The sequence below is a fragment of the Phyllobates terribilis genome, unplaced genomic scaffold (assembly GCF_046119375.1).
Source record: "Phyllobates terribilis strain yellow unplaced genomic scaffold, ASM4611937v1 Scaffold_10__3_contigs__length_209671492, whole genome shotgun sequence".
Classification (NCBI taxonomy): Eukaryota; Metazoa; Chordata; class Amphibia; order Anura; family Dendrobatidae; genus Phyllobates; species Phyllobates terribilis.
The window spans coordinates 49,424,458-49,496,546 of record NW_027362770.1 but is presented as its reverse complement, the minus strand read 5'-3'; positions in this window follow the sequence as shown (position 1 = coordinate 49,496,546).

Genomic DNA, 72,089 nt, shown 5'->3' with positions numbered 1-72,089 from the left:
GAGTAGGAGGTGTGATGGTGTGGGGGTGCTTTGCTGGTGACACTGTTGGGGATTTATTCAAAATTGAAGGCATACTGAACCAGCATGGCTACCACAGCATCTTGCAGCAGCATGCTATTACATCCGGTTTGTGTTTAGTTGGACCATCATTTATTTTTCAACAGGACAATGACCCCAAACACACCTCCAGGCTGTGTAAGGGCTATTTGACCAAGAAGGAGAATGATGGGGTGCTGCGCCAGATGACCTGGCCTCCACAGTCACCAGACCTGAACCCAATCGAGATGGTTAGGGGTGAGCTGGACAGCAGAGTGAAGGCAAAAGGGCCAAGTGCTAAGCATTTCTTGGAACTCCTTCAAGATTTGTGGAAGACCATTTCCTGTGACTACCTCTTGAAGCTCATCAATATGCCAAGAGTGTGCAAATCAGTCATCAAAGCAAAAGATGGCTACTTTGAAGAAACTAGAACATAAGACATATTTTCAGTTGTTTCACACTTTTTTGTTAAGTATATAATTCCACATGTGTTAATTCATAGTTTTGATGCCTTCAGTGAGAATGTACAATTTTCATAGTCATGAAAATACAGAAAAATCTTTAAATGAGAAGGTGTGTCCAAACTTTTGGTCTGTACTGTATATATATATATATATATATATATATATATATATATATATATATATATTTATATATATATATATGTATACAGGGTGGGCCATTTATATGGATACACCTAAATTAAATGGGAATGGTTGGTGATATCAACTTCCTGTTTGTGACACATTAGTATATAGGAGGGGGGAAAACTTTTCCAGATGGGTGGTGACCATGTCGGCCATTTTGAATTCGGCCATTTGGGATCCAACTTTATTTTTTTCAATGGGAAGAGGGTCATGTGACACTTTAGACTTGTTGAGAATTCCATAAGAAAAACAATGGTGTGCTTGGTTTTAACGTAACTTTATTCTTTCATGAGTTATCCTGATATGCATGGTCCCCTCACTCCCCAATCCTGGTATGCATGGCCCCCTCACCCCCCAATCCTGGTATTCATGGTCCCCTCACCCCGCAATCCTGGTATGTATGGCCCCTCATCCCTCCAATCCTGGTGTGCATGGTCCCCTCACCCCCCAATCCTGGTATGCATGGCACCCCTCACCCCCCAATCCTGGTATGCATGGTCCCCTCACCCCGCAATCTTGGTATGCATGGCCCCATCATCCCTAATCTGGTATGCATGGTCCTCTCACCCCTATCCTGGTATGTATGGTAGCCCATCATCCCCAAACCTGGTATGCATGGTCCTTTCACCCCCCAATCCTGGTATGCATGGTCCCCTCACCCCTATCCTAGTATGTATTGTACCCCCTCATCCCCCAAACCTGGTATGCATGGTCCCCTCACCCTCCAATCCTGGTATGTATGGCACCCCTATCATGCTGCACACATACAAAAAAATAAACACCGTGTCCCTTTCTGCCGGAGGCTGAGGGGAGGAGTGCGCCGCCGGAGTACACGAGTGCCCATACCGCACTGTCCAGCGCCATTTTGCTGAAGACATACTGCATGTGTCTTCAGTAAAATGACGCCGGATAGCGCTATGCGCATGCGTCGATTCCGACACCTCACTCTTGCCCCGGAAGAGAGGCGCCACGGCAACACTCCTCCCAGTCAGGTAAATATGTAAGTATGGTGCTGGAGATTGTGAAATGCGTTCAGTGCCTATGCATACCGCAATCTCCGGCGCCATGCACACTCCTCTTACCTGTAACAGCTCCATGCGTTCTTCTGTCTGGAGCCAGACTGCGTAGGCATGTTGCGATTGCGTAGTCTATAAAGGCTTCAGACAGAGGGACGCATCTCCGGTTATATTATAGATATATGTATATATATATAAAACTCATCTATAGAACTTTTTTCCGCATCTAGGCTATGTTTCCACGTCGCATTTTTGATGCTTTTTTTAAGCTGCTTTTTAAAGTACAAGCAAAAGGTATGAGATTTCAGAAATCTTATGCATATACTTGTTTTTCTTTAATGATTGAATTGAAAAAATGCAGCGGTTTTTGAAATCTGATTCATGTCAATTCTTTTAGCATTTTTGTAGCATTTTTTCACCCATAAAAAGTAATGAGAAATTGAGAAGATGCAACTAAGTGTTTTTGCAACGTTTTTGCAGTGTTTTTGATGAAAAAAAACAAACTTTATTAAACATTTACTGAAGACAAATCACACAAGTAATCTGCACCAAAAACCATGGTAAAAAAAATCAGCAGACGTGAAAATGCCATAAAAATGCTAAAAAACGTGCATTTTGAAGGCACTGTTTTTACTGCCAAGAAAGCAGGTTTTGGCTGCTGATAAACAATCTGTAAGCATAGCCTTAGGCCACGTGCACACGTTGAGTATTTGGTGACTTTTTTCCTCAGTATTTGTAAGCCAAAACCAGTGAGTGAAAAATACAGAAATGGTGTTTCTATTAGGCTGTGTGCTCAAGATGCTTTTTTAAACGTTTCCGCAGCAGCAAAAACGCTGCAGAAACGCTTAAAAAACGCTTGGTAGAAGGCCTGCCATGTTCCCCAATGATAATCAGCACATGCTGCGGAAATTTCCGCTGCGGATTGTCATTGCGGAAAAAAGTGCAGCACTACCATTTATTTTGCGGAAGCGCTGCGTTTTCACCGCCATTGACTTGCATTGGAACACATGGATTGCGCATCACTGCATCTGTAGATGAGGAATCCATGAGTTTCAATGTGCGGATGGTACCCGGGTCTGGAGGAGAGGAGACTCTCCTCCGGACCCGGGTACCATAGAACCTGTAAAAAAAAGAATAAAATAAAAAATAAATATTATATTTACCTTCTGATGGCCCGCGGTGTCCTTGTCTTCACTTGCCGGCAGCTCGCGGTGGACTGAAAGACCTGCGCTGACGTCATTTAGTCATGTGATGGCATGTCCTTCAGTGTACCGTGAGCTGCCGGAAAGCCAGGACGGATGGAATAATGACTCCGGAGGCCATCAGAAGGTAAGTATATATTTATTTTTTATTTTTTACCGTTCTTTCGGTCACTTTATATAAATCCATGCCGTTTGCATGGATTTATATAGTGTGACCAAGTTGTCAAGCACTTTCCAAGTGATGCTAAAATCGCTTGGAAAGCGCTTGACAACCCGCATGTGGAAATGCATGTGAAGAACGCTTCGCTTCCGCTTGTCCCTGGCAGGAAAAATGCATGTACAATCCGCATGTACACTCCGCATGTACAATCTGCATGCGTTTTTTCTGCCAGGGACATGCAGAAACGTTCAGGAAAAAATCCTGAGCATTTCTGCATCGTGGGCACATAGCCTTATACTTTTCATCTGATTGTTCCACTCCTGGTGTGCTTTTGTGCTCCAGATTGGGAGCGGATTGGCAAGGTCACATCATTATCAGTACAACACAGAGTGATTGCCCTTTTGCACTCTTGGAGCCCTAGTAGATAATTAGCATCACACTTTTGACAATAGGACATACAATAATGAGCCTTTATCAACAGGTACAAATAGGCTGAACATCATAAACTATGTCAACAGTGCAGAAGTGGTGTTGAGTAACCAGCATTAAAGAGAAAGAAAAGTATTGCACAAAATAATCGGACCAAGGTGACCAGATGAGTGAGCCGAGGAACAAGGAACTGATGTGTTATTGGAGACAGATTGGGTTGCATTAATCTTCATATTTAATAATGGATCCATATACAGGTGCATCTCACTAAATTAGAATATCATCAAAAAGTTAATTTATTTCAGTTCACTTCAATACAAAAATTAAAACTCATATTATATAGAGTCATAACAAACAGAGTGTATTTCAAGTGTTTATTTCTGTTAATGTTGATGATTATGGCTTACAGCCAATGAAAACACAAAAGTCATTATCTCAGTAAATTAGAATACTTTATAACAACAGATTGAAAAAATGTTTTTTTAAATTCAAAATGTTGGCCTACTGAAATGTATGTTCAGTAAATGCCCTCAATACTTGGTCGGGGCTCCTTTTGCATCAATTACTGCATCAATGCAGCGTGGCATGGGGGCGATCAGCCTGTGGCATTGCTGAGGTGTTATGGAAGCCCATGTTGCTTTGATAGCAGCCTTCAGCTCGTCTGCATTCCTGGGTCTGGTGTCTCTCATCTTCCTCTTGACAATACACCATAGAGTCTCTATGGGGTTAAGGTCAGGCAAGTTTGCTGGCCAATCAAGCACAGTGATACTGTTGTTTTTAAACCAGGTATTGGTACTTCTGGCAGTGTGGACAGGTGCCAAGTCCTGCTGGAGAATGAAATTTCCATCTCCAAAAATCTTGTCGGCAGAGGGAAGCATGAAGCGCTCTAAAATTTCCTGGTAGACGGCTGCACTAACTTTGGTCTTGATAAAACAGTGGACCTACACCAGCAGATGACATGGCTCCCCAAACCATTACTCATTGTGGAAACTTCACACTAGACCTCAAGCAGCTTGGATTGTGTGCCTCTCCACTCTTCCTCCAGATTGTGGGATCAAATGAAATGCAAAAATTACTTTGCATTTACTTAATGTCAATGACTGCCTTCTGGACATCTGTCAAGTCAGCAGTCTTCCCCATGATTGTGGAGCCTACTGGAACAGACTAAGGGTCCTCTTTAAATGCTCCAGAAGCCTTTGCATGCGCGGCTCCCAGCGCTGGAAGCTTTACTGCCTGGCCGTGTCATACAGCGCATACGCCCCACAAATATCAGCGCTTGCCTGGAGCAAAATTTAAATATGTGGACGGCACCAGCCCTGACTGAATGTGGCGCCCACCCATGACTGAATACGAGGATCACACCCCTATGACTGAACGAGCAGGTAGGATTATAAATATATAAAATGTTATATACTCATTATATTTACACCAATTTTAAAGAAAAAAGAGTGTTAGTGATGCACATGGCTTCACTAACAACGCTATGGGGGCAGTTTACACAGTAGATAGGACATGAAAGATTCCCTTTAAATAGGACCAGCTTGTGGTTTCTCCTAAAAGTTTCAGTCAAATTCACCTTTTAATAAATGTCTTCCAGATCTGCTGTATTAAAAAAATAACATCTAGTGTGCACAGATAAAGGTGACAGTGTCAGTCATAGTTCTCCCTTCAGGTTCAGTCGGCGGTATTTCATGGTCCGTATACAGATCCGAATGCATGGACTGACTTTGGGCCCCCCAACCCGAATGTACAGCCTCATATATGCCTTTAAGGCTAGGGTCACACAACTGATTTTCTCTCATCTGAGAAAATCGGTCCGATAATGCCAATCACACTCTGGTCAGGCTCTGTTTCCATCTCCATTCAGTCTGTCCATGAAATTCGGCTCACACTCAGAAGTCATTCAAGTGCAGTACGATGTTTTCCACAGAACCATAAACATGAATGGGCAAGTGTCATCCGATTATCGGAATCAACTCATGCATGCTGCGAGTCGGTCCCAAAATAAAAAATCTGACGTGAGCACAGCCCCATAGAATAATGTAGGGACGAGCGCTATCAGTAAAAATGACTGATTGTTATGGTCGTGTGCACGAGCCCTAAAACTGTAAGTTCAGGACGACAGATCCAAGTTCATTTCAGACCATGAAATATGGCCATCTGAACCTGGGTTCAAACTATGAAATCCAGAGTTCCCCATTAAAAAGGAGTAATCAGTTGAAGGTAGAGTAGCAAATTAAAAGTGTTAAACCAAAATTGATCAACAAACTTTGCCCACAGCCATGCAGTGACAGGCCAAAAACACCACTTAGCAGTGGCAACCAAATTTTTTTTTTGAACAATGACAGCCGATCATACTGAGTTACATGATTCATGTGAAATAACACAGGTAGTATGGTTGACATTGTTGGGTGGTGATGCAAGTACTCTGTGATGTGACCGCTGCACTCACTGATTGACTGCAGTGGTCATAAACTGACCAAAAAATAGTAGAAGGGTAGCACTAGCTAGAGCATCAGCTCTGATTTTCAAGGGAATGAAGAGGTGAGTATATATATATATATATATTGTTTTGCAATATCTAAAACAATGTGGGTTTTTTAAAATAAAAGTTTGATAACCCCTTTGGTCTGGGGCTACATGGTGACTTTGACCATGACACAAACAACATTATAGGTCGACTTTGACCATGACGCACCATCAGTTTAATAGTAGTAAATGGGGTTACATTAAGAACCGCTAATGATTTCTATTTATTTGCAAATTGCTGGATGCAACAGGAGCCCAATACCTGCCATTCCCCTATGCTGCAGCAGCGACAAAGCACAAACTTTGGCCGTGCAATGGGTGCGATGTGTGTCACAGCCATAAGTGCCTGTATAGCCCCAGCCTGAATAAACCTGACTCTATCAGATGACTGTTCAAAAAAGCCTCTTATGTAAGATGATTCAGAAATAAATACTTTGCCAACAAACGGTTCCTTTTTTGCAGTAATCAAATATTTGTATAGTAAAACGTATTCATTCAAGCCTGCATTCATTTATAAAGATAGTTCCTTGTCCTGTGCTATTCTCACTGACACAAGGACAGAGCTGCCTTTAAATTATGCAAATTTTTTCTCTTAATCCAGGTCAGGCAGTTGACACCCTAGGAAGTCTTTAGTTATGCAGTGTAAGCCTAATTACTGTATCAACAGCATTTAAGCCAGCGTTCACTATAATTACTGTCACTAGCCTCCATTAAATGATTAGCATTGTTGATTTCCCTGTACAATGGAGGAGTCCACATCTGCTTTATTTAGTTTTTATTGGTGTAATTTCTCTGTTTGCTGTTTTAAATATTCTGTACATCTGTTGGAATGAATATATCTTTTTAATTAGCTTTCTGTTGCTTGTCTCTGCTGTCATTTCAGCCTGAGTATAGGACTCTTAGCCCAGAACAGCAATGTTGATTGAACATTGTGTCCTTGTATGAAAAAGATTGCCCCAAACTGACTGATTGCTAGTTAGATAGGCACAGAGAGCATTTTAAGTTAAATAAAACCACTAGATGGCACTGTTTAGGCTGTTGTTTAACCCTTCAGAACCCTTCAGAACTCTTGCAGTTTTGGCTTTCAAGACAAGGTTTTTTGTCTTTGGTTTAGCTTATCATTGTATTGGGTCTAATAAAACATTATTAAAGGACTTGTCCGGTTTAGAATGTCAATTCTGCAGTCACTCTGAACTTTTTTTTCTCCCAAAACCTGTTTATAAGTTTATGTACTGTAGTATTAGTATGTTAATAAACTGATCTACCACCGTCTTCATCAGTATCCAGTGCCACTCTGGTCCTCTTCAAAGTGACATTACCGTTCTTCAGACTGTGTGAGCCAGAAGGGGCTTTTACAATGATAGCATCAGAGGGAGGCCTTATAGGCTTACATTGTAAGGGCTCTTTCACACGTCAGTATCTCCGGTACGAGTGGTGACAGTTTCCACATGTATCAGAGACACTGACACATGCAGTCCCATTCAAATCTATGGGTCTGTGCACAACTCAGTGTGTTTTCACGGACCGTGTGTCCATGTGCTCCACACGGAGACAAGTCCGTTTTTTTGCGGATACATGGTCCGCAAAATGTACCACACGGATGACATCCGTGTGTCATCCGTATCACACGTACTGGCGCCTGGGAATGGCGCTGTTCCCAAACGCCAGTGCTGAAAAATGCCCTCATCATGGTTCCCTGCCAGCGCTGTGATCAGCACCAGAAGGGACCATGATGAGGGTAGTAGAAGTCTGCTCCCAGTGTCTCCACCTATAAAAATAAGAATAAAATAATAAAATCCATGGACTCACCTCTCCTAGGTGTCCCCTGCTGTAATCCATGTGATCGCTGCTGCAGAGAAGCTGGGGAGAATGAGCGGCTCTGGAGCTCTACTTTTGTCTCATCTGACCAGACAACATTCTTCCAAAACGTTTTAGGCTTTCTCAGGTAAGTTTTGGCAAACTCCAGGCTGGCTTTTTTATGTCTCGGGGTAAGAAGTGGGGTCTTCCTGGGTATCCTACCATACAGTCCCTTTTCATTCAGACGCCGATGGATAGTACGGGTTGACACTGTTGTACCCTCGGACTGCAGGGCAGCTTGAACTTGTTTGGATGTTAGTCGAGGTTCTTTATCCACCATCCGCACAATCTTGCGTTGAAATCTCTCGTCAATTTTTCTTTTCCGTCCACATCTAGGGAGGTTAGCCACAGTGCCATGGGCTTTAAACTTCTTGATGATACTGCGCACGGAAGACACAGGAACATTCAAGTCTTTGGAGATGGACTTGTAGCCTTGAGATTGCTCATGCTTCCTCACAATTTGGTTTCTCAAGTCCCCAGACAGTTCTTTGGTCTTCTTTCTTTTCTCCATGCTCAATGTGGTACACACAAGGACACAGAACAGAGGTTGAGTCAACTTTAATCCATGTTAACTGGCTGCAAGTGTGATTTAGTTATTGCCAACACCTGTTAGGTGCCACAGGTAAGTTACAGGTGCTGTTAATTACACGAATTAGAGAAGCATCACATGATTTTTCAAACAATGCCAATACTTTTGTCCACCCCTTCTTTAAGTTTGGTGTGGAATTATATCCAATTTGGCTTTAGGACAATTCTTTTTGTGTTTTTTCATTGAAGACAAATTAAATGTAGATAATAATACCAAAGAATTTGTGATTGCAATCATTTTCAAGAAGAAACTTAGTATTATCTGATAGAATTGCAGGGGTGCCAATACTCCAATACTTTTGGCCACCACTGTAGCTGATAACTCCAGCTGAACAGCACACACACCCATACAGCCAGACTGGATGGCTCAATGGGTCCGAGCTTGCCTAATCTCAGTGCACAGAGTCTGCGCTGCCCAGAACTAGTTATTCCGATTTCTCCCCCATAACTCGCACCGCTAACAGAATGAATTCAATGGCACCTGGTCCTGGAAAATATGTGGCATGCTGCTCTTGAACATACGCTAAGAAGAGACATAACAGTAATCTCTTATGTATCTGTGTACTGTGCATGGGTGACATCACAGTAGCTTATCTACACCCACTAGCTTAAAGACATCTGAAAGGTAATTATTAGTGTTGAGCGAACATGCTCGACACTGCTCGGTACTCGCCCGAGCATCACGCTACTCGGGATGTTCAGCGAGCACCGAGCATTTCCGGGTTACTCGGGCGGGAGCTCGGGTCTCCGCCCTGCATGTTTGGCGCTCTTTACAGAGCCAATGAACATGCAGGAATTGCCAGCCAGCCACTGTAATGCTGCAGCCATGTTGGTTGTGGGCATTACAGTGATTGGCTGGCCGCACAGCGTCACCTCGAGTATTTAAAACGGGGCGCCGCCATCGTGGACACAGTCGCTCCGGATTAGACAGTGCAGGGACAGCGCTGCTGATTTAGGGAGAGATATAAACTGCAAAATAGTTAGTGTAGGGTCTGTAAAGGCTGCCAGAACAAACAAACAGTCCTTTTCAGGATTAATATCCATCCCAGATACCAGGCAGGCAGGCTGTATAGGAGACACATTGGTTATACCAGCAAACCCTGCATTACAGTCCTGTGTGCTCCTGTTGCTGAAATTGCGGGACTTAGCACCAGGTGTGGGGGGCCAGGAAAAATCCTTTTTTTTTCATCTAAATCCTCCTTTTTTTTCCTACTTCACACTTTACAAATACTCGTCTTATAAATCTTTTGGTGTGTCCCCCCCCCAAAAAAAAGCGTGTCTCTGATTTTTCAGACACAAAAATAACTGTTGAAAATAGTCTGGTGTAGGCTAGAGAAACAGAAGTGCAGAAGTGTTGTTTTGCTCTTCCATGGTTCAAACCTCTGTATTATCCATTTTGGGCCATTTGTATCGAAAAAAAAAAACAGTTTCAGTGTGTCGCTCACTGTTCAGCCGCAAATATCTCTATTTAAAATAGTGTGGTATACCCCAGTTAACAATAACTGTGGTTTTGCCATCCCACGGTAAAAAATCTCTATTATTCAGGTTTTGGTAGTTTTTTCCGTAAAGAAAAACAGTAGTGTCTCCTGACTGTTGTGACACAAAAATATATCTGTTGAAAATAGTCTTGTGTAGGCCCGACATCCCAGTGTGGTTTCGCAGTTCCACGGGTCAAATCGCTGTACTATCCAGTTTTGGGCCTTTGGTATCTAAAAAAAAAGCAGTTTGAGTGTGTCGCTCACTGTTCAGCCGCAAATATCTCTATATAAAAAAGTGTGGTATACCCCAGTAAACAATAACTGTGGTTTTGCCTTCCCACGGTAAAAAATCTCTATTATTTAGCTTTTGGTAGTTTTTTCCGTAAAGAAAAACAGTAGTGTCTCCTGACTGTTGAGACACAAAAATATATCTGTTGAAAATAGTCTTGTGTAGACCCGACATCCCAGTGTGGTTTCGCAGTTCCACGGGTCAAATCGCTGTACTATCCAGTTTTGGGCCTTTGGTATCTAAAAAAAAAGAAGTTTGAGTGTGTCGCTCACTGTTCAGCCACAAATATCTCTATTTAAAAAAGTGTGGTATACCCCAGTAAACAATAACTGTGGTTTTGCCATCCCACGGTAAAAAATCTCTATTATTCATCTTTAGGTAGTTTTTTGCATAAAGAAAAACAGTAGTGTCTCCTGACTGTTGTGACACAAAAATATATCTGTTGAAAATAGTCTTGTGTAGGAACGTCTTCCCAGTTTGGTTTTGCAGTTCCATGGGTCAAATCGCTGTACTATCCAGTTTTGGGATTTTGGTATCTAAAAAAAAAGCAGTTTGAGTGTGTCGCTCACTGTTCAGCCGCAAATATCTCTATTTAAAAAAGTGTGGTATACCCCAGTAAACAATAACTATGGTTTTGCCATCAAATGGTAAAAAATCTCTATTATTCAGCTTTTGGTAGTTCTTTCCGTAAAGAAAAACAGTAGTGTCTCCTGACTGTTGTGACACAAAAATATATCTGTTGAAAATAGTCTTGTGTAGGCTCGACATCCCAGTGTGGTTTCGCAGTTCCACGGGTCAAATCGCTGTACTATCCAGTTTTGGGCCTTTGGTATCTAAAAAAAAGCAGTTTGAGTGTGTCGCTCACTGTTCAGCCGCAAATATCTCTTTTTAAAAAAGTGTGGTATACCCCAGTAAACAATAACTGTGGTTTTGCCATCCCACGGTAAAAAATCTCTATTATTCAGCTTTTGGTAGTTTTTTCCGTAAAGAAAAACAGTAGTGTCTCCTGACTGTTGTGACACAAAAATATATCTGTTGAAAATAGTCTTGTGTAGGCCCGACATCCCAGTGTGGTTTCACAGTTCTACGGGTCAAATCGCTGTACTATCCAGTTTTGGGCCTTTGGTATCTAAAAAAAAAACAGTTTGAGTGCGTCGCTCACTGTTCAGCCGCAGATATCTCTATTTTAAAAAGTGTGGTATACCCCAGTAAACAATAACTGTGGTTTTGCCATCCCACGGTAAAAAATCTCTATTATTCAGCTTTTGGTAGTTTTTTCCGTAAAGAAAAACAGTAGTGTCTCCTGACTGTTGTGACACAAAAATATATCTGTTGAAAATAGTCTTGTGTAAGCCCGACATCCCAGTGTGGTTTCGCAGTTCCACGGGTCAAATCGCTGTACTATCCAGTTTTGGGCCTTTGGTATCTAAAAAAAAAGCAGTTTGAGTGTGTCGCTCACTGTTCAGCCGCAAATATCTCTATTTAAAAAAGTGTGGTATACCCCAGTAAACAATAACTGTGGTTTTGCCATCCCACGGTAAAAAATCTCTATTATTCAGCTTTTGGTATTTTTTTCCGTAAAGAAAAATAGTAGTGTCTCCTGACTGTTGTGACACAAAAATATATCTGTTGAAAATAGTCTTGTGTAGGCCCGACATCCCAGTGTGGTTTCGCAGTTCTACGGGTCTAATCGCTGTACTATCCAGTTTTGGGCCTTTGGTATCTAAAAAAAAAGCAGTTTGAGTGTGTCGCTCACTGTTCAGCCGCAGATATCTCTATTTTAAAAAGTGTGGTATATCCCAGTAAACAATAACTGTGGTTTTGCTATCCCACGGTAAAAAATCTCTATTATTCAGCTTTTGGTAGTTTTTTCCGTAAAGAAAAACAGTAGTGTCTCCTGACTGTTGTGACACAAAAATATATCTGTTTAAAACAGTCTTGTGTAGGCCCGACATCCCAGTGTGGTTTCGCAGTTCCACGGGTCAAATCGCTGTACTATCCAGTTTTGGGCCTTTGGTATCTAAAAAAAAATCAGTTTGAGTGTGTCGTTCACTGTTCAGCCGCAGATATCTCTATTTTAAAAAGTGTGGTATACCCCAGTAAACAATAACTGTGGTTTTGCCATCCCACGGTAAAAAATCTCTATTATTCAGCTTTTGGTAGTTTTTTTCCATAAAGAAAAACAGTAGTGTCTCCTGACTGTTGTGACACAAAAATATATCTGTTGAAAATAGTCTTGTGTAGGCCCGACATCCCAGTGTGGTTTCGCAGTTCCACGGGTCAAATCACTGTACTATCCAGTTTTGGGCCTTTGGTATCTAAAAAAAAAGCAGTTTGAGTGTGTCGCTCACTGTTCAGCCGCAGATATCTCTATTTTAAAAAGTGTGGTATACCCCAGTAAACAATAACTGTGGTTTTGCCATCCAATGGTAAAAAATCTCTATTATTCAGCTTTTGGTAGTTTTTTCCATAAAGAAAAACAGTAGTGTCTCCTGACTGTTGTGACACAAAAATATATGTGTTGAAAATAGTCTTGTGTAGGCCCGACATCCCAGTGTGGTTTCGCAGTTCCACGGGTCAAATCGCTGAACTATCCAGTTTTGGGCCTTTGGTATCTAAAAAAAAAAGCAGTTTGAGTGTGTCGCTCACTGTTCAGCCGCAGATATCTCTATTTTAAAAGGTGTGGTATACCCCAGTAAACAATAACTGTAGTTTAGCCATCCCACGGTAAAAAATCTCTATTATTCAGCTTTTGGTAGTTTTTTCCGTAAAGTAAAACAGTAGTGTCTCCTGACTGTTGTGACACAAAAATATATCTGTTGACAATAGTCTTGTATAGGCCCGACATCCCAGTGTGGTTTCGCAGTTCCATGGGTCAAATCGCTGTACTATCCAGTTTTGGGCCTTTGGTATCTAAAAAAAAAGCAGTTTAAGTGTGTCGCTCACTGTTCAGCCGCAAATATCTCTATTTAAAAAAGTGTGGTATACCCCAGTAAACAATAACTGTGGTTTTGCCATCCCACGGTAAAAAATCTCTATTATTCAGCTTTTGGTAGTTTTTTCCGTAAAGAAAAACAGTAGTGTCTCCTGACTGTTGTGACACAAAAATATATCTGTTGAAAATAGTCTTGTGTAGGCCCGACATCCCAGTATGGTTTCGCAGTTCCACGGGTCAAATCGCTGTACTATCCAGTTTTGGGCCTTTGGTATCTAAAAAAAAGCAGTTTGAGTGTGTCGCTCACTGTTCAGCCGCAAATATCTCTATTTAAAAAAGTGTGGTATACCCCAATAAACAATAACTGTGGTTTTGCCATCCCACGGTAAAAAATCTCTATTATTCAGCTTTTGGTAGTTTTTTTCCATAAAGAAAAACAGTAGTGTCTCCTGACTGTTGTGACACAAAAATATATCTGTTGAAAATAGTCTTGTGTAGGCCCGACATCCCAGTGTGGTTTCGCAGTTCCACGGGTCAAATCACTGTACTATCCAGTTTTGGGCCTTTGGTATCTAAAAAAAAAGCAGTTTGAGTGTGTCGCTTACTGTTCAGCCACAAATATCTCTATTTAAAAAAGTGTGGTATACCCCAGTAAACAATAACTGTGGTTTTGCCATCCCACGGTAAAAAATCTCTATTATTCAGTTTTTGGTAGTTTTTTCCGTAAAGGAAAACAGTAGTGTCTCCTGACTGTTGTGACACAAAAATATATCTGTTGAAAATAGTCTTGTGTAGGCCCGACATCCCAGTGTGATTTCGCAGTTCCCCGGGTCAAATCGCTGTACTATCCAGTTTTGGGCCTTTGTTATCTAAAAAAAGCAGTTTGAGTGTGTCGCTCACTGTTCAGCCGCAGATATCTCTATTTTAAAAAGTGTGGTATAACCCAGTAAACAATAACTGTGGTTTTGCCATCCCACGGTAAAAAATCTCTATTATTCAGCTTTTGGTAGTTTTTTCCGTAAAGAAAAACAGTAGTGTCTCCTGACTGTTGTGACACAAAAATATATCTGTTGAAAATAGTCTTGTGCAGGCCCGACATCCCAGTGTGGTTTCGCAGTTCCACGGGTCAAATCGCTGTACTATCCAGTTTTGGGCCTTTGGTATCTAAAAAAAGCAGTTTGAGTTTGTTGCTCACTGTTCAGCCACAAATATCTCTATTTAAAAAAGTCTGGTATACCCCAGTAAACAATAACTGTGGTTTTGCCATCCTACGGTAAAAAATCTCTATTATTCAGCTTTTGGTAGTTTTTTCCGTAAAGAAAAACAGTAGTGTCTCCTGACTGTTGTGACTCAAAAATATATCTGTTTAAAATAGTCTTGTGTAGGCCCGAGATCCAAGTGTGGTTTCACAGTTCCACGGGTCAAATCGCTGTACTATCCAGTTTTGGGCCTTTGGTATCTAAAAAAAAAGCAGTTTGAGTGTGTCGCTTACTGTTCAGCCACAAATATCTCTATTTAAAAAAGTGTGGTATACCCCAGTAAACAATAACTGTGTTTTTGCCATCCCACGGTAAAAAATCTCTATTATTCAGGTTTTGGTAGTTTTTTCCGTAAAGAAAAACAGTAGTGTCTCCTGACTGTTGTGACACAAAAATATATCTGTTTAAAACAGTCTTGTGTAGGCCCGACATCCCAGTGTGGTTTCGCAGTTCCACGGGTCTAATCGCTGTACTATCCAGTTTTGGGCCTTTGGTATCTAAAAAAAAAGCAGTTTGAGTGTGTCGCTCACTGTTCAGCCGCAGATATCTCTATTTTAAAAAGTGTGGTATACCCCAGTAAACAATAACTGTGGTTTTGCCATCCCACGGTAAAAAATCTCTATTATTCAGCTTTTGGTAGTTTTTTCCGTAAAGAAAAACCGTAGTGTCTCCTGACTGTTGTGACACAAAAATATATCTGTTGAAAATAGTCTTGTGTAGGCCCGACATCCCAGTGTGGTTTCGCAGTTCCACGGGTCAAATCGCTGTACTATCCAGTTTTGGGCCTTTGGTATCTAAAAAAAAAGCAGTTTGAGTGTGTCGCTCACTGTTCAGCCGCAGATATCTCTATTTTAAAAAGTGTGGTATACCCCAGTAAACAATAACTGTGGTTTTGCCATCCAATGGTAAAAAATCTCTATTATTCAGCTTTTGGTAGTTTTTTCCATAAAGAAAAACAGTAGTGTCTCCTGACTGTTGTGACACAAAAATATATGTGTTGAAAATAGTCTTGTGTAGGCCCGACATCCCAGTGTGGTTTCGCAGTTCCACGGGTCAAATCGCTGAACTATCCAGTTTTGGGCCTTTGGTATCTAAAAAAAAAAGCAGTTTGAGTGTGTCGCTCACTGTTCAGCCGCAGATATCTCTATTTTAAAAGGTGTGGTATACCCCAGTAAACAATAACTGTAGTTTAGCCATCCCACGGTAAAAAATCTCTATTATTCAGCTTTTGGTAGTTTTTTCCGTAAAGTAAAACAGTAGTGTCTCCTGACTGTTGTGACACAAAAATATATCTGTTGAAAATAGTCTTGTATAGGCCCGACATCCCAGTGTGGTTTCGCAGTTCCATGGGTCAAATCGCTGTACTATCCAATTTTGGGCCTTTGGTATCTAAAAAAAAAGCAGTTTAAGTGTGTCGCTCACTGTTCAGCCGCAAATATCTCTATTTAAAAAAGTGTGGTATACCCCAGTAAACAATAACTGTGGTTTTGCCATCCCACGGTAAAAAATCTCTATTATTCAGCTTTTGGTAATTTTTTCCGTAAAGAAAAACAGTAGTGTCTCCTGACTGTTGTGACACAAAAATATATCTGTTGAAAATAGTCTTGTGTAGGCCCGACATCCCAGTATGGTTTCGCAGTTCCACGGGTCAAATCGCTGTACTATCCAGTTTTGGGCCTTTGGTATCTAAAAAAAGCAGTTTGAGTGTGTTGCTCACTGTTCAGCCACAAATATCTCTATTTAAAAAAGTGTGGTATACCCCAGTAAACAATAACTGTGGTTTTGCCATCCTACGGTAAAAAATCTCTATTATTCAGCTTTTGGTAGTTTTTTCCGTAAAGAAAAACAGTAGTGTCTCCTGACTGTTGTGACTCAAAAATATATCTGTTTAAAATAGTCTTGTGTAGGCCCGAGAACCCAGTGTGGTTTCGCAGTTCCACGGGTCAAATCGCTGTACTATCCAGTTTTGGGCCTTTGGTATCTAAAAAAAAAGCAGTTTGAGTGTGTCGCTCACTGTTAAGCCGCAGATATCTCTATTTTAAAAAGTGTGGTATACCCCAGTAAACAATAACTGTGGTTTTGCCATCCCACGGTAAAAAATCTCTATTATTCAGCTTTTGGTAGTTTTTTCCGTAAAGAAAAACAGTAGTGTCTCCTGACTGTTGTGACACAAAAATATATCTGTTGAAAATAGTCTTGTGTAGGCCCGACATCCCAGTGTGGTTTCGCAGTTCCACGGGTCAAATCGCTGTACTATCCAGTTTTGGGCCTTTGGTATCTAAAAAAATGGCAGTTTGAGTATGTCGCTCACTGTTCAGCCGCAAATATCTCTATTTAAAAAAGTGTGGTATACCCCAGTAAACAATAACTGTGATTTTGCCATCCCACGGTAAAAAATCTCAATTATTCAGGTTTTTGTAGTTTTTTCCGTAAAGAAAAACAGTAGTGTCTCCTGACTGTTGTGACACAAAAGTATATCTGTTGAAAATAGTCTTGTGTAGGCCCGACATCCCAGTGTGGTTTCGCAGTTCCACGGGTCAAATCGCTGTACTATCCAGTTTTGGGCCTTTGGTATCTAAAAAAAAAGCAGTTTGAGTGTGTCGCTTACTGTTCAGCCGCAAATATCTCGATTTAAAAAAGTGTGGTATACCCCAGTAAACAATAACTGTGGTTTTGCCATCCCACGTTAAAAAATCTCTATTGTACAGCTTTTGGTAGTTTTTTCCGTAAAGGAAAACAGTAGTGTCTCCTGAGTGTTGTGACACAAAAATATATCTGTTGAAAATAGTCTTGTGTAGGCCCGACATCCCAGTGTGGTTTCGCAGTTCCACGGGTCAAATCGCTGTACTATCCAGTTTTGGGCCTTTGGTATCTAAAAAAAAAGCAGTTTGAGTGTGTCACTCACTGTTCAGCCGCAGATATCTCTATTTTAAAAAGTGTGGTATACCGCAGTAAACAATAACTGTGGTTTTGCCATCCCACGGTAAAAAATCTCTATTATTCAGCTTTTGGTAGTTTTTTCCGTAAAGAAAAACAGTAGTGTCTCCTGACTGTTGGGACACAAAAATATTTCTGTTGAAAATAGTCTTGTGTAGGCCCGACATCCCAGTATGGTTTCGCAGTTCCACGGGTCAAATCGCTGTACTATCCAGTTTTGGGCCTTTGGTATCTAAAAAAAAGCAGTTTGAGTGTGTCGCTCACTGTTCAGCCGCAAATATCTCTATTTAAAAAAGTGTGGTATACCCCAGTAAAAAATAACTGTGGTTTTGCCATCCCACGGTTAAAAATCTCTATTATTCAGCTTTTGGTAGTTTTTTTCCGTAAAGAAAAACAGTAGTGTCTCCTGACTGTTGTGACACAAAAATATATCTGTTGAAAATAGTCTTGTGTAGGCCCGACATCCCAGTATGGTTTCGCAGTTCCACGGGTCAAATCGCTGTACTATCCAGTTTTGGGCCTTTGGTATCTAAAAAAAAGCAGTTTGAGTGTGTCGCTCACTGTTCAGCCGCAAATATCTCTATTTAAAAAAGTGTGGTATACCCCAGTAAACAATAACTGTGGTTTTGCCATCCCACGGTAAAAAATCTCTATTATTCAGCTTTTGGTAGTTTTTTTCCATAAAGAAAAACAGTAGTGTCTCCTGACTGTTGTGACACAAAAATATATCTGTTGAAAATAGTCTTGTGTAGGCCCGACATCCCAGTGTGGTTTCGCAGTTCCACGGGTCAAATCACTGTACTATCCAGTTTTGGGCCTTTGGTATCTAAAAAAAAAGCAGTTTGAGTGTGTCGCTTACTGTTCAGCCACAAATATCTCTATTTAAAAAAGTGTGGTATACCCCAGTAAACAATAACTGTGGTTTTGCCATCCCACGGTAAAAAATCTCTATTATTCAGTTTTTGGTAGTTTTTTCCGTAAAGGAAAACAGTAGTGTCTCCTGACTGTTGTGACACAAAAATATATCTGTTGAAAATAGTCTTGTGTAGGCCCGACATCCCAGTGTGATTTCGCAGTTCCCCGGGTCAAATCGCTGTACTATCCAGTTTTGGGCCTTTGTTATCTAAAAAAAGCAGTTTGAGTGTGTCGCTCACTGTTCAGCCGCAGATATCTCTATTTTAAAAAGTGTGGTATAACCCAGTAAACAATAACTGTGGTTTTGCCATCCCACGGTAAAAAATCTCTATTATTCAGCTTTTGGTAGTTTTTTCCGTAAAGAAAAACAGTAGTGTCTCCTGACTGTTGTGACACAAAAATATATCTGTTGAAAATAGTCTTGTGCAGGCCCGACATCCCAGTGTGGTTTCGCAGTTCCACGGGTCAAATCGCTGTACTATCCAGTTTTGGGCCTTTGGTATCTAAAAAAAGCAGTTTGAGTGTGTTGCTCACTGTTCAGCCACAAATATCTCTATTTAAAAAAGTGTGGTATACCCCAGTAAACAATAACTGTGGTTTTGCCATCCCACGGTAAAAAATCTCTATTATTCAGCTTTTGGTAGTTTTTTTCCATAAAGAAAAACAGTAGTGTCTCCTGACTGTTGTGACACAAAAATATATCTGTTGAAAATAGTCTTGTGTAGGCCCGACATCCCAGTGTGGTTTCGCAGTTCCACGGGTCAAATCACTGTACTATCCAGTTTTGGGCCTTTGGTATCTAAAAAAAAAGCAGTTTGAGTGTGTCGCTTACTGTTCAGCCACAAATATCTCTATTTAAAAAAGTGTGGTATACCCCAGTAAACAATAACTGTGGTTTTGCCATCCCACGGTAAAAAATCTCTATTATTCAGTTTTTGGTAGTTTTTTCCGTAAAGGAAAACAGTAGTGTCTCCTGACTGTTGTGACACAAAAATATATCTGTTGAAAATAGTCTTGTGTAGGCCCGACATCCCAGTGTGATTTCGCAGTTCCCCGGGTCAAATCGCTGTACTATCCAGTTTTGGGCCTTTGTTATCTAAAAAAAGCAGTTTGAGTGTGTCGCTCACTGTTCAGCCGCAGATATCTCTATTTTAAAAAGTGTGGTATAACCCAGTAAACAATAACTGTGGTTTTGCCATCCCACGGTAAAAAATCTCTATTATTCAGCTTTTGGTAGTTTTTTCCGTAAAGAAAAACAGTAGTGTCTCCTGACTGTTGTGACACAAAAATATATCTGTTGAAAATAGTCTTGTGCAGGCCCGACATCCCAGTGTGGTTTCGCAGTTCCACGGGTCAAATCGCTGTACTATCCAGTTTTGGGCCTTTGGTATCTAAAAAAAGCAGTTTGAGTGTGTTGCTCACTGTTCAGCCACAAATATCTCTATTTAAAAAAGTGTGGTATACCCCAGTAAACAATAACTGTGGTTTTGCCATCCTACGGTAAAAAATCTCTATTATTCAGCTTTTGGTAGTTTTTTTCCATAAAGAAAAACAGTAGTGTCTCCTGACTGTTGTGACACAAAAATATATCTGTTGAAAATAGTCTTGTGTAGGCCCGACATCCCAGTGTGGTTTCGCAGTTCCACGGGTCAAATCACTGTACTATCCAGTTTTGGGCCTTTGGTATCTAAAAAAAAAGCAGTTTGAGTGTGTCGCTTACTGTTCAGCCACAAATATCTCTATTTAAAAAAGTGTGGTATACCCCAGTAAACAATAACTGTGTTTTTGCCATCCCACGGTAAAAAATCTCTATTATTCAGGTTTTGGTGGTTTTTCCCGTAAAGAAAAACAGTAGTGTCTCCTGACTGTTGTGACACAAAAATATATGTGTTGAAAATAGTCTTGTGTAGGCCCGACATCCCAGTGTGGTTTCGCAGTTCCACGGGTCAAATCGCTGAACTATCCAGCTTTGGGCCTTTGGTATCTAAAAAAAAAAGCAGTTTGAGTGTGTCGCTCACTGTTCAGCCGCAGATATCTCTATTTTAAAAGGTGTGGTATACCCCAGTAAACAATAACTGTAGTTTTGCCATCCCACGGTAAAAAATCTCTATTATTCAGCTTTTGGTAGTTTTTTCCGTAAAGAAAAACAGTAGTGTCTCCTGACTGTTGGGACACAAAAATATATCTGTTGAAAATAGTCTTGTGTAGGCCCGACATCCCAGTATGGTTTCGCAGTTCCACGGGTCAAATCGCTGTACTATCCAGTTTTGGGCCTTTGGTATCTAAAAAAAAGCAGTTTGAGTGTGTCGCTCACTGTTCAGCCGCAAATATCTCTATTTAAAAAAGTGTGGTATACCCCAGTAAACAATAACTGTGGTTTTGCCATCCCACGGTAAAAAATCTCTATTATTCAGCTTTTGGTAGTTTTTTTCCATAAAGAAAAACAGTAGTGTCTCCTGACTGTTGTGACACAAAAATATATCTGTTGAAAATAGTCTTGTGTAGGCCCGACATCCCAGTGTGGTTTCGCAGTTCCACGGGTCAAATCACTGTACTATCCAGTTTTGGGCCTTTGGTATCTAAAAAAAAAGCAGTTTGAGTGTGTCGCTTACTGTTCAGCCACAAATATCTCTATTTAAAAAAGTGTGGTATACCCCAGTAAACAATAACTGTGTTTTTGCCATCCCACGGTAAAAAATCTCTATTATTCAGGTTTTGGTAGTTTTTTCCGTAAAGAAAAACAGTAGTGTCTCCTGACTGTTGTGACACAAAAATATATCTGTTTAAAACAGTCTTGTGTAGGCCCGACATCCCAGTGTGGTTTCGCAGTTCCACGGGTCAAATCGCTGTACTATCCAGTTTTGGGCCTTTGGTATCTAAAAAAAAAGCAGTTTGAGTGTGTCGCTCACTGTTCAGCCACAGATATCTCTATTTTAAAAAGTGTGGTATACCCCAGTAAACAATAACTGTGGTTTTGCCATCCCACGGTAAAAAATCTCTATTATTCAGCTTTTGGTAGTTTTTTCCGTAAAGAAAAACCGTAGTGTCTCCTGACTGTTGTGACACAAAAATATATCTGTTGAAAATAGTCTTGTGTAGGCCCGACATCCCAGTGTGGTTTCGCAGTTCCACGGGTCAAATCGCTGTACTATCCAGTTTTGGGCCTTTGGTATCTAAAAAAAAAGCAGTTTGAGTGTGTCGCTCACTGTTCAGCCGCAGATATCTCTATTTTAAAAAGTGTGGTATACCCCAGTAAACAATAACTGTGGTTTTGCCATCCAATGGTAAAAAATATCTATTATTCAGCTTTTGGTAGTTTTTTCCATAAAGAAAAACAGTAGTGTCTCCTGACTGTTGTGACACAAAAATATATGTGTTGAAAATAGTCTTGTGTAGGCCCGACATCCCAGAGTGGTTTCGCAGTTCCACGGGTCAAATCGCTGAACTATCCAGTTTTGGGCCTTTGGTATCTAAAAAAAAAAGCAGTTTGAGTGTGTCGCTCACTGTTCAGCCGCAGATATCTCTATTTTAAAAGGTGTGGTATACCCCAGTAAACAATAACTGTAGTTTTGCCATCCCACGGTAAAAAATCTCTATTATTCAGCTTTTGGTAGTTTTTTCCGTAAAGTAAAACAGTAGTGTCTCCTGACTGTTGTGACACAAAAATATATCTGTTGAAAATAGTCTTGTATAGGCCCGACATCCCAGTGTGGTTTCGCAGTTCCATGGGTCAAATCGCTGTACTATCCAGTTTTGGGCCTTTGGTATCTAAAAAAAAAGCAGTTTAAGTGTGTCGCTCACTGTTCAGCCGCAAATATCTCTATTTAAAAAAGTGTGGTATACCCCAGTAAACAATAACTGTGGTTTTGCCATCCCACGGTAAAAAATCTCTATTATTCAGTTTTTGGTAGTTTTTTCCGTAAAGAAAAACAGTAGTGTCTCCTGACTGTTGTGACACAAAAATATATCTGTTGAAAATAGTCTTGTGTAGGCCCGACATCCCAGTATGGTTTCGCAGTTCCACGGGTCAAATCGCTGTACTATCCAGTTTTGGGCCTTTGGTATCTAAAAAAAAGCAGTTTGAGTGTGTCGCTCACTGTTCAGCCGCAAATATCTCTATTTAAAAAAGTGTGGTATACCCCAGTAAACAATAACTGTGGTTTTGCCATCCCACGGTAAAAAATCTCTATTATTCAGCTTTTGGTAGTTTTTTTCCATAAAGAAAAACAGTAGTGTCTCCTGACTGTTGTGACACAAAAATATATCTGTTGAAAATAGTCTTGTGTAGGCCCGACATCCCAGTGTGGTTTCGCAGTTCCACGGGTCAAATCACTGTACTATCCAGTTTTGGGCCTTTGGTATCTAAAAAAAAAGCAGTTTGAGTGTGTCGCTTACTGTTCAGCCACAAATATCTCTATTTAAAAAAGTGTGGTATACCCCAGTAAACAATAACTGTGGTTTTGCCATCCCACGGTAAAAAATCTCTATTATTCAGTTTTTGGTAGTTTTTTCCGTAAAGGAAAACAGTAGTGTCTCCTGACTGTTGTGACACAAAAATATATCTGTTGAAAATAGTCTTGTGTAGGCCCGACATCCCAGTGTGATTTCGCAGTTCCCCGGGTCAAATCGCTGTACTATCCAGTTTTGGGCCTTTGTTATCTAAAAAAAGCAGTTTGAGTGTGTCGCTCACTGTTCAGCCGCAGATATCTCTATTTTAAAAAGTGTGGTATAACCCAGTAAACAATAACTGTGGTTTTGCCATCCCACGGTAAAAAATCTCTATTATTCAGGTTTTGGTAGTTTTTTCCGTAAAGAAAAACATTAGTGTCTCCTGACTGTTGTGACACAAAAATATATCTGTTGAAAATAGTCTTGTGCAGGCCCGACATCCCAGTGTGGTTTCGCAGTTCCACGGGTCAAATCGCTGTACTATCCAGTTTTGGGCCTTTGGTATCTAAAAAAAGCAGTTTGAGTGTGTTGCTCACTGTTCAGCCACAAATATCTCTATTTAAAAAAGTGTGGTATACCCCAGTAAACAATAACTGTGGTTTTGCCATCCTACGGTAAAAAATCTCTATTATTCAGCTTTTGGTAGTTTTTTCCGTAAAGAAAAACAGTAGTGTCTCCTGACTGTTGTGACTCAAAAATATATCTGTTTAAAATAGTCTTGTGTAGGCCCGAGATCCCAGTGTGGTTTCGCAGTTCCACGGGTCAAATCGCTGTACTATCCAGTTTTGGGCCTTTGGTATCTAAAAAAAAAGCAGTTTGAGTGTGTCGCTCACTGTTCAGCCGCAGATATCTCTATTTTAAAAAGTGTGGTATACCCCAGTAAACAATAACTGTGGTTTTGCCATCCCACGGTAAAAAATCTCTATTATTCAGCTTTTGGTAGTTTTTTCCGTAAAGAAAAACAGTAGTGTCTCCTGACTGTTGTGACACAAAAATATGTCTGTTGAAAATAGTCTTGTGTAGGCCCGACATCCCAGTGTGGTTTCGCAGTTCCACGGGTCAAATCGCTGTACTATCCAGTTTTGGGCCTTTGGTATCTAAAAAAATGGCAGTTTGAGTATGTCGCTCACTGTTCAGCCGCAAATATCTCTATTTAAAAAAGTGTGGTATACCCCAGTAAACAATAACTGTGGTTTTGCCATCCCACGGTAAAAAATCTCTATTATTCAGGTTTTGGTAGTTTTTTCCGTAAAGAAAAACAGTAGTGTCTCCTGACTGTTGTGACACAAAAGTATATCTGTTGAAAATAGTCTTGTGTAGGCCCGACATCCCAGTGTGGTTTCGCAGTTCCACGGGTCAAATCGCTGTACTATCCAGTTTTGGGCCTTTGGTATCTAAAAAAAAAGCAGTTTGAGTGTGTCGCTTACTGTTCAGCCGCAAATATCTCGATTTATAAAAGTGTGGTATACCCCAGTAAACAATAACTGTGGTTTTGCCATCCCACGTTAAAAAATCTCTATTATACAGCTTTTGGTAGTTTTTTCCGTAAAGGAAAACAGTAGTGTCTCCTGAGTGTTGTGACACAAAAATATATCTGTTGAAAATAGTCTTGTGTAGGCCCGACATCCCAGTGTGATTTCGCAGTTCACCGGGTCAAATCGCTGTACTATCCAGTTTTGGGCCTTTGCTATCTTAAGAAAAAGCAGTTTGAGTGTGTCGCTCACTGTTCAGCCACAAATATCTCTATTTAAAAAAGTGTGGTATACCCCAGTAAACAATAACTGTGGTTTTGCCATCCCACGGTAAAAAATCTCTATTATTCAGGTTTTGGTAGTTTTTTCCGTAAAGAAAAACAGTAGTGTCTCCTGACTGTTGTGACACAAAAATATATCTGTTGAAAATAGTCTTGTGTAGGCCCGACATCCCAGTGTGGTTTCGCAGTTCCACGGGTCAAATCGCTGTACTATCCAGTTTTGGGCCTTTGGTATCTAAAAAAAGCAGTTTGAGTGTGTCGCTCACTGTTCAGCCACAAATATCTCTATTTAAAAAAGTGTGGTATACCCCAGTAAACAATAACTGTGGTTTTGCCATCCTACGGTAAAAAATCTCTATTATTCAGCTTTTGGTAGTTTTTCCGTAAAGAAAAACAGTAGTGTCTCCTGACTGTTGTGACACAAAAATATACTGTCGAAAATAGTCTTGTGTAGGCCCGACATCCCAGTGTGGTTTCGCAGTTCCACGGGTCAAATCGCTGTACTATCCAGTTTTGGGCCTTTGGTATCTAAAAAAATGGCAGTTTGAGTATGTCGCTCACTGTTCAGCCGCAAATATCTCTATTTAAAAAAGTGTGGTATACCCCAGTAAACAATAACTGTGGTTTTGCCATCCCACGGTAAAAAATCTCTATTATTCAGGTTTTATTAGTTTTTTTCCGTAAAGAAAAACAGTAGTGTCTCCTGACTGTTGTGACACAAAAATATATCTGTTGAAAATAGTCTTGTGTAGGCCCGACATCCCAGTGTGGTTTCGCAGTTCCACGGGTCAAATCGCTGTACTATCCAGTTTTGGGCCTTTGGTATTTAAAAAAAAAGCAGTTTGAGTGTGTCGCTTACTGCTCAGCCGCAAATATCTCGATTTAAAAAAGTGTAGTATACCCCAGTAAACAATAACTGTGGTTTTGCCATCCCACGTTAAAAAATCTCTATTATACAGCTTTTGGTAGTTTTTTCCGTAAAGGAAAACAGTAGTGTCTCCTGACTGTTGTGACACAAAAATATATCTGTTGAAAATAGTCTTGTGTAGGCCCGACATCCCAGTGTGATTTCGCAGTTCACCGGGTCAAATCGCTGTACTATCCAGTTTTGGGCCTTTGCTATCTTAAAAAAAAGCAGTTTGAGTGTGTCGCTCACTGTTCAGCCGCAAATATCTCTATTTAAAATAGTGTGGTACACTCCAGTAAACAATAACTGTGGTTTTGCCATCCCACGGTAAAAAATCTCTATTATTCAGCTTATGGTAGTTTTTTCCGTAAAGGAAAACAGCAGTGTCTCCTGACTGTTGAGACACAAAAATATATCTGTTTAAAATAGTATTGTGTAGGACCGACATCCCAGTGTGGTTTCGCAGTTCCACGGGTCAAATCGCTGTACTATCCAGTTTTGGGCCTTTGGTATCTAAAAAAATGGCAGTTTGAGTGTGTCGCTCACTGTTCAGCCGCAAATATCTCTATTTAAAAAGTGTGGTATACCCCAGTAAACAATAACTGTGGTTTTGCCATCCCACGGTAAAAAATCTCTATTATTCAGGTTTTGGTAGTTTTTTCCGTAAAGAAAAACAGTAGTGTCTCCTGACTGTTGTGACACAAAAATATATCTGTTGAAAACAGTCTTGTGTAGGCCCGACATCCCAGTGTGGTTTCGCAGTTCCACGGGTCAAATTGCTGTACTATCCAGTTTTGGGCCTTTGGTATCTAAAAAAAAGCAGTTTGAGTGAGTCGCTCACTGTTCAGCCGCAAATATCTCTAGTTAAAAAAGTGTGGTATACCCCAATAAACAATAACTGTGGTTTTGCCATCCCACGGTAAAAAATCTCTATTATTCAGCTTTTGGTAGTTTTTTTCCGTAAAGAAAAACAGTAGTGTCTCCTGACTGTTGTGACACAAAAATATATCTGTTGAAAATAGTCTTGTGTAGGCCCGACATCCCAGTGTGGTTTCGCAGTTCACCGGGTCAAATCGCTGTACTATCCAGTTTTGGGCCTTTGGTATCTAAAAAAAAACAGTTTGATTGTGTCGCTCACTGTTCAGCCACAAATATCTATATTTAAAAAAGTGTGGTATACCCCAGTAAACAATAACTGTGGTTTTGCCATCCCACGGTAAAAAATCTCTATTATTCAGGTTTTGGTAGTTTTTTCCGTAAAGAAAAACAGTAGTGTCTCCTGACTGTTGTGACACAAAAATATATCTGTTGAAAACAGTCTTGTGTAGGCCCGACATCCCAGTGTGGTTTCGCAGTTCCACGGGTCAAATTGCTGTACTATCCAGTTTTGGGCCTTTGGTATCTAAAAAAAAGCAGTTTGAGTGAGTCGCTCACTGTTCAGCCGCAAATATCTCTAGTTAAAAAAGTGTGGTATACCCCAATAAACAATAACTGTGGTTTTGCCATCCCACGGTAAAAAATCTCTATTATTCAGCTTTTGGTAGTTTTTTTCCGTAAAGAAAAACAGTAGTGTCTCCTGACTGTTGTGACACAAAAATATATCTGTTGAAAATAGTCTTGTGTAGGCCCGACATCCCAGTGTGGTTTCGCAGTTCACCGGGTCAAATCGCTGTACTATCCAGTTTTGGGCCTTTGGTATCTAAAAAAAAACAGTTTGATTGTGTCGCTCACTGTTCAGCCACAAATATCTATATTTAAAAAAGTGTGGTATACCCCAGTAAACAATAACTGTGGTTTTGCCATCCCACGGTAAAAAATCTCTATTATTCAGGTTTTGGTAGTTTTTTCCGTAAAGAAAAACAGTAGTGTCTCCTGACTGTTGTGACACAAAAATATATCTGTTGAATATAGTCTTGTGTAGGCCCGACATCCCAGTGTGATTTCGCAGTTCACTGGGTCAAATCGCTGTACTATCCAGTTTTGGGCCTTTGGTATCTAAAAAAAAAGCAGTTTGAGTGTGTCGCTCACTGTTCAGCCGCAAATATCTCTATTTAAAAAAGTGTGGTATACCCCAGTAAACAATAACTGTGGTTTTGCCATCCCACGGTAAAAAATCTCTATTATTCAGCTTTTGGTAGTTTTTTCCGTAAAGAAAAACAGTAGTGTCTCCTGACTGTTGTGACACAACAATATATCTGTTGAAAATAGTCTTGTGTAGGCCCGACATCCCAGTGTGGTTTCGCAGTTCCACGGGTCAAATCGCTGTACTATCCAGTTTTGGGCCTTTGGTATCTAAAAAAAAAGCAGTTTGAGTGTGTCGCTCACTGTTCAGCCGCAGATATCTCTATTTTAAAAAGTGTCGTATACCCCAGTAAACAATAACTGTGGTTTTGCCATCGAACGGTAAAAAATCTCTATTATTCAGCTTTTGGTAGTTTTTTCCGTAAAGAAAAATAGTCGTGTCTCCTGACTGTTGTGACACAAAAATATATGTGTTGAAAATAGTCTTGTGTAGGCCCGACATCCCAGTGTGGTTTCGCAGTTCCACGGGTCAAATCGCTGTACTATCCAGTTTTGGGCCTTTGGTATCTAAAAAAATGGCAGTTTGAGTATGTCGCTCACTGTTCAGCCGCAAATATCTCTATTTAAAAAAGTGTGGTATACCCCAGTAAACAATAACTGTGGTTTTGCCATCCCACGGTAAAAAATCTCTATTATTCAGGTTTTGGTAGTTTTTTCCGTAAAGAAAAACAGTAGTGTCTCCTGACTGTTGTGACACAAAAGTATATCTGTTGAAAATAGTCTTGTGTAGGCCCGACATCCCAGTGTGGTTTCGCAGTTCCACGGGTCAAATCGCTGTACTATCCAGTTTTGGGCCTTTGGTATCTAAAAAAAAAGCAGTTTGAGTGTGTCGCTTACTGTTCAGCCGCAAATATCTCGATTTATAAAAGTGTGGTATACCCCAGTAAACAATAACTGTGGTTTTGCCATCCCACGTTAAAAAATCTCTATTATACAGCTTTTGGTAGTTTTTTCCGTAAAGGAAAACAGTAGTGTCTCCTGAGTGTTCTGACACAAAAATATATCTGTTGAAAATAGTCTTGTGTAGGCCCGACATCCCAGTGTGATTTCGCAGTTCACCGGGTCAAATCGCTGTACTATCCAGTTTTGGGCCTTTGCTATCTTAAGAAAAAGCAGTTTGAGTGTGTCGCTCACTGTTCAGCCACAAATATCTCTATTTAAAAAAGTGTGGTATACCCCAGTAAACAATAACTGTGGTTTTGCCATCCCACGGTAAAAAATCTCTATTATTCGGGTTTTGGTAGTTTTTTCCGTAAAGAAAAACAGTAGTGTCTCCTGACTGTTGTGACACAAAAATATATCTGTTGAAAATAGTCTTGTGTAGGCCCGACATCCCAGTGTGGTTTCGCAGTTCCACGGGTCAAATCGCTGTACTATCCAGTTTTGGGCCTTTGGTATCTAAAAAAAGCAGTTTGAGTGTATCGCTCACTGTTCAGCCACAAATATCTCTATTTAAAAAAGTGTGGTATACCCCAGTAAACAATAACTGTGGTTTTGCCATCCTACGGTAAAAAATCTCTATTATTCAGCTTTTGGTAGTTTTTTCCGTAAAGAAAAACAGTAGTGTCTCCTGACTGTTGTGACACAAAAATATACTGTCGAAAATAGTCTTGTGTAGGCCCGACATCCCAGTGTGGTTTCGCAGTTCCACGGGTCAAATCGCTGTACTATCCAGTTTTGGGCCTTTGGTATCTAAAAAAATGGCAGTTTGAGTATGTCGCTCACTGTTCAGCCGCAAATATCTCTATTTAAAAAAGTGTGGTATACCCCAGTAAACAATAACTGTGGTTTTGCCATCCCACGGTAAAAAATCTCTATTATTCAGGTTTTATTAGTTTTTTTCCGTAAAGAAAAACAGTAGTGTCTCCTGACTGTTGTGACACAAAAATATATCTGTTGAAAATAGTCTTGTGTAGGCCCGACATCCCAGTGTGGTTTCGCAGTTCCACGGGTCAAATCGCTGTACTATCCAGTTTTGGGCCTTTGGTATCTAAAAAAAAAGCAGTTTGAGTGTGTCGCTTACTGCTCAGCCGCAAATATCTCGATTTAAAAAAGTGTAGTATACCCCAGTAAACAATAACTGTGGTTTTGCCATCCCACGTTAAAAAATCTCTATTATACAGCTTTTGGTAGTTTTTTCCGTAAAGGAAAACAGTAGTGTCTCCTGAGTGTTGTGACACAAAAATATATCTGTTGAAAATAGTCTTGTGTAGGCCCGACATCCCAGTGTGATTTCGCAGTTCACCGGGTCAAATCGCTGTACTATCCAGTTTTGGGCCTTTGCTATCTTAAAAAAAAGCAGTTTGAGTGTGTCGCTCACTGTTCAGCCGCAAATATCTCTATTTAAAATAGTGTGGTACACTCCAGTAAACAATAACTGTGGTTTTGCCATCCCACGGTAAAAAATCTCTATTATTCAGCTTATGGTAGTTTTTTCCGTAAAGGAAAACAGCAGTGTCTCCTGACTGTTGAGACACAAAAATATATCTGTTTAAAATAGTATTGTGTAGGACCGACATCCCAGTGTGATTTCGCAGTTCCACGGGTCAAATCGCTGTACTATCCAGTTTTGGGCCTTTGGTATCTAAAAAAATGGCAGTTTGAGTGTGTCGCTCACTGTTCAGCCGCAAATATCTCTATTTAAAAAAGTGTGGTATACCCCAGTAAACAATAACTGTGGTTTTGCCATCCCACGGTAAAAAATCTCTATTATTCAGGTTTTGGTAGTTTTTTCCGTAAAGAAAAACAGTAGTGTCTCCTGACTGTTGTGACACAAAAATATATCTGTTGAAAACAGTCTTGTGTAGGCCCGACATCCCAGTGTGGTTTCGCAGTTCCACGGGTCAAATTGCTGTACTATCCAGTTTTGGGCCTTTGGTATCTAAAAAAAAGCAGTTTGAGTGAGTCGCTCACTGTTCAGCCGCAAATATCTCTAGTTAAAAAAGTGTGGTATACCCCAATAAACAATAACTGTGGTTTTGCCATCCCACGGTAAAAAATCTCTATTATTCAGCTTTTGGTAGTTTTTTTCCGTAAAGAAAAACAGTAGTGTCTCCTGACTGTTGTGACACAAAAATATATCTGTTGAAAATAGTCTTGTGTAGGCCCGACATCCCAGTGTGGTTTCGCAGTTCACCGGGTCAAATCGCTGTACTATCCAGTTTTGGGCCTTTGGTATCTAAAAAAAAACAGTTTGATTGTGTCGCTCACTGTTCAGCCACAAATATCTATATTTAAAAAAGTGTGGTATACCCCAGTAAACAATAACTGTGGTTTTGCCATCCCACGGTAAAAAATCTCTATTATTCAGGTTTTGGTAGTTTTTTCCGTAAAGAAAAACAGTAGTGTCTCCTGACTGTTGTGACACAAAAATATATCTGTTGAATATAGTCTTGTGTAGGCCCGACATCCCAGTGTGATTTCGCAGTTCACTGGGTCAAATCGCTGTACTATCCAGTTTTGGGCCTTTGGTATCTAAAAAAAAAGCAGTTTGAGTGTGTCGCTCACTGTTCAGCCGCAAATATCTCTATTTAAAAAAGTGTGGTATACCCCAGTAAACAATAACTGTGGTTTTGCCATCCCACGGTAAAAAATCTCTATTATTCAGGTTTTGGTAGTTTTTTCCGTAAAGAAAAACAGTAGTGTCTCCTGACTGTTGTGACACAACAATATATCTGTTGAAAATAGTCTTGTGTAGGCCCGACATCCCAGTGTGGTTTCGCAGTTCCACGGGTCAAATCGCTGTACTATCCAGTTTTGGGCCTTTGGTATCTAAAAAAAAAGCAGTTTGAGTGTGTCGCTCACTGTTCAGCCGCAGATATCTCTATTTTAAAAAGTGTTGTATACCCCAGTAAACAATAACTGTGGTTTTGCCATCGAACGGTAAAAAATCTCTATTATTCAGCTTTTGGTAGTTTTTTCCGTAAAGAAAAACAGTCGTGTCTCCTGACTGTTGTGACACAAAAATATATGTGTTGAAAATAGTCTTGTGTAGGCCCGACATCCCAGTGTGGTTTCGCAGTTCCACGGGTCAAATCGCTGTACTAGCCAGTTTTGGGCCTTTGGTATCTAAAAAAAAAGCAGTTTGAGTGTGTCGCTCACTGTTCAGCCGCAAATATCTCTATTTAAAAAAGTGTGTTATATCCCAGTAAACAATATCTGTAGTTTTGCCATCCCACGGTAAAAAATCTCTATTATTCAGGTTTTTTTCCGTAAAGAAAAACAGTAGTGTCTCCTGACTGTTGTGACACAAAAATATATCTGTTGAATATAGTCCTGTGTAGGCCCGACATCCCAGTGTGATTTTACAGTTCCCCGGGTCAAATCGCTGTACTATCCAGTTTTGGGCCTTTGCTATCTAAAAAAAAAACAGTTTGAGTGTGTCGCTCACTGTTCAGCCGCAAATATCTCTATTTAAAATAGTGTGGTATACCCCAGTAAACAATAACTGTAGTTTTGCCATCCCACGTTAAAAAATCTCTATTATACAGCTTTTGGTAGTTTTTTCCGTAAAGGAAAACAGTAGTGTCTCCTGAGTGTTGTGACACAAAAATATATCTGTTGAAAATAGTCTTGTGTAGGCCCGACATCCCAGTGTGATTTCGCAGTTCACCGGGTCAAATCGCTGTACTATCCAGTTTTGGGCCTTTGGTATCTTAAGAAAAAGCAGTTTGAGTGTGTCGCTCACTGTTCAGCCACAAATATCTCTATTTAAAAAAGTGTGGTATACCCCAGTAAACAATAACTGTGGTTTTGCCATCCCACGGTAAAAAATCTCTATTATTCAGCTTTTGGTAGTTTTTTCCGTAAAGAAAAACAGTAGTGTCTCCTAACTGTTGTGACACAACAATATATCTGTTGAAAATAGTCTTGCGTAGGCCCGACATCTCAGTGTGGTTTCGCAGTTCCACGGGTCAAATCGCTGTACTATCCAGTTTTGGGCCTTTGGTATCTAAAAAAATGGCAGTTTGAGTGTGTCGCTCACTGTTCAGCCGCAAATATCTCTATTTAAAAAAGTGTGGTATAACCCAGTAAACAATAACTGTGGTTTTGCCATCCCACGGTAAAAAATCTCTATTATTCAGGTTTTGGTCGTTTTTTCCGTAAAGAAAAACAGTAGTGTCTCCTGACTGTTGTGACAGAAAAATATATCTGTTGAAAATCGTCTTCTGTAGGCCCGACATCCCAGTGTGGTTTCGCAGTTCACCGGGTCAAATCGCTGTACTATCCAGTTTTGGGCCTTTGGTATCTAAAAAAAAAGCAGTTTGAGTGTGTCGCTTACTGCTCAGCCGCAAATATCTCGATTTAAAAAAGTGTAGTATACCCCAGTAAACAATAACTGTGGTTTTGCCATCCCACGTTAAAAAATCTCTATTATACAGCTTTTGGTAGTTTTTTCCGTAAAGGAAAACAGTAGTGTCTCCTGAGTGTTGTGACACAAAAATATATCTGTTGAAAATAGTCTTGTGTAGGCCCGACATCCCAGTGTGATTTCGCAGTTCACCGGGTCAAATCGCTGTACTATCCAGTTTTGGGCCTTTGCTATCTTAAAAAAAAGCAGTTTGAGTGTGTCGCTCACTGTTCAGCCGCAAATATCTCTATTTAAAATAGTGTGGTACACTCCAGTAAACAATAACTGTGGTTTTGCCATCCCACGGTAAAAAATCTCTATTATTCAGCTTATGGTAGTTTTTTCCGTAAAGGAAAACAGCAGTGTCTCCTGACTGTTGAGACACAAAAATATATCTGTTTAAAATAGTATTGTGTAGGACCGACATCCCAATGTGATTTCGCAGTTCCACGGGTCAAATCGCTGTACTATCCAGTTTTGGGCCTTTGGTATCTAAAAAAATGGCAGTTTGAGTGTGTCGCTCACTGTTCAGCCGCAAATATCTCTATTTAAAAAAGTGTGGTATACCCCAGTAAACAATAACTGTGGTTTTGCCATCCCACGGTAAAAAATCTCTATTATTCAGGTTTTGGTAGTTTTTTCCGTAAAGAAAAACAGTAGTGTCTCCTGACTGTTGTGACACAAAAATATATCTGTTGAAAACAGTCTTGTGTAGGCCCGACATCCCAGTGTGGTTTCGCAGTTCCACGGGTCAAATTGCTGTACTATCCAGTTTTGGGCCTTTGGTATCTAAAAAAAAGCAGTTTGAGTGAGTCGCTCACTGTTCAGCCGCAAATATCTCTAGTTAAAAAAGTGTGGTATACCCCAATAAACAATAACTGTGGTTTTGCCATCCCACGGTAAAAAATCTCTATTATTCAGCTTTTGGTAGTTTTTTTCCGTAAAGAAAAACAGTAGTGTCTCCTGACTGTTGTGACACAAAAATATATCTGTTGAAAATAGTCTTGTGTAGGCCCGACATCCCAGTGTGGTTTCGCAGTTCACCGGGTCAAATCGCTGTACTATCCAGTTTTGGGCCTTTGGTATCTAAAAAAAAACAGTTTGATTGTGTCGCTCACTGTTCAGCCACAAATATCTATATTTAAAAAAGTGTGGTATACCCCAGTAAACAATAACTGTGGTTTTGCCATCCCACGGTAAAAAATCTCTATTATTCAGGTTTTGGTAGTTTTTTCCGTAAAGAAAAACAGTAGTGTCTCCTGACTGTTGTGACAAAAAAATATATCTGTTGAATATAGTCTTGTGTAGGCCCGACATCCCAGTGTGATTTCGCAGTTCACTGGGTCAAATCGCTGTACTATCCAGTTTTGGGCCTTTGGTATCTAAAAAAAAAGCAGTTTGAGTGTGTCGCTCACTGTTCAGCCGCAAATATCTCTATTTAAAAAAGTGTGGTATACCCCAGTAAACAATAACTGTGGTTTTGCCATCCCACGGTAAAAAATCTCTATTATTCAGGTTTTGGTAGTTTTTTCCGTAAAGAAAAACAGTAGTGTCTCCTGACTGTTGTGACACAACAATATATCTGTTGAAAATAGTCTTGTGTAGGCCCGACATCCCAGTGTGGTTTCGCAGTTCCACGGGTCAAATCGCTGTACTATCCAGTTTTGGGCCTTTGGTATCTAAAAAAAAAGCAGTTTGAGTGTGTCGCTCACTGTTCAGCCGCAAATATCTCTATTTAAAAAAGTGTGTTATATCCCAGTAAACAATATCTGTAGTTTTGCCATCCCACGGTAAAAAATCTCTATTATTCAGGTTTTTTTCCGTAAAGAAAAACAGTAGTGTCTCCTGACTGTTGTGACACAAAAATATATCTGTTGAATATAGTCCTGTGTAGGCCCGACATCCCAGTGTGATTTTACAGTTCCCCGGGTCAAATCGCTGTACTATCCAGTTTTGGGCCTTTGCTATCTAAAAAAAAAACAGTTTGAGTGTGTCGCTCACTGTTCAGCCGCAAATATCTCTATTTAAAATAGTGTGGTATACCCCAGTAAACAATAACTGTAGTTTTGCCATCCCACGTTAAAAAATCTCTATTATACAGCTTTTGGTAGTTTTTTCCGTAAAGGAAAACAGTAGTGTCTCCTGAGTGTTGTGACACAAAAATATATCTGTTGAAAATAGTCTTGTGTAGGCCCGACATCCCAGTGTGATTTCGCAGTTCACCGGGTCAAATCGCTGTACTATCCAGTTTTGGGCCTTTGCTATCTTAAGAAAAAGCAGTTTGAGTGTGTCGCTCACTGTTCAGCCACAAATATCTCTATTTAAAAAAGTGTGGTATACCCCAGTAAACAATAACTGTGGTTTTGCCATCCCACGGTAAAAAATCTCTATTATTCAGCTTTTGGTAGTTTTTTCCGTAAAGAAAAACAGTAGTGTCTCCTAACTGTTGTGACACAACAATATATCTGTTGAAAATAGTCTTGCGTAGGCCCGACATCTCAGTGTGGTTTCGCAGTTCCACGGGTCAAATCGCTGTACTATCCAGTTTTGGGCCTTTGGTATCTAAAAAAATGGCAGTTTGAGTGTGTCGCTCACTGTTCAGCCGCAAATATCTCTATTTAAAAAAGTGTGGTATAACCCAGTAAACAATAACTGTGGTTTTGCCATCCCACGGTAAAAAATCTCTATTATTCAGGTTTTGGTCGTTTTTTCCGTAAAGAAAAACAGTAGTGTCTCCTGACTGTTGTGACAGAAAAATATATCTGTTGAAAATCGTCTTCTGTAGGCCCGACATCCCAGTGTGGTTTCGCAGTTCACCGGGTCAAATCGCTGTACTATCCAGTTTTGGGCCTTTGGTATCTAAAAAAAGCAGTTTGAGTGTGTCGCTCACTGTTCAGCCACAAATATCTCTATTTAAAAAAGTGTGGTATACCCCAGTAAACAATAACTGTGGTTTTGCCATCCTACGGTAAAAAATCTCTATTATTCAGCTTTTGGTAGTTTTTTCCGTAAAGAAAAACAGTAGTGTCTCCTGACTGTTGTGACACAAAAATATATCTGTCGAAAATAGTCTTGTGTAGGCCCGACATCCCAGTGTGGTTTCGCAGTTCCACGGGTCAAATCGCTGTACTATCCAGTTTTGGGCCTTTGGAATCTAAAAAAATGGCAGTTTGAGTATGTCGCTCACTGTTCAGCCGCAAATATCTCTATTTAAAAAAGTGTGGTATACCCCAGTAAACAATAACTGTGGTTTTGCCATCCCACGGTAAAAAATCTCTATTATTCAGGTTTTGGTAGTTTTTTCCGTAAAGAAAAACAGTAGTGTCTCCTGACTGTTGTGACACAAAAATATATCTGTTGAAAATAGTCTTGTGTAGGCCCGACATCCCAGTGTGGTTTCGCAGTTCCACGGGTCAAATCGCTGTACTATCCAGTTTTGGGCCTTTGGTATCTAAAAAAAAAGCAGTTTGAGTGTGTCGCTTACTGCTCAGCCGCAAATATCTCGATTTAAAAAAGTGTAGTATACCCCAGTAAACAATAGCTGTGGTTTTGCCATCCCACGTTAAAAAATCTCTATTATACAGCTTTTGGTAGTTTTTTCCGTAAAGGAAAACAGTAGTGTCTCCTGAGTGTTGTGACACAAAAATATATCTGTTGAAAATAGTCTTGTGTAGGCCCGACATCCCAGTGTGATTTCGCAGTTCACCGGGTCAAATCGCTGTACTATCCAGTTTTGGGCCTTTGCTATCTTAAAAAAAAGCAGTTTGAGTGTGTCGCTCACTGTTCAGCCGCAAATATCTCTATTTAAAATAGTGTGGTACACTCCAGTAAAAAAAAACTGTGGTTTTGCCATCCCACGGTAAAAAATCTCTATTATTCAGCTTATGGTAGTTTTTTCCGTAAAGAAAAACAGCAGTGTCTCCTGACTGTTGAGACACAAAAATATATCTGTTTAAAATAGTCTTGTGTAGGCCCGACATCCCAGTGTGGTTTCGCAGTTCCACGGGTCAAATCGCTGTACTATCCAGTTTTGGGCCTTTGGTATCTAAAAAAATGGCAGTTTGAGTGTGTCGCTCACTGTTCAGCCGCAAATATCTCTATTTAAAAAAGTGTGGTATACCCCAGTAAACAATAACTGTGGTTTTGCCATCCCACGGTAAAAAATCTCTATTATTCAGCTTTTGGTAGTTTTTTCCGTAAAGAAAACAGTAGTGTCTCCTGACTGTTGTGACACAAAAATATATCTGTTGAAAACAGTCTTGTGTAGGCCCGACATCCCAGTGTGGTTTCGCAGTTCCACGGGTCAAATTGCTGTACTATCCAGTTTTGGGCCTTTGGTATCTAAAAAAAAGCAGTTTGAGTGAGTCGCTCACTGTTCAGCCGCAAATATCTCTAGTTAAAAAAGTGTGGTATACCCCAATAAACAATAACTGTGGTTTTGCCATCCCACGGTAAAAAATCTCTATTATTCAGCTTTTGGTAGTTTTTTTCCGTAAAGAAAAACAGTAGTGTCTCCTGACTGTTGTGACACAAAAATATATCTGTTGAAAATAGTCTTGTGTAGGCCCGACATCCCAGTGAGGTTTCGCAGTTCACCGGGTCAAATCGCTGTACTATCCAGTTTTGGGCCTTTGGTATCTAAAAAAAAACAGTTTGATTGTGTCGCTCACTGTTCAGCCACAAATATCTCTATTTAAAAAAGTGTGGTATACCCCAGTAAACAATAACTGTGGTTTTGCCATCCCACGGTAAAAAATCTCTATTATTCAGGTTTTGGTAGTTTTTTCCGTAAAGAAAAACAGTAGTGTCTCCTGACTGTTGTGACACAAAAATATATCTGTTGAATATAGTCTTGTGTAGGCCCGACATCCCAGTGTGATTTCGCAGTTCACCGGGTCAAATCGCTGTACTATCCAGTTTTGGGCCTTTGCTATCTTAAAAAAAAGCAGTTTGAGTGTGTCGCTCACTGTTCAGCCACAAATATCTCTATTTAAAAAAGTGTGGTATACCCCAGTAAACAATAACTGTGGTTTTGCCATCCCACGGTAAAAAATCTCTATTATTCAGCTTTTGGTAGTTTTTTCCGTAAAGAAAAACAGTAGTGTCTCCTGACTGTTGTGACACAACAATATATCTGTTGAAAATAGTCTTTTGTAGGCCCGACATCCCAGTGTGGTTTCGCAGTTCCACGGGTCAAATCACTGTACTATCCAGTTTTGGGCCTTTGGTATCTAAAAAAAAAGCAGTTTGAGTGTGTCGCTCACTGTTCAGCCGCAAATATCTCTATTTAAAATAGTGTGGTATACCTCAGTAAACAATAACTGTGGTTTGGCCATCCCACTGTAAAAAATCTCTATTATTCAGCTTTTGGTAGTTTTTTCCGTAAAGAAAAACAGCAGTGTCTCCTGACTGTTGAGACACAAAAATATATCTGTTTAAAATAGTCTTGTGTAGGCCCGACATCCCAGTGTGGTTTCGCAGTTCCACGGGTCAAATCGCTGTACTATCCAGTTTTGGGCCTTTGGTATCTAAAAAAAAAGCAGTTTGAGTGTGTCGCTCACTGTTCAGCCGCAAATATCTCTATTTAAAAAAGTGTGGTATACCCCAGTAAACAATAACTGTGGTTTTGCCATCCCACGGTAAAAGATCTCTATTATTCAGGTTTTGGTAGCTTTTTCCGTAAAGAAAAACAGTAGTGTCTCCTGACTGTTGTGACACAAAAATATATCTGTTGAAAATAGTCTTGTGTAGGCCCGACATCCCAGTGTGGTTTCGCAGTTCCACGGGTCAAATCGCTGTACTATCCAGTTTTGGGCCTTTGGTATCTAAAAAAAAAGCAGTTTGAGTGTGTCGCTTACTGCTCAGCCGCAAATATCTCGATTTAAAAAAGTGTAGTATACCCCAGTAAACAATAGCTGTGGTTTTGCCATCCCACGTTAAAAAATCTCTATTATACAGCTTTTGGTAGTTTTTTCCGTAAAGGAAAACAGTAGTGTCTCCTGAGTGTTGTGACACAAAAATATATCTGTTGAAAATAGTCTTGTGTAGGCCCGACATCCCAGTGTGATTTCGCAGTTCACCGGGTCAAATCGCTGTACTATCCAGTTTTGGGCCTTTGCTATCTTAAAAAAAAGCAGTTTGAGTGTGTCGCTCACTGTTCAGCCGCAAATATCTCTATTTAAAATAGTGTGGTACACTCCAGTAAACAATAACTGTGGTTTTGCCATCCCACAGTAAAAAATCTCTATTATTCAGCTTATGGTAGTTTTTTCCATAAAGGAAAACAGCAGTGTCTCCTGACTGTTGAGACACAAAAATATATCTGTTTAAAATAGTATTGTGTAGGACCGACATCCCAGTGTGGTTTCGCAGTTCCACGGGTCAAATCGCTGTACTATCCAGTTTTGGGCCTTTGGTATCTAAAAAAATGGCAGTTTGAGTGTGTCGCTCACTGTTCAGCCGCAAATATCTCTATTTAAAAAAGTGTGGTATACCCCAGTAAACAATAACTGTGGTTTTGCCATCCCACTGTAAAAAATCTCTATTATTCAGGTTTTGGTAGTTTTTTCCGTAAAGAAAACAGTAGTGTCTCCTGACTGTTGTGACACAAAAATATATCTGTTGAAAACAGTCTTGTGTAGGCCCGACATCCCAGTGTGGTTTCGCAGTTCCACGGGTCAAATTGCTGTACTATCCAGTTTTGGGCCTTTGGTATCTAAAAAAAAGCAGTTTGAGTGAGTCGCTCACTGTTCAGCCGCAAATATCTCTAGTTAAAAAAGTGTGGTATACCCCAATAAACAATAACTGTGGTTTTGCCATCCCACGGTAAAAAATCTCTATTATTCAGCTTTTGGTAGTTTTTTTCCGTAAAGAAAAACAGTAGTGTCTCCTGACTGTTGTGACACAAAAATATATCTGTTGAAAATAGTCTTGTGTAGGCCCGACATCCCAGTGTGGTTTCGCAGTTCACCGGGTCAAATCGCTGTACTATCCAGTTTTGGGCCTTTGGTATCTAAAAAAAAACAGTTTGATTGTGTCGCTCACTGTTCAGCCACAAATATCTATATTTAAAAAAGTGTGGTATACCCCAGTAAACAATAACTGTGGTTTTGCCATCCCACGGTAAAAAATCTCTATTATTCAGGTTTTGGTAGTTTTTTCCGTAAAGAAAAACAGTAGTGTCTCCTGACTGTTGTGACACAAAAATATATCTGTTGAATATAGTCTTGTGTAGGCCCGACATCCCAGTGTGATTTCGCAGTTCACTGCGTCAAATCGCTGTACTATCCAGTTTTGGGCCTTTGGTATCTAAAAAAAAAGCAGTTTGAGTGTGTCGCTCAATGTTCAGCCGCAAATATCTCTATTTAAAAAAGTGTGGTATACCCCAGTAAACAATAACTGTGGTTTTGCCATCCCACGGTAAAAAATCTCTATTATTCAGCTTTTGGTAGTTTTTTCCGTAAAGAAAAACAGTAGTGTCTCCTGACTGTTGTGACACAACAATATATCTGTTGAAAATAGTCTTGTGTAGGCCCGACATCCCAGTGTGGTTTCGCAGTTCCACGGGTCAAATCGCTGTACTATCCAGTTTTGGGCCTTTGGTATCTAAAAAAAAAGCAGTTTGAGTGTGTCGCTCACTGTTCAGCCGCAGATATCTCTATTTTAAAAAGTGTCGTATACCCCAGTAAACAATAACTGTGGTTTTGCCATCGAACGGTAAAAAATCTCTATTATTCAGCTTTTGGTAGTTTTTTCCGTAAAGAAAAACAGTCGTGTCTCCTGACTGTTGTGACACAAAAATATATGTGTTGAAAATAGTCTTGTGTAGGCCCGACATCCCAGTGTGGTTTCGCAGTTCCACGGGTCAAATCGCTGTACTATCCAGTTTTGGGCCTTTGGTATCTAAAAAAAAAGCAGTTTGAGTGTGTCGCTCACTGTTCAGCCGCAAATATCTCTATTTAAAATAGTGTGGTATACCTCAGTAAACAATAACTGTGGTTTGGCCATCCCACTGTAAAAAATCTCTATTATTCAGCTTTTGGTAGTTTTTTCCGTAAAGAAAAACAGCAGTGTCTCCTGACTGTTGAGACACAAAAATATATCTGTTGAAAATAGTCTTGTGTAGGCCCGACATCCCAGTGTGGTTTCGCAGTTCCACGGGTCAAATCGCTGTACTATCCAGTTTTGGGCCTTTGCTATCTAAAAAAAAAGCAGTTTGAGTGTGTCGCTTACTGCTCAGCCGCAAATATCTCGATTTAAAAAAGTATAGTATACCCCAGTAAACAATAGCTGTGGTTTTGCCATCCCACGTTAAAAAATCTCTATTATACAGCTTTTGGTAGTTTTTTCCGTAAAGGAAAACAGTAGTGTCTCCTGAGTGTTGTGACACAAAAATATATCTGTTGAAAATAGTCTTGTGTAGGCCCGACATCCCAGTGTGATTTCGCAGTTCACCGGGTCAAATCGCTGTACTATCCAGTTTTGGGCCTTTGCTATCTTAAAAAAAAGCAGTTTGAGTGTGTCGCTCACTGTTCAGCCGCAAATATCTCTATTTAAAATAGTGTGGTACACTCCAGTAAACAATAACTGTGGTTTTGCCATCCCACGGTAAAAAATCTCTATTATTCAGCATATGGTAGTTTTTTCCGTAAAGGAAAACAGCAGTGTCTCCTGACTGTTGAGACACAAAAATATATCTGTTTAAAATAGTATTGTGTAGGACCGACATCCCAGTGTGGTTTCGCAGTTCCACGGGTCAAATCGCTGTACTATCCAATTTTAGGCCTTTGGTATCTAAAAAAATGGCAGTTTGAGTGTGTCGCTCACTGTTCAGCCGCAAATATCTCTATTTAAAAAAGTGTGGTATACCCCAGTAAACAATAACTGTGGTTTTGCCATCCCACGGTAAAAAATCTCTATTATTCAGGTTTTGGTAGTTTTTTCCGTAAAGAAAAACAGTAGTGTCTCCTGACTGTTGTGACACAAAAATATATCTGTTGAAAACAGTCTTGTGTAGGCCCGACATCCCAGTGTGGTTTCGCAGTTCCACGGGTCAAATTGCTGTACTATCCAGTTTTGGGCCTTTGGTATCTAAAAAAAAGCAGTTTGAGTGAGTCGCTCACTGTTCAGCCGCAAATATCTCTAGTTAAAAAAGTGTGGTATACCCCAGTAAACAATAACTGTGTTTTTGCCATCCCATGGTAAAAAATCTCTATTATTCAGGTTTTGGTAGTTTTTTCCGTAAAGAAAAACAGTAGTGTCTCCTGACTGTTGTGACACAAAAATATATCTGTTGAATATAGTCTTGTGTAGGCCCGACATCCCAGTGTGATTTCGCAGTTCACTGCGTCAAATCGCTGTACTATCCAGTTTTGGGCCTTTGGTATCTAAAAAAAAAGCAGTTTGAGTGTGTCGCTCACTGTTCAGCCGCAAATATCTCTATTTAAAAAAGTGTGGTATACCCCAGTAAACAATAACTGTGGTTTTGCCATCCCACGGTAAAAAATCTCTATTATTCAGCTTTTGGTAGTTTTTTCCGTAAAGAAAAACAGTAGTGTCTCCTGACTGTTGTGACACAACAATATATCTGTTGAAAATAGTCTTGTGTAGGCCCGACATCCCAGTGTGGTTTCGCAGTTCCACGGATCAAATCGCTGTACTATCCAGTTTTGGGCCTTTGGTATCTAAAAAAAAAGCAGTTTGAGTGTGTCGCTCACTGTTCAGCCGCAGATATCTCTATTTTAAAAAGTGTCGTATACCCCAGTAAACAATAACTGTGGTTTTGCCATCGAACGGTAAAAAATCTCTATTATTCAGCTTTTGGTAGTTTTTTCCGTAAAGAAAAACAGTCGTGTCTCCTGACTGTTGTGACACAAAAATATATGTGTTGAAAATAGTCTTGTGTAGGCCCGACATCCCAGAGTGGTTTCGCAGTTCCACGGGTCAAATCGCTGAACTATCCAGTTTTGGGCCTTTGGTATCTAAAAAAAAAAGCAGTTTGAGTGTGTCGCTCACTGTTCAGCCGCAGATATCTCTATTTTAAAAGGTGTGGTATACCCCAGTAAACAATAACTGTAGTTTTGCCATCCCACGGTAAAAAATCTCTATTATTCAGCTTTTGGTAGTTTTTTCCGTAAAGTAAAACAGTAGTGTCTCCTGACTGTTGTGACACAAAAATATATCTGTTGAAAATAGTCTTGTATAGGCCCGACATCCCAGTGTGGTTTCGCAGTTCCATGGGTCAAATCGCTGTACTATCCAGTTTTGGGCCTTTGGTATCTAAAAAAAAAGCAGTTTAAGTGTGTCGCTCACTGTTCAGCCGCAAATATCTCTATTTAAAAAAGTGTGGTATACCCCAGTAAACAATAACTGTGGTTTTGCCATCCCACGGTAAAAAATCTCTATTATTCAGCTTTTGGTAGTTTTTTCCGTAAAGAAAAACAGTAGTGTCTCCTGACTGTTGTGACACAAAAATATATCTGTTGAAAATAGTCTTGTGTAGGCCCGACATCCCAGTATGGTTTCGCAGTTCCACGGGTCAAATCGCTGTACTATCCAGTTTTGGGCCTTTGGTATCTAAAAAAAAGCAGTTTGAGTGTGTCGCTCACTGTTCAGCCGCAAATATCTCTATTTAAAAAAGTGTGGTATACCCCAGTAAACAATAACTGTGGTTTTGCCATCCCACGGTAAAAAATCTCTATTATTCAGCTTTTGGTAGTTTTTTTCCATAAAGAAAAACAGTAGTGTCTCCTGACTGTTGTGACACAAAAATATATCTGTTGAAAATAGTCTTGTGTAGGCCCGACATCCCAGTGTGGTTTCGCAGTTCCACGGGTCAAATCACTGTACTATCCAGTTTTGGGCCTTTGGTATCTAAAAAAAAAGCAGTTTGAGTGTGTCGCTTACTGTTCAGCCACAAATATCTCTATTTAAAAAAGTGTGGTATAACCCAGTAAACAATAACTGTGGTTTTGCCATCCCACGGTAAAAAATCTCTATTATTCAGTTTTTGGTAGTTTTTTCCGTAAAGGAAAACAGTAGTGTCTCCTGACTGTTGTGACACAAAAATATATCTGTTGAAAATAGTCTTGTGTAGGCCCGACATCCCAGTGTGATTTCGCAGTTCCCCGGGTCAAATCGCTGTACTATCCAGTTTTGGGCCTTTGATATCTAAAAAAAGCAGTTTGAGTGTGTCGCTCACTGTTCAGCCGCAGATATCTCTATTTTAAAAAGTGTGGTATAACCCAGTAAACAATAACTGTGGTTTTGCCATCCCACGGTAAAAAATCTCTATTATTCAGGTTTTGGTAGTTTTTTCCGTAAAGAAAAACAGTAGTGTCTCCTGACTGTTGTGACACAAAAATATATCTGTTGAAAATAGTCTTGTGCAGGCCCGACATCCCAGTGTGGTTTCGCAGTTCCACGGGTCAAATCGCTGTACTATCCAGTTTTGGGCCTTTGGTATCTAAAGAAAGCAGTTTGAGTGTGTTGCTCACTGTTCAGCCACAAATATCTCTATTTAAAAAAGTGTGGTATACCCCAGTAAACAATAACTGTGGTTTTGCCATCCTACGGTAAAAAATCTCTATTATTCAGCTTTTGGTAGTTTTTTCCGTAAAGAAAAACAGTAGTGTCTCCTGACTGTTGTGACTCAAAAATATATCTGTTTAAAATAGTCTTGTGTAGGCCCGAGATCCCAGTGTGGTTTCGCAGTTCCACGGGTCAAATCGCTGTACTATCCAGTTTTGGGCCTTTGGTATCTAAAAAAAAAGCAGTTTGAGTGTGTCGCTCACTGTTCAGCCGCAGATATCTCTATTTTAAAAAGTGTGGTATACCCCAGTAAACAATAACTGTGGTTTTGCCATCCCACGGTAAAAAATCTCTATTATTCAGCTTTTGGTAGTTTTTTCCGTAAAGAAAAACAGTAGTGTCTCCTGACTGTTGTGACACAAAAATATGTCTGTTGAAAATAGTCTTGTGTAGGCCCGACATCCCAGTGTGGTTTCGCAGTTCCACGGGTCAAATCGCTGTACTATCCAGTTTTGGGCCTTTGGTATCTAAAAAAATGGCAGTTTGAGTATGTCGCTCACTGTTCAGCCGCAAATATCTCTATTTAAAAAAGTGTGGTATACCCCAGTAAACAATAACTGTGGTTTTGCCATCCCACGGTAAAAAATCTCTATTATTCAGGTTTTGGTAGTTTTTTCCGTAAAGAAAAACAGTAGTGTCTCCTGACTGTTGTGACACAAAAGTATATCTGTTGAAAATAGTCTTGTGTAGGCCCGACATCCCAGTGTGGTTTCGCAGTTCCACGGGTCAAATCGCTGTACTATCCAGTTTTGGGCCTTTGGTATCTAAAAAAAAAGCAATTTGAGTGTGTCGCTTACTGTTCAGCCGCAAATATCTCGATTTATAAAAGTGTGGTATACCCCAGTAAACAATAACTGTGGTTTTGCCATCCCACGTTAAAAAATCTCTATTATACAGCTTTTGGTATTTTTTTCCGTAAAGGAAAACAGTAGTGTCTCCTGAGTGTTGTGACACAAAAATATATCTGTTGAAAATAGTCTTGTGTAGGCCCGACATCCCAGTGTGATTTCGCAGTTCACCGGGTCAAATCGCTGTACTATCCAGTTTTGGGCCTTTGCTATCTTAAGAAAAAGCAGTTTGAGTGTGTCGCTCACTGTTCAGCCACAAATATCTCTATTTAAAAAAGTGTGGTATACCCCAGTAAACAATAACTGTGGTTTTGCCATCCCACGGTAAAAAATCTCTATTATTCAGCTTTTGGTAGTTTTTTCCGTAAAGAAAAACAGTAGTGTCTCCTAACTGTTGTGACACAACAATATATCTGTTGAAAATAGTCTTGTGTAGGCCCGACATCTCAGTGTGGTTTCGCAGTTCCACGGGTCAAATCGCTGTACTATCCAGTTTTGGGCCTTTGGTATCTAAAAAAATGGCAGTTTGAGTGTGTCGCTCACTGTTCAGCCGCAAATATCTCTATTTAAAAAAGTGTGGTATACCCCAGTAAACAATAACTGTGGTTTTGCCATCCCACGGTAAAAAATCTCTATTATTCAGGTTTTGGTAGTTTTTTCCGTAAAGAAAAACAGTAGTGTCTCCTGACTGTTGTGACACAAAAATATATCTGTTGAAAATAGTCTTGTGTAGGCCCGACATCCCAGTGTGGTTTCGCAGTTCCACGGGTCAAATCGCTGTACTATCCAGTTTTGGGCCTTTGGTATCTAAAAAAAGCAGTTTGAGTGTGTCGCTCACTGTTCAGCCACAAATATCTCTATTTAAAAAAGTGTGGTATACCCCAGTAAACAATAACTGTGGTTTTGCCATCCTACGGTAAAAAATCTCTATTATTCAGCTTTTGGTAGTTTTTTCCGTAAAGAAAAACAGTAGTGTCTCCTGACTGTTGTGACACAAAAATATACTGTCGAAAATAGTCTTGTGTAGGCCCGACATCCCAGTGTGGTTTCGCAGTTCCACGGGTCAAATCGCTGTACTATCCAGTTTTGGGCCTTTGGTATCTAAAAAAATGGCAGTTTGAGTATGTCGCTCACTGTTCAGCCGCAAATATCTCTATTTAAAAAAGTGTGGTATACCCCAGTAAACAATAACTGTGGTTTTGCCATCCCACGGTAAAAAATCTCTATTATTCAGGTTTTATTAGTTTTTTCCGTAAAGAAAAACAGTAGTGTCTCCTGACTGTTGTGACACAAAAATATATCTGTTGAAAATAGTCTTGTGTAGGCCCGACATCCCAGTGTGATTTCGCAGTTCACCGGGTCAAATCGCTGTACTATCCAGTTTTGGGCCTTTGCTATCTTAAAAAAAAGCAGTTTGAGTGTGTCGCTCACTGTTCAGCTGCAAATATCTCTATTTAAAATAGTGTGGTACACTCCAGTAAACAATAACTGTGGTTTTGCCATCCCACGGTAAAAAATCTCTATTATTCAGCTTATGGTAGTTTTTTCCGTAAAGGAAAACAGCAGTGTCTCCTGACTGTTGAGACACAAAAATATATCTGTTTAAAATAGTATTGTGTAGGACCGACATCCCAATGTGGTTTCGCAGTTCCACGGGTCAAATCGCTGTACTATCCAGTTTTGGGCCTTTGGTATCTAAAAAAATGGCAGTTTGAGTGTGTCGCTCACTGTTCAGCCGCAAATATCTCTATTTAAAAAAGTGTGGTATACCCCAGTAAACAATAACTGTGGTTTTGCCATCCCACGGTAAAAAATCTCTATTATTCAGGTTTTGGTATTTTTTTCCGTAAAGAAAAACAGTAGTGTCTCCTGACTGTTGTGACACAAAAATATATCTGTTGAAAACAGTCTTGTGTAGGCCCGACATCCCACTGTGGTTTCGCAGTTCCACGGGTCAAATTGCTGTACTATCCAGTTTTGGGCCTTTGGTATCTAAAAAAAAGCAGTTTGAGTGAGTCGCTCACTGTTCAGCCGCAAATATCTCTAGTTAAAAAAGTGTGGTATACCCCAATAAACAATAACTGTGGTTTTGCCATCCCACGGTAAAAAATCTCTATTATTCAGCTTTTGGTAGTTTTTTTCCGTAAAGAAAAACAGTAGTGTCTCCTGACTGTTGTGACACAAAAATATATCTGTTGAAAATAGTCTTGTGTAGGCCCGACATCCCAGTGTGGTTTCGCAGTTCACCGGGTCAAATCGCTGTACTATCCAGTTTTCGGCCTTTGGTATCTAAAAAAAAACAGTTTGATTGTGTCGCTCACTGTTCAGCCACAAATATCTATATTTAAAAAAGTGTGGTATACCCCAGTAAACAATAACTGTGGTTTTGCCATCCCATGGTAAAAAATCTCTATTATTCAGGTTTTGGTAGTTTTTTCCGTAAAGAAAAACAGTAGTGTCTCCTGACTGTTGTGACACAAAAATATATCTGTTGAATATAGTCTTGTGTAGGCCCGACATCCCAGTGTGATTTCGCAGTTCACTGGGTCAAATCGCTGTACTATCCAGTTTTGGGCCTTTGGTATCTAAAAAAAAAGCAGTTTGAGTGTGTCGCTCACTGTTCAGCCGCAAATATCTCTATTTAAAAAAGTGTGGTATACCCCAGTAAACAATAACTGTGGTTTTGCCATCCCACGGTAAAAAATCTCTATTATTCAGCTTTTGGTAGTTTTTTCCGTAAAGAAAAACAGTAGTGTCTCCTGACTGTTGTGACACAACAATATATCTGTTGAAAATAGTCTTGTGTAGGCCCGACATCCCAGTGTGGTTTCGCAGTTCCACGGGTCAAATCGCTGTACTATCCAGTTTTGGGCCTTTGGTATCTAAAAAAAAAGCAGTTTGAGTGTGTCGCTCACTGTTCAGCCGCAGATATCTCTATTTTAAAAAGTGTCGTATACCCCAGTAAACAATAACTGTGGTTTTGCCATCGAACGGTAAAAAATCTCTATTATTCAGCTTTTGGTAGTTTTTTCCGTAAAGAAAAACAGTCGTGTCTCCTGACTGTTGTGACACAAAAATATATGTGTTGAAAATAGTCTTGTGTAGGCCCGACATCCCAGTGTGGTTTCTCAGTTCCACGGGTCAAATCGCTGTACTAGCCAGTTTTGGGCCTTTGGTATCTAAAAAAAAAGCAGTTTGAGTGTGTCGCTCACTGTTCAGCCGCAAATATCTCTATTTAAAAAAGTGTGTTATATCCCAGTAAACAATATCTGTAGTTTTGCCATCCCACGGTAAAAAATCTCTATTATTCAGGTTTTTTTCCGTAAAGAAAAACAGTAGTGTCTCCTGACTGTTGTGACACAAAAATATATCTGTTGAATATAGTCCTGTGTAGGCCCGACATCCCAGTGTGATTTTACAGTTCCCCGGGTCAAATCGCTGTACTATCCAGTTTTGGGCCTTTGCTATCTGAAAAAAAAACAGTTTGAGTGTGTCGCTCACTGTTCAGCCGCAAATATCTCTATTTAAAATAGTGTGGTATACCCCAGTAAACAATAACTGTGGTTTTGTCATCCCACGTTAAAAAATCTCTATTATACAGCTTTTGGTATTTTTTTCCGTAAAGGAAAACAGTAGTGTCTCCTGAGTGTTGTGACACAAAAATATATCTGTTGAAAATAGTCTTGTGTAGGCCCGACATCCCAGTGTGATTTCGCAGTTCACCGGGTCAAATCGCTGTACTATCCAGTTTTGGGCCTTTGCTATCTTAAGAAAAAGCAGTTTGAGTGTGTCGCTCACTGTTCAGCCACAAATATCTCTATTTAAAAAAGTGTGGTATACCCCAGTAAACAATAACTGTGGTTTTGCCATCCCACGGTAAAAAATCTCTATTATTCAGCTTTTGGTAGTTTTTTCCGTAAAGAAAAACAGTAGTGTCTCCTAACTGTTGTGACACAACAATATATCTGTTGAAAATAGTCTTGTGTAGGCCCGACATCTCAGTGTGGTTTCGCAGTTCCACGGGTCAAATCGCTGTACTATCCAGTTTTGGGCCTTTGGTATCTAAAAAAATGGCAGTTTGAGTGTGTCGCTCACTGTTCAGCCGCAAATATCTCTATTTAAAAAAGTGTGGTATACCCCAGTAAACAATAACTGTGGTTTTGCCATCCCACGGTAAAAAATCTCTATTATTCAGGTTTTGGTAGTTTTTTCCGTAAAGAAAAACAGTAGTGTCTCCTGACTGTTGTGACAGAAAAATATATCTGTTGAAAATAGTCTTGTGTAGGCCCGACATCCCAGTGTGGTTTCGCAGTTCCACGGGTCAAATCGCTGTACTATCCAGTTTTGGGCCTTTGGTATCTAAAAAAAGCAGTTTGAGTGTGTCGCTCACTGTTCAGCTACAAATATCTCTATTTAAAAAAGTGTGGTATACCCCAGTAAACAATAACTGTGGTTTTGCCATCCTACGGTAAAAAATCTCTATTATTCAGCTTTTGGTAGTTTTTTCCGTAAAGAAAAACAGTAGTGTCTCCTGACTGTTGTGACACAAAAATATATCTGTCGAAAATAGTCTTGTGTAGGCCCGACATCCCAGTGTGGTTTCGCAGTTCCACGGGTCAAATCGCTGTACTATCCAGTTTTGGGCCTTTGGTATCTAAAAAAATGGCAGTTTGAGTATGTTGCTCACTGTTCAGCCGCAAATATCTCTATTTAAAAAAGTGTGGTATACCCCAGTAAACAATAACTGTGGTTTTGCCATCCCACGGTAAAAAATCTCTATTATTCAGGTTTTGGTAGTTTTTTCCGTAAAGAAAAACAGTAGTGTCTCCTGACTGTTGTGACACAAAAATATATCTGTTGAAAATAGTCTTGTGTAGGCCCGACATCCCAGTGTGGTTTCGCAGTTCCACGGGTCAAATCGCTGTACTATCCAGTTTTGGGCCTTTGGTATCTAAAAAAAAAGCAGTTTGAGTGTGTCGCTTACTGCTCAGCCGCAAATATCTCGATTTAAAAAAGTGTAGTATACCCCAGTAAACAATAACTGTGGTTTTGCCATCCCACGTTAAAAAATCTCTATTATACAGCTTTTGGTAGTTTTTTCCGTAAAGGAAAACAGTAGTGTCTCCTGAGTGTTGTGACACAAAAATATATCTGTTGAAAATAGTCTTGTGTAGGCCCGACATCCCAGTGTGATTTCGCAGTTCACCGGGTCAAATCGCTGTACTATCCAGTTTTGGGCCTTTGCTATCTTAAACAAAAGCAGTTTGAGTGTGTCGCTCACTGTTCAGCCGCAAATATCTCTATTTAAAATAGTGTGGTACACTCCAGTAAACAATAACTGTGGTTTTGCCATCCCACGGTAAAAAATCTCTATTATTCAGGTTATGGTAGTTTTTTCCGTAAAGAAAAATAGCAGTGTCTCCTGACTGTTGAGACACAAAAATATATCTGTTTAAAATAGTCTTGTGTAGGCCCAACATCCCAGTGTGGTTTCGCAGTTCCACGGGTCAAATCGCTGTACTATCCAGTTTTGGGCCTTTGGTATCTAAAAAAAAGCAGTTTGAGTGAGTCGCTCACTGTTCAGCCGCAAATATCTCTAGTTAAAAAAGTGTGGTATACCCCAATAAACAATAACTGTGGTTTTGCCATCCCACGGTAAAAAATCTCTATTATTCAGCTTTTGGTAGTTTTTTTCCATAAAGAAAAACAGTAGTGTCTCCTGACTGTTGTGACACAAAAATATATCTGTTGAAAATAGTCTTGTGTAGGCCCGACATCCCAGAGTGGTTTCGCAGTTCACCGGGTCAAATCGCTGTACTATCCAGTTTTGGGCCTTTGGTATCTAAAAAAAAACAGTTTGATTGTGTCGCTCACTGTTCAGCCACAAATATCTCTATTTAAAAAAGTGTGGTATACCCCAGTAAACAATAACTGTGGTTTTGCCATCCCACGGTAAAAAATCTCTATTATTCAGGTTTTGGTAGTTTTTTCCGTAAAGAAAAACAGTAGTGTCTCCTGACTGTTGTGACACAAAAATATATCTGTTGAATATAGTCTTGTGTAGGCCCGACATCCCAGTGTGATTTCGCAGTTCACTGGGTCAAATCGCTGTACTATCCAGTTTTGGGCCTTTGCTATCTTAAAAAAAAGCAGTTTGAGTGTGTCGCTCACTGTTCAGCCACAAATATCTCTATTTAAAAAAGTGTGGTATACCCCAGTAAACAATAACTGTGGTTTTGCCATCCCACGGTAAAAAATCTCTATTATTCAGCTTTTGGTAGTTTTTTCCGTAAAGAAAAACAGTAGTGTCTCCTGACTGTTGTGACACAACAATATATCTGTTGAAAATAGTCTTTTGTAGGCCCGACATCCCAGTGTGGTTTCGCAGTTCCACGGGTCAAATCGCTGTACTATCCAGTTTTGGGCCTTTGGTATCTAAAAAAAAAGCAGTTTGAGTGTGTCGCTCACTGTTCAGCCGCAAATATCTCTATTTAAAATAGTGTGGTATACCTCAGTAAACAATAACTGTGGTTTGGCCATCCCACTGTAAAAAATCTCTATTATTCAGCTTTTGGTAGTTTTTTCCGTAAAGAAAAACAGCAGTGTCTCCTGACTGTTGAGACACAAAAATATATCTGTTTAAAATAGTCTTGTGTAGGCCCGACATCCCAGTGTGGTTTCGCAGTTCCACGGGTCAAATCGCTGTACTATCCAGTTTTGGGCCTTTGGTATCTAAAAAAAAAGCAGTTTGAGTGTGTCGCTCACTGTTCAGCCGCAAATATCTCTATTTAAAAAAGTGTGGTATACCCCAGTAAACAATAACTGTGGTTTTGCCATCCCACGGTAAAAAATCTCTATTATTCAGGTTTTGGTAGTTTTTTCCGTAAAGAAAAACAGTAGTGTCTCCTGACTGTTGTGACACAAAAATATATCTGTTGAAAATAGTCTTGTGTAGGCCCGACATCCCAGTGTGGTTTCGCAGTTCCACGGGTCAAATCGCTGTACTATCCAGTTTTGGGCCTTTGGTATCTAAAAAAAAAGCAGTTTGAGTGTGTCGCTTACTGCTCAGCCGCAAATATCTCGATTTAAAAAAGTGTAGTATACCCCAGTAAACAATAGCTGTGGTTTTGCCATCCCACGTTAAAAAATCTCTATTATACAGCTTTTGGTAGTTTTTTCCGTAAAGGAAAACAGTAGTGTCTCCTGAGTGTTGTGACACAAAAATATATCTGTTGAAAATAGTCTTGTGTAGGCCCGACATCCCAGTGTGATTTCGCATTTCACCGGGTCAAATCGCTGTACTATCCAGTTTTGGGCCTTTGCTATCTTAAAAAAAAGCAGTTTGAGTGTGTCGCTCACTGTTCAGCCGCAAATATCTCTATTTAAAATAGTGTGGTACACTCCAGTAAACAATAACTGTGGTTTTGCCATCCCACGGTAAAAAATCTCTATTATTCAGCTTATGGTAGTTTTTTCCGTAAAGGAAAACAGCAGTGTCTCCTGACTGTTGAGACACAAAAATATATCTGTTTAAAATAGTATTGTGTAGGACCGACATCCCAGTGTGGTTTCGCAGTTCCACGGGTCAAATCGCTGTACTGTCCAGTTTTGGGCCTTTGGTATCTAAAAAAATGGCAGTTTGAGTGTGTCGCTCACTGTTCAGCCGCAAATATCTCTATTTAAAAAAGTGTGGTATACCCCAGTAAACAATAACTGTGGTTTTGCCATCCCACGGTAAAAAATCTCTATTATTCAGGTTTTGGTAGTTTTTTCCGTAAAGAAAAACAGTAGTGTCTCCTGACTGTTGTGACACAAAAATATATCTGTTGAAAACAGTCTTGTGTAGGCCCGACATCCCAGTGTGGTTTCGCAGTTCCACGGGTCAAATTGCTGTACTATCCAGTTTTGGGCCTTTGGTATCTAAAAAAAAGCAGTTTGAGTGAGTCGCTCACTGTTCAGCCGCAAATATCTCTAGTTAAAAAAGTGTGGTATACCCCAATAAACAATAACTGTGGTTTTGCCATCCCACGGTAAAAAATCTCTATTATTCAGCTTTTGGTAGTTTTTTTCCGTAAAGAAAAACAGTAGTGTCTCCTGACTGTTGTGACACAAAAATATATCTGTTGAAAATAGTCTTGTGTAGGCCCGACATCCCAGTGTGGTTTCGCAGTTCACCGGGTCAAATCGCTGTACTATCCAGTTTTGGGCCTTTGGTATCTAAAAAAAAACAGTTTGATTGTGTCGCTCACTGTTCAGCCACAAATATCTATATTTAAAAAAGTGTGGTATACCCCAGTAAACAATAACTGTGGTTTTGCCATCCCACGGTAAAAAATCTCTATTATTCAGGTTTTGGTAGTTTTTTCCGTAAAGAAAAACAGTAGTGTCTCCTGACTGTTGTGACACAAAAATATATCTGTTGAATATAGTCTTGTGTAGGCCCGACATCCCAGTGTGATTTCGCAGTTCACTGCGTCAAATCGCTGTACTATCCAGTTTTGGGCCATTGGTATCTAAAAAAAAAGCAGTTTGAGTGTGTCGCTCACTGTTCAGCCGCAAATATCTCTATTTAAAAAAGTGTGGTATACCCCAGTAAACAATAACTGTGGTTTTGCCATCCCACGGTAAAAAATCTCTATTATTCAGCTTTTGGTAGTTTTTTCCGTAAAGAAAAACAGTAGTGTCTCCTGACTGTTGTGACACAACAATATATCTGTTGAAAATAGTCTTGTGTAGGCCCGACATCCCAGTGTGGTTTCGCAGTTCCACGGGTCAAATCGCTGTACTATCCAGTTTTGGGCCTTTGGTATCTAAAAATAAAGCAGTTTGAGTGTGTCGCTCACTGTTCAGCCGCAGATATCTCTATTTTAAAAAGTGTCGTATACCCCAGTAAACAATAACTGTGGTTTTGCCATCGAACGGTAAAAAATCTCTATTATTCAGCTTTTGGTAGTTTTTTCCGTAAAGAAAAACAGTCGTGTCTCCTGACTGTTGTGACACAAAAATATATGTGTTGAAAATAGTCTTGTGTAGGCCCGACATCCCAGTGTGGTTTCGCAGTTCCACGGGTCAAATCGCTGTACTATCCAGTTTTGGGCCTTTGGTATCTAAAAAAAAAGCAGTTTGAGTGTGTCGCTCACTGTTCAGCCGCAAATATCTCTATTTAAAATAGTGTGGTATACCTCAGTAAACAATAACTGTGGTTTGGCCATCCCACTGTAAAAAATCTCTATTATTCAGCTTTTGGTAGTTTTTTCCGTAAAGAAAAACAGCAGTGTCTCCTGACTGTTGAGACACAAAAATATATCTGTTGAAAATAGTCTTGTGTAGGCCCGACATCCCAGTGTGGTTTCGCAGTTCCACGGGTCAAATCGCTGTACTATCCAGTTTTGGGCCTTTGGTATCTAAAAAAAAAGCAGTTTGAGTGTGTCGCTTACTGCTCAGCCGCAAATATCTCGATTTAAAAAAGTATAGTATACCCCAGTAAACAATAGCTGTGGTTTTGCCATCCCACGTTAAAAAATCTCTATTATACAGCTTTTGGTAGTTTTTTCCGTAAAGGAAAACAGTAGTGTCTCCTGAGTGTTGTGACACAAAAATATATCTGTTGAAAATAGTCTTGTGTAGGCCCGACATCCCAGTGTGATTTCGCAGTTCACCGGGTCAAATCGCTGTACTATCCAGTTTTGGGCCTTTGCTATCTTAAAAAAAAGCAGTTTGAGTGTGTCGCTCACTGTTCAGCCGCAAATATCTCTATTTAAAATAGTGTGGTACACTCCAGTAAACAATAACTGTGGTTTTGCCATCCCACGGTAAAAAATCTCTATTATTCAGCATATGGTAGTTTTTTCCGTAAAGGAAAACAGCAGTGTCTCCTGACTGTTGAGACACAAAAATATATCTGTTTAAAATAGTATTGTGTAGGACCGACATCCCAGTGTGGTTTCGCAGTTCCACGGGTCAAATCGCTGTACTATCCAATTTTAGGCCTTTGGTATCTAAAAAAATGGCAGTTTGAGTGTGTCGCTCACTGTTCAGCCGCAAATATCTCTATTTAAAAAAGTGTGGTATACCCCAGTAAACAATAACTGTGGTTTTGCCATCCCACGGTAAAAAATCTCTATTATTCAGGTTTTGGTAGTTTTTTCCGTAAAGAAAAACAGTAGTGTCTCCTGACTGTTGTGACACAAAAATATATCTGTTGAAAACAGTCTTGTGTAGGCCCGACATCCCAGTGTGGTTTCGCAGTTCCACGGGTCAAATTGCTGTACTATCCAGTTTTGGGCCTTTGGTATCTAAAAAAAAGCAGTTTGAGTGAGTCGCTCACTGTTCAGCCGCAAATATCTCTAGTTAAAAAAGTGTGGTATACCCCAATAAACAATAACTGTGGTTTTGCCATCCCACGGTAAAAAATCTCTATTATTCAGCTTTTGGTAGTTTTTTTCCGTAAAGAAAAACAGTAGTGTCTCCTGACTGTTGTGACACAAAAATATATCTGTTGAAAATAGTCTTGTGTAGGCCCGACATCCCAGTGTGGTTTCGCAGTTCACCGGGTCAAATCGCTGTACTATCCAGTTGTGGGCCTTTGGTATCTAAAAAAAAACAGTTTGATTGTGTCGCTCACTGTTCAGCCACAAATATCTATATTTAAAAAAGTGTGGTATACCCCAGTAAACAATAACTGTGTTTTTGCCATCCCATGGTAAAAAATCTCTATTATTCAGGTTTTGGTAGTTTTTTCCGTAAAGAAAAACAGTAGTGTCTCCTGACTGTTGTGACACAAAAATATATCTGTTGAATATAGTCTTGTGTAGGCCCGACATCCCAGTGTGATTTCGCAGTTCACTGCGTCAAATCGCTGTACTATCCAGTTTTGGGCCTTTGGTATCTAAAAAAAAAGCAGTTTGAGTGTGTCGCTCACTGTTCAGCCGCAAATATCTCTATTTAAAAAAGTGTGGTATACCCCAGTAAACAATAACTGTGGTTTTGCCATCCCACGGTAAAAAATCTCTATTATTCAGCTTTTGGTAGTTTTTTCCGTAAAGAAAAACAGTAGTGTCTCCTGACTGTTGTGACACAACAATATATCTGTTGAAAATAGTCTTGTGTAGGCCCGACATCCCAGTGTGGTTTCGCAGTTCCACGGGTCAAATCGCTGTACTATCCAGTTTTGGGCCTTTGGTATCTAAAAAAAAAGCAGTTTGAGTGTGTCGCTCACTGTTCAGCCGCAGATATCTCTATTTTAAAAAGTGTCGTATACCCCAGTAAACAATAACTGTGGTTTTGCCATCGAACGGTAAAAAATCTCTATTATTCAGCTTTTGGTAGTTTTTTCCGTAAAGAAAAACAGTCGTGTCTCCTGACTGTTGTGACACAAAAATATATGTGTTGAAAATAGTCTTGTGTAGGCCCGACATCCCAGAGTGGTTTCGCAGTTCCACGGGTCAAATCGCTGAACTATCCAGTTTTGGGCCTTTGGTATCTAAAAAAAAAAGCAGTTTGAGTGTGTCGCTCACTGTTCAGCCGCAGATATCTCTATTTTAAAAGGTGTGGTATACCCCAGTAAACAATAACTGTAGTTTTGCCATCCCACGGTAAAAAATCTCTATTATTCAGCTTTTGGTAGTTTTTTCCGTAAAGTAAAACAGTAGTGTCTCCTGACTGTTGTGACACAAAAATATATCTGTTGAAAATAGTCTTGTATAGGCCCGACATCCCAGTGTGGTTTCGCAGTTCCATGGGTCAAATCGCTGTACTATCCAGTTTTGGGCCTTTGGTATCTAAAAAAAAAGCAGTTTAAGTGTGTCGCTCACTGTTCAGCCGCAAATATCTCTATTTAAAAAAGTGTGGTATACCCCAGTAAACAATAACTGTGGTTTTGCCATCCCACGGTAAAAAATCTCTATTATTCAGCTTTTGGTAGTTTTTTCCGTAAAGAAAAACAGTAGTGTCTCCTGACTGTTGTGACACAAAAATATATCTGTTGAAAATAGTCTTGTGTAGGCCCGACATCCCAGTATGGTTTCGCAGTTCCACGGGTCAAATCGCTGTACTATCCAGTTTTGGGCCTTTGGTATCTAAAAAAAAGCAGTTTGAGTGTGTCGCTCACTGTTCAGCCGCAAATATCTCTATTTAAAAAAGTGTGGTATACCCCAGTAAACAATAACTGTGGTTTTGCCATCCCACGGTAAAAAATCTCTATTATTCAGCTTTTGGTAGTTTTTTTCCATAAAGAAAAACAGTAGTGTCTCCTGACTGTTGTGACACAAAAATATATCTGTTGAAAATAGTCTTGTGTAGGCCCGACATCCCAGTGTGGTTTCGCAGTTCCACGGGTCAAATCACTGTACTATCCAGTTTTGGGCCTTTGGTATCTAAAAAAAAAGCAGTTTGAGTGTGTCGCTTACTGTTCAGCCACAAATATCTCTATTTAAAAAAGTGTGGTATAACCCAGTAAACAATAACTGTGGTTTTGCCATCCCACGGTAAAAAATCTCTATTATTCAGTTTTTGGTAGTTTTTTCCGTAAAGGAAAACAGTAGTGTCTCCTGACTGTTGTGACACAAAAATATATCTGTTGAAAATAGTCTTGTGTAGGCCCGACATCCCAGTGTGATTTCGCAGTTCCCCGGGTCAAATCGCTGTACTATCCAGTTTTGGGCCTTTGTTATCTAAAAAAAGCAGTTTGAGTGTGTCGCTCACTGTTCAGCCGCAGATATCTCTATTTTAAAAAGTGTGGTATAACCCAGTAAACAATAACTGTGGTTTTGCCATCCCACGGTAAAAAATCTCTATTATTCAGGTTTTGGTAGTTTTTTCCGTAAAGAAAAACAGTAGTGTCTCCTGACTGTTGTGACTCAAAAATATATCTGTTTAAAATAGTCTTGTGTAGGCCCGAGATCCCAGTGTGGTTTCGCAGTTCCACGGGTCAAATCGCTGTACTATCCAGTTTTGGGCCTTTGGTATCTAAAAAAAAAGCAGTTTGAGTGTGTCGCTCACTGTTCAGCCGCAGATATCTCTATTTTAAAAAGTGTGGTATACCCCAGTAAACAATAACTGTGGTTTTGCCATCCCACGGTAAAAAATCTCTATTATTCAGCTTTTGGTAGTTTTTTCCGTAAAGAAAAACAGTAGTGTCTCCTGACTGTTGTGACACAAAAATATGTCTGTTGAAAATAGTCTTGTGTAGGCCCGACATCCCAGTGTGTTTTCGCAGTTCCACGGGTCAAATCGCTGTACTATCCAGTTTTGGGCCTTTGGTATCTAAAAAAATGGCAGTTTGAGTATGTCGCTCACTGTTCAGCCGCAAATATCTCTATTTAAAAAAGTGTGGTATACCCCAGTAAACAATAACTGTGGTTTTGCCATCCCACGGTAAAAAATCTCTATTATTCAGGTTTTGGTAGTTTTTTCCGTAAAGAAAAACAGTAGTGTCTCCTGACTGTTGTGACACAAAAGTATATCTGTTGAAAATAGTCTTGTGTAGGCCCGACATCCCAGTGTGGTTTCGCAGTTCCACGGGTCAAATCGCTGTACTATCCAGTTTTGGGCCTTTGGTATCTAAAAAAAAAGCAATTTGAGTGTGTCGCTTACTGTTCAGCCGCAAATATCTCGATTTATAAAAGTGTGGTATACCCCAGTAAACAATAACTGTGGTTTTGCCATCCCACGTTAAAAAATCTCTATTATACAGCTTTTGGTATTTTTTTCCGTAAAGGAAAACAGTAGTGTCTCCTGAGTGTTGTGACACAAAAATATATCTGTTGAAAACAGTCTTGTGTAGGCCCGACATCCCAGTGTGATTTCGCAGTTCACCGGGTCAAATCGCTGTACTATCCAGTTTTGGGCCTTTGCTATCTTAAGAAAAAGCAGTTTGAGTGTGTCGCTCACTGTTCAGCCACAAATATCTCTATTTAAAAAAGTGTGGTATACCCCAGTAAACAATAACTGTGGTTTTGCCATCCCACGGTAAAAAATCTCTATTATTCAGGTTTTGGTAGTTTTTTCCGTAAAGAAAAACAGTAGTGTCTCCTGACTGTTGTGACACAAAAATATATCTGTTGAAAATAGTCTTGTGTAGGCCCGACATCCCAGAGTGGTTTCGCAGTTCCACGGGTCAAATCGCTGAACTATCCAGTTTTGGGCCTTTGGTATCTAAAAAAAAAAGCAGTTTGAGTGTGTCGCTCACTGTTCAGCCGCAGATATCTCTATTTTAAAAGGTGTGGTATACCCCAGTAAACAATAACTGTAGTTTTGCCATCCCACGGTAAAAAATCTCTATTATTCAGCTTTTGGTAGTTTTTTCCGTAAAGTAAAACAGTAGTGTCTCCTGACTGTTGTGACACAAAAATATATCTGTTGAAAATAGTCTTGTATAGGCCCGACATCCCAGTGTGGTTTCGCAGTTCCATGGGTCAAATCGCTGTACTATCCAGTTTTGGGCCTTTGGTATCTAAAAAAAAAGCAGTTTAAGTGTGTCGCTCACTGTTCAGCCGCAAATATCTCTATTTAAAAAAGTGTGGTATACCCCAGTAAACAATAACTGTGGTTTTGCCATCCCACGGTAAAAAATCTCTATTATTCAGCTTTTGGTAGTTTTTTCCGTAAAGAAAAACAGTAGTGTCTCCTGACTGTTGTGACACAAAAATATATCTGTTGAAAATAGTCTTGTGTAGGCCCGACATCCCAGTATGGTTTCGCAGTTCCACGGGTCAAATCGCTGTACTATCCAGTTTTGGGCCTTTGGTATCTAAAAAAAAGCAGTTTGAGTGTGTCGCTCACTGTTCAGCCGCAAATATCTCTATTTAAAAAAGTGTGGTATACCCCAGTAAACAATAACTGTGGTTTTGCCATCCCACGGTAAAAAATCTCTATTATTCAGCTTTTGGTAGTTTTTTTCCATAAAGAAAAACAGTAGTGTCTCCTGACTGTTGTGACACAAAAATATATCTGTTGAAAATAGTCTTGTGTAGGCCCGACATCCCAGTGTGGTTTCGCAGTTCCACGGGTCAAATCACTGTACTATCCAGTTTTGGGCCTTTGGTATCTAAAAAAAAAGCAGTTTGAGTGTGTCGCTTACTGTTCAGCCACAAATATCTCTATTTAAAAAAGTGTGGTATAACCCAGTAAACAATAACTGTGGTTTTGCCATCCCACGGTAAAAAATCTCTATTATTCAGTTTTTGGTAGTTTTTTCCGTAAAGGAAAACAGTAGTGTCTCCTGACTGTTGTGACACAAAAATATATCTGTTGAAAATAGTCTTGTGTAGGCCCGACATCCCAGTGTGATTTCGCAGTTCCCCGGGTCAAATCGCTGTACTATCCAGTTTTGGGCCTTTGTTATCTAAAAAAAGCAGTTTGAGTGTGTCGCTCACTGTTCAGCCGCAGATATCTCTATTTTAAAAAGTGTGGTATAACCCAGTAAACAATAACTGTGGTTTTGCCATCCCACGGTAAAAAATCTCTATTATTCAGGTTTTGGTAGTTTTTTCCGTAAAGAAAAACAGTAGTGTCTCCTGACTGTTGTGACTCAAAAATATATCTGTTTAAAATAGTCTTGTGTAGGCCCGAGATCCCAGTGTGGTTTCGCAGTTCCACGGGTCAAATCGCTGTACTATCCAGTTTTGGGCCTTTGGTATCTAAAAAAAAAGCAGTTTGAGTGTGTCGCTCACTGTTCAGCCGCAGATATCTCTATTTTAAAAAGTGTGGTATACCCCAGTAAACAATAACTGTGGTTTTGCCATCCCACGGTAAAAAATCTCTATTATTCAGCTTTTGGTAGTTTTTTCCGTAAAGAAAAACAGTAGTGTCTCCTGACTGTTGTGACACAAAAATATGTCTGTTGAAAATAGTCTTGTGTAGGCCCGACATCCCAGTGTGTTTTCGCAGTTCCACGGGTCAAATCGCTGTACTATCCAGTTTTGGGCCTTTGGTATCTAAAAAAATGGCAGTTTGAGTATGTCGCTCACTGTTCAGCCGCAAATATCTCTATTTAAAAAAGTGTGGTATACCCCAGTAAACAATAACTGTGGTTTTGCCATCCCACGGTAAAAAATCTCTATTATTCAGGTTTTGGTAGTTTTTTCCGTAAAGAAAAACAGTAGTGTCTCCTGACTGTTGTGACACAAAAGTATATCTGTTGAAAATAGTCTTGTGTAGGCCCGACATCCCAGTGTGGTTTCGCAGTTCCACGGGTCAAATCGCTGTACTATCCAGTTTTGGGCCTTTGGTATCTAAAAAAAAAGCAATTTGAGTGTGTCGCTTACTGTTCAGCCGCAAATATCTCGATTTATAAAAGTGTGGTATACCCCAGTAAACAATAACTGTGGTTTTGCCATCCCACGTTAAAAAATCTCTATTATACAGCTTTTGGTATTTTTTTCCGTAAAGGAAAACAGTAGTGTCTCCTGAGTGTTGTGACACAAAAATATATCTGTTGAAAACAGTCTTGTGTAGGCCCGACATCCCAGTGTGATTTCGCAGTTCACCGGGTCAAATCGCTGTACTATCCAGTTTTGGGCCTTTGCTATCTTAAGAAAAAGCAGTTTGAGTGTGTCGCTCACTGTTCAGCCACAAATATCTCTATTTAAAAAAGTGTGGTATACCCCAGTAAACAATAACTGTGGTTTTGCCATCCCACGGTAAAAAATCTCTATTATTCAGGTTTTGGTAGTTTTTTCCGTAAAGAAAAACAGTAGTGTCTCCTGACTGTTGTGACACAAAAATATATCTGTTGAAAATAGTCTTGTGTAGGCCCGACATCCCAGTGTGGTTTCGCAGTTCCACGGGTCAAATCACTGTACTATCCAGTTTTGGGCCTTTGGTATCTAAAAAAAGCAGTTTGAGTGTGTCGCTCACTGTTCAGCCACAAATATCTCTATTTAAAAAAGTGTGGTATACCCCAGTAAACAATAACTGTGGTTTTGCCATCCTACGGTAAAAAATCTCTATTATTCAGCTTTTGGTAGTTTTTTCCGTAAAGAAAAACAGTAGTGTCTCCTGACTGTTGTGACACAAAAATATACTGTCGAAAATAGTCTTGTGTAGGCCCGACATCCCAGTGTGGTTTCGCAGTTCCACGGGTCAAATCGCTGTACTATCCAGTTTTGGGCCTTTGGTATCTAAAAAAATGGCAGTTTGAGTATGTCGCTCACTGTTCAGCCGCAAATATCTCTATTTAAAAAAGTGTGGTATACCCCAGTAAACAATAACTGTGGTTTTGCCATCCCACGGTAAAAAATCTCTATTATTCAGGTTTTATTAGTTTTTTCCGTAAAGAAAAACAGTAGTGTCTCCTGACTGTTGTGACACAAAAATATATCTGTTGAAAATAGTCTTGTGTAGGCCCGAAATCCCAGTGTGGTTTCGCAGTTCCACGGGTCAAATCGCTGTACTATCCAGTTTTGGGCCTTTGGTACCTTAAAAAAAAGCAGTTTGAGTGTGTCGCTTACTGCTCAGCCGCAAATATCTCGATTTAAAAAAGTGTAGTATACCCCAGTAAATAATAACTGTGGTTTTGCCATCCCACGTTAAAAAATCTCTATTATACAGCTTTTGGTAGTTTTTTCCGTAAAGGAAAACAGTAGTGTCTCCTGAGTGTTGTGACACAAAAATATATCTGTTGAAAATAGTCTTGTGTAGGCCCGACATCCCAGTGTGATTTCGCAGTTCACCGGGTCAAATCGCTGTACTATCCAGTTTTGGGCCTTTGCTATCTTAAAAAAAAGCAGTTTGAGTGTGTCGCTCACTGTTCAGCTGCAAATATCTCTATTTAAAATAGTGTGGTACACTCCAGTAAACAATAACTGTGGTTTTGCCATCCCACGGTAAAAAATCTCTATTATTCAGCTTATGGTAGTTTTTTCCGTAAAGGAAAACAGCAGTGTCTCCTGACTGTTGAGACACAAAAATATATCTGTTTAAAATAGTATTGTGTAGGACCGACATCCCAATGTGGTTTCGCAGTTCCACGGGTCAAATCGCTGTACTATCCAGTTTTGGGCCTTTGGTATCTAAAAAAATGGCAGTTTGAGTGTGTCGCTCACTGTTCAGCCGCAAATATCTCTATTTAAAAAAGTGTGGTATACCCCAGTAAACAATAACTGTGGTTTTGCCATCCCACGGTAAAAAATCTCTATTATTCAGGTTTTGGTATTTTTTTCCGTAAAGAAAAACAGTAGTGTCTCCTGACTGTTGTGACACAAAAATATATCTGTTGAAAACAGTCTTGTGTAGGCCCGACATCCCACTGTGGTTTCGCAGTTCCACGGGTCAAATTGCTGTACTATCCAGTTTTGGGCCTTTGGTATCTAAAAAAAAGCAGTTTGAGTGAGTCGCTCACTGTTCAGCCGCAAATATCTCTAGTTAAAAAAGTGTGGTATACCCCAATAAACAATAACTGTGGTTTTGCCATCCCACGGTAAAAAATCTCTATTATTCAGCTTTTGGTAGTTTTTTTCCGTAAAGAAAAACAGTAGTGTCTCCTGACTGTTGTGACACAAAAATATATCTGTTGAAAATAGTCTTGTGTAGGCCCGACATCCCACTGTGGTTTCGCAGTTCCACGGGTCAAATCGCTGTACTAGCCAGTTTTGGGCCTTTGGTATCTAAAAAAAAAGCAGTTTGAGTGTGTCGCTCACTGTTCAGCCGCAAATATCTCTATTTAAAAAAGTGTGTTATATCCCAGTAAACAATATCTGTAGTTTTGCCATCCCACGGTAAAAAATCTCTATTATTCAGGTTTTTTTCCGTAAAGAAAAACAGTAGTGTCTCCTGACTGTTGTGACACAAAAATATATCTGTTGAATATAGTCCTGTGTAGGCCCGACATCCCAGTGTGATTTTACAGTTCCCCGGGTCAAATCGCTGTACTATCCAGTTTTGGGCCTTTGCTATCTGAAAAAAAAACAGTTTGAGTGTGTCGCTCACTGTTCAGCCGCAAATATCTCTATTTAAAATAGTGTGGTATACCCCAGTAAACAATAACTGTGGTTTTGCCATCCCACGGTAAAAAATCTCTATTATTCAGCTTTTGGTAGTTTTTTCCGTAAAGAAAAACAGTAGTGTCTCCTAACTGTTGTGACACAACAATATATCTGTTGAAAATAGTCTTGTGTAGGCCCGACATCTCAGTGTGGTTTCGCAGTTCCACGGGTCAAATCGCTGTACTATCCAGTTTTGGGCCTTTGGTATCTAAAAAAATGGCAGTTTGAGTGTGTCGCTCACTGTTCAGCCGCAAATATCTCTATTTAAAAAAGTGTGGTATACCCCAGTAAACAATAACTGTGGTTTTGCCATCCCACGGTAAAAAATCTCTATTATTCAGGTTTTGGTAGTTTTTTCCGTAAAGAAAAACAGTAGTGTCTCCTGACTGTTGTGACAGAAAAATATATCTGTTGAAAATAGTCTTGTGTAGGCCCGACATCCCAGTGTGGTTTCGCAGTTCCACGGGTCAAATCGCTGTACTATCCAGTTTTGGGCCTTTGGTATCTAAAAAAAGCAGTTTGAGTGTGTCGCTCACTGTTCAGCCACAAATATCTCTATTTAAAAAAGTGTGGTATACCCCAGTAAACAATAACTGTGGTTTTGCCATCCTACGGTAAAAAATCTCTATTATTCAGCTTTTGGTAGTTTTTTCCGTAAAGAAAAACAGTAGTGTCTCCTGACTGTTGTGACACAAAAATATATCTGTCGAAAATAGTCTTGTGTAGGCCCAACATCCCAGTGTGGTTTCGCAGTTCCACGGGTCAAATCGCTGTACTATCCAGTTTTGGGCCTTTGGTATCTAAAAAAATGGCAGTTTGAGTATGTTGCTCACTGTTCAGCCGCAAATATCTCTATTTAAAAAAGTGTGGTATACCCCAGTAAACAATAACTGTGGTTTTGCCATCCCACGGTAAAAAATCTCTATTATTCAGGTTTTGGTAGTTTTTTCCGTAAAGAAAAACAGTAGTGTCTCCTGACTGTTGTGACACAAAAATATATCTGTTGAAAATAGTCTTGTGTAGGCCCGACATCCCAGTGTGGTTTCGCAGTTCCACGGGTCAAATCGCTGTACTATCCAGTTTTGGGCCTTTGGTATCTAAAAAAAAAGCAGTTTGAGTGTGTCGCTTACTGCTCAGCCGCAAATATCTCGATTTAAAAAAGTGTAGTATACCCCAGTAAACAATAGCTGTGGTTTTGCCATCCCACGTTAAAAAATCTCTATTATACAGCTTTTGGTAGTTTTTTCCGTAAAGGAAAACAGTAGTGTCTCCTGAGTGTTGTGACACAAAAATATATCTGTTGAAAATAGTCTTGTGTAGGCCCGACATCCCAGTGTGATTTCGCAGTTCACCGGGTCAAATCGCTGTACTATCCAGTTTTGGGCCTTTGCTATCTTAAAAAAAAGCAGTTTGAGTGTGTCGCTCACTGTTCAGCCGCAAATATCTCTATTTAAAATAGTGTGGTACACTCCAGTAAACAATAACTGTGGTTTTGCCATCCCACGGTAAAAAATCTCTATTATTCAGCTTATGGTAGTTTTTTCCGTAAAGAAAAATAGCAGTGTCTCCTGACTGTTGAGACACAAAAATATATCTGTTTAAAATAGTCTTGTGTAGGCCCAACATCCCAGTGTGGTTTCGCAGTTCCACGGGTCAAATCGCTGTACTATCCAGTTTTGGGCCTTTGGTATCTAAAAAAAAGCAGTTTGAGTGAGTCGCTCACTGTTCAGCCGCAAATATCTCTAGTTAAAAAAGTGTGGTATACCCCAATAAACAATAACTGTGGTTTTGCCATCCCACGGTAAAAAATCTCTATTATTCAGCTTTTGGTAGTTTTTTTCCGTAAAGAAAAACAGTAGTGTCTCCTGACTGTTGTGACACAAAAATATATCTGTTGAAAATAGTCTTGTGTAGGCCCGACATCCCAGAGTGGTTTCGCAGTTCACCGGGTCAAATCGCTGTACTATCCAGTTTTGGGCCTTTGGTATCTAAAAAAAAACAGTTTGATTGTGTCGCTCACTGTTCAGCCACAAATATCTCTATTTAAAAAAGTGTGGTATACCCCAGTAAACAATAACTGTGGTTTTGCCATCCCACGGTAAAAAATCTCTATTATTCAGGTTTTGGTAGTTTTTTCCGTAAAGAAAAACAGTAGTGTCTCCTGACTGTTGTGACACAAAAATATATCTGTTGAATATAGTCTTGTGTAGGCCCGACATCCCAGTGTGATTTCGCAGTTCACTGGGTCAAATCGCTGTACTATCCAGTTTTGGGCCTTTGCTATCTTAAAAAAAAGCAGTTTGAGTGTGTCGCTCACTGTTCAGCCACAAATATCTCTATTTAAAAAAGTGTGGTATACCCCAGTAAACAATAACTGTGGTTTTGCCATCCCACGGTAAAAAATCTCTATTATTCAGCTTTTGGTAGTTTTTTCCGTAAAGAAAAACAGTAGTGTCTCCTGACTGTTGTGACACAACAATATATCTGTTGAAAATAGTCTTTTGTAGGCCCGACATCCCAGTGTGGTTTCGCAGTTCCACGGGTCAAATCGCTGTACTATCCAGTTTTGGGCCTTTGGTATCTAAAAAAAAAGCAGTTTGAGTGTGTCGCTTACTGCTCAGCCGCAAATATCTCGATTTAAAAAAGTGTAGTATACCCCAGTAAACAATAGCTGTGGTTTTGCCATCCCACGTTAAAAAATCTCTATTATACAGCTTTTGGTAGTTTTTTCCGTAAAGGAAAACAGTAGTGTCTCCTGAGTGTTGTGACACAAAAATATATCTGTTGAAAATAGTCTTGTGTAGGCCCGACATCCCAGTGTGATTTCGCATTTCACCGGGTCAAATCGCTGTACTATCCAGTTTTGGGCCTTTGCTATCTTAAAAAAAAGCAGTTTGAGTGTGTCGCTCACTGTTCAGCCGCAAATATCTCTATTTAAAATAGTGTGGTACACTCCAGTAAACAATAACTGTGGTTTTGCCATCCCACGGTAAAAAATCTCTATTATTCAGCTTATGGTAGTTTTTTCCGTAAAGGAAAACAGCAGTGTCTCCTGACTGTTGAGACACAAAAATATATCTGTTTAAAATAGTATTGTGTAGGACCGACATCCCAGTGTGGTTTCGCAGTTCCACGGGTCAAATCGCTGTACTGTCCAGTTTTGGGCCTTTGGTATCTAAAAAAATGGCAGTTTGAGTGTGTCGCTCACTGTTCAGCCGCAAATATCTCTATTTAAAAAAGTGTGGTATACCCCAGTAAACAATAACTGTGGTTTTGCCATCCCACGGTAAAAAATCTCTATTATTCAGGTTTTGGTAGTTTTTTCCGTAAAGAAAAACAGTAGTGTCTCCTGACTGTTGTGACACAAAAATATATCTGTTGAAAACAGTCTTGTGTAGGCCCGACATCCCAGTGTGGTTTCGCAGTTCCACGGGTCAAATTGCTGTACTATCCAGTTTTGGGCCTTTGGTATCTAAAAAAAAGCAGTTTGAGTGAGTCGCTCACTGTTCAGCCGCAAATATCTCTAGTTAAAAAAGTGTGGTATACCCCAATAAACAATAACTGTGGTTTTGCCATCCCACGGTAAAAAATCTCTATTATTCAGCTTTTGGTAGTTTTTTTCCGTAAAGAAAAACAGTAGTGTCTCCTGACTGTTGTGACACAAAAATATATCTGTTGAAAATAGTCTTGTGTAGGCCCGACATCCCAGTGTGGTTTCGCAGTTCACCGGGTCAAATCGCTGTACTATCCAGTTTTGGGCCTTTGGTATCTAAAAAAAAACAGTTTGATTGTGTCGCTCACTGTTCAGCCACAAATATCTATATTTAAAAAAGTGTGGTATACCCCAGTAAACAATAACTGTGATTTTGCTATCCCACGGTAAAAAATCTCTATTATTCAGGTTTTGGTAGTTTTTTCCGTAAAGAAAAACAGTAGTGTCTCCTGACTGTTGTGACACAAAAATATATCTGTTGAATATAGTCTTGTGTAGGCCCGACATCCCAGTGTGATTTCGCAGTTCACTGCGTCAAATCGCTGTACTATCCAGTTTTGGGCCATTGGTATCTAAAAAAAAAGCAGTTTGAGTGTGTCGCTCACTGTTCAGCCGCAAATATCTCTATTTAAAAAAGTGTGGTATACCCCAGTAAACAATAACTGTGGTTTTGCCATCCCACGGTAAAAAATCTCTATTATTCAGCTTTTGGTAGTTTTTTCCGTAAAGAAAAACAGTAGTGTCTCCTGACTGTTGTGACACAACAATATATCTGTTGAAAATAGTCTTGTGTAGGCCCGACATCCCAGTGTGGTTTCGCAGTTCCACGGGTCAAATCGCTGTACTATCCAGTTTTGGGCCTTTGGTATCTAAAAAAAAAGCAGTTTGAGTGTGTCGCTCACTGTTCAGCCGCAGATATCTCTATTTTAAAAAGTGTCGTATACCCCAGTAAACAATAACTGTGGTTTTGCCATCGAACGGTAAAAAATCTCTATTATTCAGCTTTTGGTAGTTTTTTCCGTAAAGAAAAACAGTCGTGTCTCCTGACTGTTGTGACACAAAAATATATGTGTTGAAAATAGTCTTGTGTAGGCCCGACATCCCAGTGTGGTTTCGCAGTTCCACGGGTCAAATCGCTGTACTAGCCAGTTTTGGGCCTTTGGTATCTAAAAAAAAAGCAGTTTGAGTGTGTCGCTCACTGTTCAGCCGCAAATATCTCTATTTAAAAAAGTGTGTTATATCCCAGTAAACAATATCTGTAGTTTTGCCATCCCACGGTAAAAAATCTCTATTATTCAGGTTTTTTTCCGTAAAGAAAAACAGTAGTGTCTCCTGACTGTTGTGACACAAAAATATATCTGTTGAATATAGTCCTGTGTAGGCCCGACATCCCAGTGTGATTTTACAGTTCCCCGGGTCAAATCGCTGTACTATCCAGTTTTGGGCCTTTGCTATCTAAAAAAAAAACAGTTTCAGTGTGTCGCTCACTGTTCAGCCGCAAATATCTCTATTTAAAATAGTGTGGTATACCCCAGTAAACAATAACTGTGGTTTTGCCATCCCACGTTAAAAAATCTCTATTATACAGCTTTTGGTAGTTTTTTCCGTAAAGGAAAACAGTAGTGTCTCCTGAGTGTTGTGACACAAAAATATATCTGTTGAAAATAGTCTTGTGTAGGCCCGACATCCCAGTGTGATTTCGCAGTTCACCGGGTCAAATCGCTGTACTATCCAGTTTTGGGCCTTTGCTATCTTAAGAAAAAGCAGTTTGAGTGTGTCGCTCACTGTTCAGCCACAAATATCTCTATTTAAAAAAGTGTGGTATACCCCAGTAAACAATAACTGTGGTTTTGCCATCCCACGGTAAAAAATCTCTATTATTCAGCTTTTGGTAGTTTTTTCCGTAAAGAAAAACAGTAGTGTCTCCTGACTGTTGTGACAGAAAAATATATCTGTTGAAAATAGTCTTGTGTAGGCCCGACATCCCAGTGTGGTTTCGCAGTTCCACGGGTCAAATCGCTGTACTATCCAGTTTTGGGCCTTTGGTATCTAAAAAAAGCAGTTTGAGTGTGTCGCTCACTGTTCAGCCACAAATATCTCTATTTAAAAAAGTGTGGTATACCCCAGTAAACAATAACTGTGGTTTTGCCATCCTACGGTAAAAAATCTCTGTTATTCAGCTTTTGGTAGTTTTTTCCGTAAAGAAAAACAGTAGTGTCTCCTGACTGTTGTGACACAAAAATATATCTGTCGAAAATAGTCTTGTGTAGGCCCGACATCCCAGTGTGGTTTCGCAGTTCCACGGGTCAAATCGCTGTACTATCCAGTTTTGGGCCTTTGGTATCTAAAAAAATGGCAGTTTGAGTATGTCGCTCACTGTTCAGCCGCAAATATCTCTATTTAAAAAAGTGTGGTATACCCCAGTAAACAATAACTGTGGTTTTGCCATCCCACGGTAAAAAATCTCTATTATTCAGGTTTTGGTAGTTTTTTCCGTAAAGAAAAACAGTAGTGTCTCCTGACTGTTGTGACACAAAAATATATCTGTTGAAAATAGTCTTGTGTAGGCCCGACATCCCAGTGTGGTTTCGCAGTTCCACGGGTCAAATCGCTGTACTATCCAGTTTTGGGCCTTTGGTATCTAAAAAAAAAGCAGTTTGAGTGTGTCGCTTACTGCTCAGCCGCAAATATCTCGATTTAAAAAAGTGTAGTATACCCCAGTAAACAATAGCTGTGGTTTTGCCATCCCACGTTAAAAAATCTCTATTATACAGCTTTTGGTAGTTTTTTCCGTAAAGGAAAACAGTAGTGTCTCCTGAGTGTTGTGACACAAAAATATATCTGTTGAAAATAGTCTTGTGTAGGCCCGACATCCCAGTGTGATTTCGCAGTTCACCGGGTCAAATCGCTGTACTATCCAGTTTTGGGCCTTTGCTATCTTAAAAAAAAGCAGTTTGAGTGTGTCGCTCACTGTTCAGCCGCAAATATCTCTATTTAAAATAGTGTGGTACACTCCAGTAAACAATAGCTGTGGTTTTGCCATCCCACGTTAAAAAATCTCTATTATTCAGCTTATGGTAGTTTTTTCCGTAAAGGAAAACAGCAGTGTCTCCTGACTGTTGAGACACAAAAATATATCTGTTTAAAATAGTATTGTGTAGGACCGACATCCCAGTGTGGTTTCGCAGTTCCACGGGTCAAATCGCTGTACTGTCCAGTTTTGGGCCTTTGGTATCTAAAAAAATGGCAGTTTGAGTGTGTCGCTCACTGTTCAGCCGCAAATATCTCTATTTAAAAAAGTGTGGTATACCCCAGTAAACAATAACTGTGGTTTTGCCGTCCCACGGTAAAAAATCTCTATTATTCAGGTTTTGGTAGTTTTTTCCGTAAAGAAAAACAGTAGTGTCTCCTGACTGTTGTGACACAAAAATATATCTGTTGAAAACAGTCTTGTGTAGGCCCGACATCCCAGTGTGGTTTCGCAGTTCCACGGGTCAAATTGCTGTACTATCCAGTTTTGGGCCTTTGGTATCTAAAAAAAAGCAGTTTGAGTGAGTCGCTCACTGTTCAGCCGCAAATATCTCTAGTTAAAAAAGTGTGGTATACCCCAATAAACAATAACTGTGGTTTTGCCATCCCACGGTAAAAAATCTCTATTATTCAGCTTTTGGTAGTTTTTTTCCGTAAAGAAAAACAGTAGTGTCTCCTGACTGTTGTGACACAAAAATATATCTGTTGAAAATAGTCTTGTGTAGGCCCGACATCCCAGTGTGGTTTCGCAGTTCACCGGGTCAAATCGCTGTACTATCCAGTTTTGGGCCTTTGGTATCTAAAAAAAAACAGTTTGATTGTGTCGCTCACTGTTCAGCCACAAATATCTATATTTAAAAAAGTGTGGTATACCCCAGTAAACAATAACTGTGGTTTTGCCATCCCACGGTAAAAAATCTCTATTATTCAGGTTTTGGTAGTTTTTTCCGTAAAGAAAAACAGTAGTGTCTCCTGACTGTTGTGACACAAAAATATATCTGTTGAATATAGTCTTGTGTAGGCCCGACATCCCAGTGTGATTTCGCAGTTCACTGCGTCAAATCGCTGTACTATCCAGTTTTGGGCCATTGGTATCTAAAAAAAAAGCAGTTTGAGTGTGTCGCTCACTGTTCAGCCGCAAATATCTCTATTTAAAAAAGTGTGGTATACCCCAGTAAACAATAACTGTGGTTTTGCCATCCCACGGTAAAAAATCTCTATTATTCAGCTTTTGGTAGTTTTTTCCGTAAAGAAAAACAGTAGTGTCTCCTGACTGTTGTGACACAACAATATATCTGTTGAAAATAGTCTTGTGTAGGCCCGACATC